The sequence below is a fragment of the Psammomys obesus genome, unplaced genomic scaffold, assembly GCF_907164565.1.
Source record: "Psammomys obesus unplaced genomic scaffold, mPsaObe1.curated_primary_1811, whole genome shotgun sequence".
NCBI lineage: Eukaryota > Metazoa > Chordata > Mammalia > Rodentia > Muridae > Psammomys > Psammomys obesus.
In genome coordinates, this window is record NW_026596176.1 from 326,730 (window position 1) to 390,130 (window position 63,401).

Genomic DNA, 63,401 nt, shown 5'->3' on the forward strand with positions numbered 1-63,401 from the left:
GTAGCCACCTTTTGCCCTGCCCAGAGATCTGGGTCTGGAGCCCATTTTCTCCCAATGTACAGCTTTCCTCTACCTCCCCTCCTTTTCAGATCTACAATCCTTCCTGCCATTGTCACTTAACTACTTCCTGTCTGTTTCCAAACCTTTTAAAGACCAGACTGGCTTCATACCCTCCACCCTTTTTCCATAGAAGCCTGAGTGCTCAGATTACAGCTGTGCTATCACCCTGGGCCTCACTCCAGGCCAACTTTGCCCTGTTTGAGCTATGTGATAAGCCAGGACACACCTTGCTTCTAGCCTGTGGACCATCCCATCACAAACTCTCAACAGCTCAGTAGGCTCCACCTACATCCATTAGGGTAAATTTCCCAGGATCCCAGGGCCACACCCTGTCTCTCAGCAGCCTCCCCTGTTCACAGGATGCAAGTCCAATCACTCTATTTTCCTCTAGCTATGTAGTTCTTTCCTCAGAAATCCATTTCTTCCTAGGAATACTCTAGGTTCATGTGCTTCCTGAGGTAAGAATGTCAAAATGGCTCTGCTGCTCTTCATAATTTGTTCTATGGATCAAGGCCCTACTTCACTTCCATTCACTGGCTCTTCCCACAGGGCCCCATGCTCCTGGAGTCATTAGATCAACCTCTAAGGTTCTCCAAGAGGAAAAACAGGGTTGGGACAGCCCCACAGAAGCAGCACCAGTTTCCATGCTTTATTTCTTGTTCCTTTTCTGGTATGGACAGTTAAATTCAGGGCTTGGTACATACAAAATAAGCCCTCTAATACTGAGATATACCCTCCAGTTTATTTCACCCCTAAAATACAATAGGAAGTTTGAAGCTAACTGGGCTACATGAGACTTCCTCTAACCCTCATCAGAGCTAGGTTTCAGGGCTCCATCTATGTCTCCTCCCCAGAACCTGTTCCTGTACAAGCCCCCCACCCCCACCCCCATGCACAGATCGATTTATTTATTTAGGTCAGTTTCATTATGTAGCCTTGGCTGGAACTCCCTGTGTAGACCAGGCTAGCCCCAAATTCACAGAGACCTGTCTGCCTCTGCCTCTTGAGTGCTGGGATTAAAGGGGTGCCACCACACCAGGCCCTGCTCTAGATGTCTGGGTACCTGGTTGAAAAGTGAAAGGAGCAAGTCACTCTGCTTCCTTGCAGTCAGTTATTGGTTATCTCCTCACTTTCCCCTAGAGAATGCATTTGGCCATCTCCTATAAGCAGTATACAGCAGCTCCCAGAACCCATTGCTCTCTCCTTTTTTAAGGCTTATTAGGGTAGCTGCCAGTCTCCAAGGCAGACAGCTCATCTTCCCAGCAAGGCTGAGCTCTCACCCTCCAACTTGACATCCCCTACAAACATAAAAAGTGCTAAGGGCTTATAAGACTTTAATAAAAAGTTCAAGTTCTTCCAATCCTCCATCATACCCCATTCTGGTGTGGGGAGGAGAGGGAGCCTCCCCTTCACCCCACTAGCACCAGGGATAGCACCGTGAGAAAGATGAGGTCACACCTGGCCTCCCTGAGACCCACGGGGCAGGGACAAGGATGTGCCCCGGGTATCACCCACCCCATCTGACTGCCCCTACCTCTAACAACTGCAGAGCTGAGAGCCAACCCACTCCCCATTGTGGGAGCAGCTCTGGGAAGGCAATCCCCGCAAGTCAATTCCACCTTCTGAGGCCTGAGCTTCTAGAGAGTTGCCATGGAGTGGCCCCTACCCCCTTATGGCTTTGCTCCCTGGGGAGGAAGAGGCTGAGGGGAAGGGGATGGCTCCTACAGTCCTGAGGTGGAGGCAGGGATGGGGAGGGGGACATCAAATGGCCAGGGCTCCCTGCTGGAGTGGGGTTGGCTCAGGGGTCAGCGCTCATAAAACAAGGATCAACTCTCTAGGGATGTCCTAAGCAACACTCCCAGGATCAGACCTGGGTCAAGGGTCAAATCCCTCTTTCCTGTCTGGAGGGGTCCAGGCAGAGACTCTGCAGTCCAATGTGGGCTCCCTGCAAGCAGCCCATCATGGCTCACCACTATTGATGTCCAGATCAATGGAACCATGACTGACCACTAGCCGGAGGCGCTTAGGTGGGCAGAAGGGAGCGAAGGCAAGGGCCTGCTTAGGGATAAGGTCGGGGGTGGGGACAGGGCTTGGGCTCCCAGCAGGGGCAGGAGCAGCTGGTAGGGCAGGGGCTAGGCGGGTAAGTTTCACACGCACCACAGAAGGTAGCCCATAGCGCCGGGCCCAGTACCAGTCCTGTTGTGGGGTCCAGCGGGTCTGGGGGAGCTGGTGTAGGGTCACCACGGCCTCTGCCTGTAGTTGGCAGTGGGGACCACAGCCTCCCCATCGGTGTAGGGAGACACTGGCAGTGTGGAAGACAGGGGTCAATGAAGCCTGACGGATCCTAGGGCGGCGGCGCTTCCGGGGACGTACTCTGGGCTGGGGCGGGGACATCCACTGGAGCCAGAGGGGCAAGTAGTCCAAGTGGGGGCTGGCAGGCAGCAGGCATGGGGGCTGGCAGGCAGCTGTGAAGGTCAGGGAAGAGAGAGAGAGAGAGAGAGAGAGAGAGAGAGAGAGAGAGAGAAAGGGGAGCTGGTCAACAGGACCTGTGCAGTTCCTCCTGCGGACAGTTCAGAAGAGAAGTGACAAAGGCCAGAGAACAGGGTGCTCACCACAGAATGGGTCACGGCGCAGTGGGGACTGGTGGGAGCAGGCCCACAGGCTCATCAAGCTCTGCTGGCTGCTGTCCTGGCCCTGCTGCAGACGCCGCTTTGTCTCTCGGAGATCATACTTGTCCAGGGCCTGTGGCTGCAGCTTGTCTGGCTCGTCTGGCTCCCTGGGCTGCAGTCTGAAAGCCCCCTCACCATTCCTGCAGGAACAGAAAAGGGCAAAGGAAGATGCTGGGCTGGACATGTTTTAGAGTGAATCCCGAGGGTGCATCCCAAGCCAGGGAGCTCCCAAGGCAGGCTGGCACGCTCCACCCACCCTCAGCCATGCCTACCTCTCGCAGGTGTGGCATTCACAGTGTTCATTCTTCTCACCAAAGAAGCCCTCGCCATAAAAGCATGTGACTTCGTCCCCTGGCTCAATATCTCGTAGCACCTTCACACAGGCAGTATTCCCATCTGAGGGCACAAACTGAGGCGATGGCCACTCAGCACTCTAGCCTGGAGCTGTCCAGCTCCTCAACCTGGCCAGGCACCCTGGTCCAAGGGTTCCATAATGGGTTGGGCCACAACTAAGGAACCTCACCCTGACCCCACCATTTATTAGTAGCTATCTTGATGGGAGCCTGTCCCCCACACAGCTCCTTAAAAGCCCATCTTCTGTGTTTATCCCTCCCTGCAAGCCAGTGAGCTAACCTGACCTCCCAGCAACTTGTACTCCTCCTCTGACTTGTGGACAAGTGTCAAGCTCCACCCCTGAGACCTACCCACTCTCACATAGTCCCTCAAGAGCCACTCACTCCTCCCTACTCTGCTTCTCTGGCTAGGTCCCATCCTCCCAGGGCTTGTGTCCACTCAGCAGCCCAATTCCCATGTCCTCCAGCCCTACCTTTGAGATCACTCACTTCAAGGCTACCCTACAGACTCCTCATTCTAATCTCCCTCCCACATCTGTGTCTGCCTCTGTACTCCCTATCTGGAAGGGAACATGGTCACCATCTAGCTATCTAGCCAGCCAGCTAGCCACTCAAACTTGACACCCAAAAGTGGCCACCTATATTCTTGCCTTCCCCTTGTCCCTCTACCTCGACTTGTTCCTTCATCACCTCATGGTCCATCACCTGTTAATCTCCTTGAGGACACCCATACTCTATATACTTCTTCCCTTCCTACTAAGCCTCCTGTACACCACTGCCTTAGCCACCTAGAAACCAAACCTCCATTTATGCAGCTAGAAAGAGAGTCACCTAAGCTTACTAGTCTGGTTGCCACCATCTTTGGGCAGGAGATGCCTCTTTACAGTCCCAGACTTATGACGTGAAATTTCTTGCTCTCTTGTGCCCCTGACTTCCTTCAACACTCAGGAGCTCTGGTCTTCCAGAGCCTACTGATTCCAGATCACTATATTCACTTAGTGAGCAGGTAACCGCATGTTTGCCCTTTGCTTTCTGTCTCATCCAGTATCTTCGTGCAGAGCAGGAGTCCTAGTGGGGGCTGCGTGTCACTCATCCTGAGAGCCTCTGACACAGGAAACAAATCTGTGTAGTCCCAGATGTTCACTACCCAACTCCAACAACAGTCTTAGGGGCACTGACAGGAAAAACCTAAGGCCAGGCAATACAGCTAACTTTCTAGTTCTGAGTCAGGAAGCTGAGCTTTGGCCTTCACTCATGCCTTGGGGGCTCCCGCAGGGGGTTAGAGATCTGTGTCCTGACAGGGCATAAATGGGGGGCTTCCCAGGGACTCCCCTTACCTTCTATTATTATTATTATTATTATTATTAGTATTATTATTATTATTTTTACTTGGTTTCTTTTATTTTATGGTCATAGGTGTTTTGTCTGTGTGAGGGTGTCAGAAGCCCTGGAACTAGAGCTACAGACAAGTGTGACGGGCCATCTGGGTGCTGGGAATTGAACCCAGGTCCTCTTAAGCACTAAGGCATCTCTTGATCCCTTCTTTTTTAGTTTTTTTGGAGACAGGATCTTGTTACTATATAGTCCTGGGTGACCTGGAGTTCACTATGTAGACCAAACTGGCCTCTCTAACTTGCAGCAATCCTCCTGCCTCTGTCTCCAAAATACTGATTTCACACGTACAAGCAGTGCTTAACTAAAACTATTTCTGCTCCTGTTGGTCCTATGGATTGATCTCAGACCTCTCCTGTGTTAGGCAAGAGCTCTACCACTGAGCTACATCCCCATCTTTGTCTGTTCTGGTCTGTGGTAGATAGAGTATGGGTCTTGCACACACTAAACAAGCTATATCCCTAGCCCTTTTGAAATAGTTTCACTCAAGTTCCCCAGATTAGCCTAGACCTTTGAACATTTCCACCTCAGTCTCCCAAGATGCTCAGATGACAGGACAATATCAACACACCCCACTAGACCTCCCAAACCCTTTGCAATATGTTCAGGCCAGTTACCTCCTCACTCTTTTACTCTGCCCTTCTACCCAGTTTTTGGGTTTTTTTTTTAGCAGAGGTCTTTGCCCTCCTGGATTTTCTTGGCTTCTCCCCTGCTCCTGCCATCAAAGCTGTCTAGGTGAGCTCAGCCATTTGCTAATCTGTCTCCCCATCACACCTTAGGTTCCATTTTAGTCAGGCTCTGGCACAAGTGTGCAAACACACTGATGCCCCTCTTCCAGCTCTGACATCCTTGAGGACACATGCCTTCTTTTCTATGCTGCCAACTCTAGGTGCTGCTACCAACTACAAGGGACTGTCAAGGATAGAAAACCACTTTCTCAGGTGGAATAGTTCAAAACCATCCCTCGCTGCACTTCATCTCCCACATGCCCCACCCCTTTCACACACTGCAGATCTTACCTTGCAGTTGGGTTTGCAGTCTGCCACCATTGGGTGAGCAAGAGAGAAAAGGGAGAAGAGTGAGCAAGTGAAGGCAACCCTTTCCCCTCATCTCATGCATCGTCCCCCAGCATCCTCTCCCTAGCCTTGCCCTCACCATGGTTGATGAAAGCAGCCGGACCAAGCCACAACTGGGCACTCCTTTTGCGTGTGGAATACATGATGCTGAAGTCATTCTCCCCAGCCCTAAGCAGATACTCGTCTTCTTCACGCAGGTCTGCAATGCAGCCCACCAGCATCTCCAGTTTCTCATTCTTCTTCCTGCCAAGAGGCTAGGCTATAGGGCTGTGAGCAATACCTACCAATCCTTGCTGGGGATTAGGGCCTCTTGTGCAGAAATACCCAGGGAGCAGGAGCTCCAAGGGACAGGGCCAACAATTTCATCCTCCATTCTCTCACATTCACCAGGTCCTCCTGTCTTTGCTAGCCCCACGTCTGCTGGATCCTACCTCATCCACAGGGATTTGGATCTCTGCTCCTAGCCACCTCCTTACCAAGCACGTGTAGACACAATCTTGGCCCCATTGGTCTCCATGGAGTAGCGTGTACAGGGTAGAATGGTGAAGCCACTCTCAGGCAGGAAGGCGCGGAGGTAGCAAAAAATCTGAGAGAAGAGTAGGGGAGGGCAGGAAGGTGAGCAGGGCTAAGCATGGGGTCTCTTTCTTTTGGACCAGGTCTACTTGACTGTGTGGCCTGGGTCCTTTCTGGGTCTAGGCATCCTCATCTGTCAAAGGAAGAGGAAGCTACACTCATCTCAGAGCTCACCCACCCCCAATTCTGAGGAAGCTGAGCCTTGCAGAGGAAAAGCAGTCTTGGACCTGAGGGCTGTTCTCCTGAGAGTGCTAGAATCTTCCAGCTAAATGGAGAGAGTACGGTGCAGGGCAGGGCAGGGCAGGGCATAGGCTCCCTCACATGGGTCTTGAGGGCAGCTTCCTGCCGAGGGGCCCGGGTCTGGAAGTAGTGGGCCATCCAGCCTCCCAGTGTCAGGGCCCGGTATGCAGCCTCCAGGTCCCGTTGCCTTAGGAAAGCTTCCAGTGCTGAGCGAAGGTAGTGTTGTCGTCGAAGGGTGGGCACAGGGCTAGGAAAAAGGGCATGCCTGGGTTCCAGAGACTTCCAGGACCCCGACCCTCACCCGAAGCTTCAGGGAGGCCAAGCTGAGAGTTGTAAAAATATAAAAGAAAGGGTACAGGACCCATTCCTGCTATTACCCTCAGGATCCCCCTCACCTGACATTCATCTTATGGGTTCGGAAGCCGAGGTAGGGGTCAAGAACAAGGCTGGTAGCCAGGTCATCATTCTCGCACAGTTCTCGGGCTGTCACTCTGTCAGGGCCCATGCTGCTCTGAAGACCATGCTGCTTCTGGCACAGAACAGGGCATAGGGATGTGCCACTCAGAAGCCGAGCAGGATGTCTGTAGGAGAGCATGGAAGAAAAGCAATACTAACTTCACAGGGCTGTATGGAAGAATGACACCCAACAGGTACTTTCAATAGTGACGAAACCCTATGAGAAACCAGTCTCTGGTGCATTAAGCACAGCCCCCCCCCCCCAGTCACATACACAACCTCCATATACATTTTCATGGATGTTGACACACATCCATCACCTTGCCAAGTGCACGTTTAGGAGACAAGTCCCTGTGCACCCATTGGAAAGGCAGAATAATTGGCAATCTGTGAGAATTCCAGAGGCTTAGCATTGCAGGGGAGAGCTAGGACAGCTGAGCATCATCAAGGGGCAGGAGGGGAATGAATTCAATGTTTCTGAGCTTCTAGCCTGCCTCTGCTAACCCTTGCTAAGCTGGGTCTGTCTTCACCACCTCCATCCAAGGTCACTTTCCTGAGAAGTGGTCAAAAGGTTGTGGGTGGAATCCAGGCAGCCATGAGGTAAAGCAGGATCCATGACCTATTCCCCCACCAGAGGATTCCAGCAAAGGGGAGGCCCTCAAGAGAACAAAAATCAGGGACAGAATGAAAAAAAAAAAAAAAGAACAAATCAAAACAAAAGGGAAGGAGGTGAAGTGGGGGGGGCAGATCAAATAAAATGGAGGCACAGGTTACCTTGTACCCTCACCATGGGGTGTCTGGCAGATCTAGGTTTGGGAGAGAGCTATAGTGGAACAAGGAAGGAGGGAGGGTGGCCAGACACGTGAGGAGAAGCTACAAGAACTGGGAGAAAGAGCTGAAAAACGAAACAAAACAATAAAAGTCTGCCTTAAATGAAGAGGGTGCTAAGAAAAAGCCTGGAAGATGAGGAGGAGCCTATGGGAAAAGACAAATAAAGCCAGGTACTAAGAGTATGGCTTGAAGGGACAGAAAGGCTACAAACATGGAGGGAAGTCAGGAAGGACTTAGTAGGGAGTTGGGGGACGAGGGGAAGGAGGCAAAGGGTGGATAGGTGGATAGGCCTGGGGTCCAAGGAAGGGCCTAGCGGTCCTAAGTAGGGTTTGGGGGAAGTCCTGGGGGATTTGAAGTGATGAGAACCTCAAAGACCCTAGGGGTTCCAGAAGAGAACTGAGGAAGGTAAGCAAGTAAGAAAAGCCTGGGATGGTTGCAGAAGGGGGCTGGGGAAGCAGTGAGAGTCAGAGGAAGGGACTCTCGGAGGCCAGGACAGTGAGACAGGATCAGGAAGTGCCCTGAGCATGACTGGGGAGGTTACGGTGCGGAAGAGGTGTGGGGACATGCCCTGGCGGGGCAGGGAGCGGGCCCTAAGGTGCAAGCAAAGACCTGAGAGTAAGAGAAGTCTGCTTGGGCTCCGAGGGTGTGGGCAGGCTAAGAGTGCGGAGCGCGAGACCCGCGGGGCTGGTGACTTGGGCGGCAAGGCTCGAGGAAGGGCCCGGGGACAGCCCGGTCAGGGGGTGACTGGGAGGCCGGGCGGCACGGGGCGGGGGCCAAGAGGGGGCTCAGAGGTCGGGCCCCGCGCCGCCCCTCACCCGCTTCTCCGCCTCCTCCTCCTTCTCCTCAGGCGCCCGCGTTGCAGCCGCCACCTCCTCCCACCGCCTCCTCCGGCTCCCGTCAGACTCGGCCGCCGCGCCTCCCCTCAGCCGGCTTGACGGACGACTCAACCTCCTATTGGCCCAGCTCGCCGTCACTCCTCTGTTGCTATGAAACCCGTGCTGCTCTTATTGGCTGACTATCATTACTCTCTTTTTTCCGTTTCTCGTGGCCTCATCTGTGCCCTGACAAAACCCCGCCACGCCCACGCTGTCAATAAATCTAACAAACTACAGCTAATGGCTCACGTAGCTGTCATTCAGCTGTTGCCATCACGATGTGTCCCGCCCCTCCCCCTGCCCTGCCCCAAATCAATGCTTTCATTGGCTCAAAGCGCCGTCGCTCAGAGCGAAACTCTGTCTGGGTCAGGTTATTCAGGTCCAAATGAAAAGGGGGCGGGCTTTGCCAGATCCAAACTTTGTATATTATTGGTTGAGTTTGTGCAAGCCCAGCTTCCATTGGCTAAGGCCTCCGCCCATCACCCTAGAGTCCGAAGTCCTATTCTCTTTCTTTCAGCATCCGGAGGGCAAAATCAGAGCGAACCAGGAAGGAAAGAGGTGAATCCTTGCTCGTTCCTGCTGCCCATGGCCCTAGGAGACCATTAGTTGCCATGGCAACAAAACTTCGTTGCCAGCCCTGCTTGGCAAGAAGACTTCCTTTTCTCTCTCCCAATATTCTTTATCGTTTGGAAATTGTACCTGCAAGAACCCTGTGAAGTTCTCTTGCCCTGCCTATGAACAGGTCGGAAAAGAGGCTAACTGAGAAGTTGGGACTTTGGAGACAAGCTCTGACTCATAGGGCACTCCCATGGAGGAAACCCCTGTAATTAGGATCACCCCCTCTTCAATCCTGCAAATATAATTAGCAGTGTATCATAATTACGTCCAAACAAATAAGCTCCATGCTTGGAGCAAACAGTCTTTGTTTTTTTGTTCTTCATGAGTTATCTATTTGGTGGGTTAGAACAATGCCTACCACACCAGAATATTTTGTTAATTCAATACAACGGATTGAATTGAGCATGGCCCAAAGGGTAAAGACGTCTGCCCCCAAGCCTAACCGGATCCGCACGATGGAAAGAAAGCACAGACTCCTGCAGGTTGTACTCTGTCGTCCACATGCATTCGAAGGCCAGGGCATCCCCACACATGCACATACACACAAAATCAATTAATTAAAATAGAATAGCTTCTTTTTTGAGGGAGTATGCTGCTCTGACTGTCCTGGAACTCACTATGTAAACCAGGCTGGCCTTGAACTTAACAGAGATCCTCCTGCCCCTGCTTCCAGAGTTCTGAAATTAAAAATGTACGCCACTATGCCTGGCATTTTGTAGTTTTGTTGTTGCTTTGGGTTTTGTTTTGGTTTCCCTTTTTCTTTTCTTTCTTTTGTTTTGTTTCGTTTTTCAGTACAGGGTTTCTCTGTGTAGCCTTGGCTGTCCTGGACTTGTTTTTGTAGACCAGGCTGGCCTGGAACGCACAGAGATCCACTTGCCTCTGCCTCCATGAGTGCAGGCACACCACCACGCCTGGCTGGTTTTTGGTTTTTCAAGGGTCTCTCTGTGTAGCTCTGCTGTCCGGGAACTCACTCTGTAGACCAGGCTGGCCTCAGACTCTCCTGTCTTTGCCTCCTGAGTGCTAAGGCATGTGCCACCACCAAACAGCCTAACATTTTGTTTTTAATGACTATTATTTAACTTTTATTTTATATGCATTGGTGTGAGGTGTCAGATCCCTGGAACTGGAGTTACAAACAGTTGTGAGCTGCCATGTGGGTACTGGGAATTGAAATCAGGACCTCTGGAAGAGTAGCCAGTGCTCTTAATCACTAAGCCATCTCTCCAGCCCCAACATTCTGTTTTTAATGAGGCTGAAGTTTTGCACTGTTCTGTGACCTTGGGGAAGTGTTTTGCCACCTCTCAGCTTCATGGTTCTATCTATAAAGCAAACATCACACATACTGGTACACTTTTAAGCTTCTGAGGTCCAAGCTTCACCACTGTTATCCCTCCTGAGTTCTAAGACACCTTGTAGGTGTTGTTTTTAAACTCTACTTTATTTGGGATTCCTAAAACCTCTACTTTCTTTCCAATTTCGCAACTTGAGGTAGGAGAGAAAGAAGGTTAGAAGGGAAAGCAGGCATAGACCTCTTTGCTTCTTCTGGCTCGATCCATAGGGTCATCAGGTTCTTTTAGGGCCAATACCAATCTCAGTCGTCAGGATATCCTGCAGTCCAGGTAACCAGCAAATGCAGCAAGCAGTCACCTTCTTTCTTTGGAGCATTACACCAAATTGTTCTCTCTCCTCCAAGTCTGTCTCCTCTAAGCTGCCTGGCGTTCTCACTCTAGGCTCTCAGATTTATACCCCTTATAGTCCCCAGAATTTAACTAACTCCAGCTGGCAAAGACCATGCCTCTACAGGAGGCAATTATCAGCTGTGGACAAACTAAAGGACAAACTAAAATCCCACACTTGGGATTAAAGCAAAAAGATGTGTACATAACATAACTGAGTTTTTAAAGAAACCAAAACTTCCATTATACCTCCCTAACCTAAGCTTCACTCTGGATAAACGTTATGGGTTCAGAAATAGTTGAATACTGACCACTCAGACACTCAGACTGATGCAAGTTTATTAAATGCTGAACAAAAACTGACCTGTCAGGGCCATAATCTAGACTCAGGAGCCAGACAAACTATGACATTGGTCTGCTCCTAAGGCAGGTTTTTTATACAACAAACAAATAAACAAACAAAAATGTAACCAGGTGACAAAACTGTAAACAAGTGCAGGAAACAAACTGCAGCTAGGTAACAACCAGGTAATAAAATCGCAACCAAGTCTCCAGGTATAGAAAGCAACATTACATCATTTTGACTAGCTAGACAAGGAGTTTCTAACTGACCTTTAATTTAATTGGTTCTGCAGTTGGGGGACTTCATAGAGTGTCCAGGTAACAAACTGTACAAAACTTGAGAAGTGAAACCATAATAATTGGAAGGCAGAGCATAATAACTTGAATTTAATTCCACCTTATAATCAAAATGGAGAATTGGAGACAAAATGGCTTCTGATATGTTAAAGGCTACAGCAGGTATTAACAGAGGAGCCACAGTAACACTAAGAACTAAATTAGAACTCAGTGGAAGTGCTATAGAGTTTTAGCAGGTTACAATAACAAAGATGACTGCACCTTCCTTGGGACCCATCACATGAACACATCTAGAACCGACAGAGGGGAGTCAGGCCGAGGTATTGCACTATAGCAGCCCCTGAACAGGGTGAGCCCTGCTGTGACTTCTCTGGTTATCAGCCTAGGAGAGATTGACAGCAAGAGCCAGGTATGATGGTATATCCCACAATGGTAGCATTTGGGTGGACCAGGAGTTCAAAGTCACAGACTGGGCTACAAAAGACCCTGTCTCAAAAATTAATTAATAAAAAAAAATTTAAAACAAATGGCTAATAGTGGGGTGTTGTGGCACATGCCTTTAATTCTAGCACTCAGGAGTCAAAAACAAGCCTATTTCTGAGTTTGAGGCCAGCCTGGTCTACAGAGTAAGGAATTCCAGGACAGCCAGCGCTACACAGAAGGCCTGTAGCACAGCCTGTTGGGGGATGGTCTTGTGCACTGTGCACTCAGATGCTGATCTCTGTGCGCAGAGATCTGGCTCCAGCCAGAACACGGGCATTGTCATTTCTATGAAGAATCTTCTGTTTCAGTGTTGTGTAAAAATTGTTCTCCATTATCTCTGATTGGCTAATAAAGAGCTGATCAGCCCATAGATGGGCAGAGAGGACAGGAGGTTCGACTTCCGATCCCAGTCAGGATGTCTCAGGGAGGGACTACAGAGAGAACAGAGAGAGAGGAGGAGATCGTCATGAGAGCAAAGAGAAGGAGCAGAGTCAGCCAAGGGGAGACCAAGACGGTAGGCAGCATGGGGCACTGCCTCAGAAGTGGTCAGGCTAGTATAGACAGGTTAGCGTAGAGCTATGTCAGCCCAGCTATAGTGCTTTAAAGCTTATTAATAAATGTAATAGGTCTTTTTGGGCAAATCCCAGGGCTCAAGAAGTGGAGATAGGATTTCTGAGCAAGTTAGCTAGCTAAAGTCTCCAAATTTACAAGGTCCAGGCTCAAGTGGCAGGCCCTGTCCCAATAAGCAAGATGGAGAGATCTGGAAGCTTGGCATGGGTCATCAGATAAAGGCACCTACTGTGCCTGGCCATCTAATTTTTGACAAAGTTGTCACAAGCTTACATAGGAGAAAAGACAGTGTTGCCAATAAATTGTGTTAGGAAAATTTGATTTTCATACTTAAAAGAATGAAATTAGGGGCTGGAGAGATGGGTCAGAGATTAAATGTACTTCTTCTGGCTGTTCTTCCACAGGTCCTGATTTCAATTCCCAGCAACCACATGGTGGCTTATAACCATCTATAATAATACCCTCTTCTGGTGTGCAGCCATACACATAGGCAGAACATTTTATGTGAAATAAATAAATAAATCTTTTTTTTTTTTTTTTTTAAGTAGAAAAGTTTTTTTTGTTGTTGTTGTTTGTTTGGTTTGGTTTTGTTAATGAAATTAGATCCAGGGAGGGAGAAATGGTTCCATAGGTAAAGGTGCTTGCTTCTAAGCCTGATAACCTGAGCTGGATCCCGAGGAGTCACAGGTTGGAAAGAAGGCACTCGCTCCTGAAAATTGTCCTCTGACTTCCACACACATTCTGTTGGTGTGCAGGTGATTCAACTGGCCTACCCTCAGGGTCCTCACAAGGTTGTAGTCATTATCACTTGTGTCGGGCACAGAGGTTATAAGAGCCTTCCTGCCACCTCAGCACTCTCTCTGTCTCTGTGTCTCTCTTTCTCTCAGTCTCTCTAGGTCTCTCAGTCTTTTTCTCTGTCTCTCTCTGTGTCCTCATGGCTTACTCAGGCTCTAACTCCTCTCCTTTCTTTCTCCCCTAAATAAACCTCCTTTATACCAGGTATGCTACTTGGCATATCCTTTATTATAACACACTCACCTCCTCACCTGAATCAATAAATGTAATTAAAAAAAAAAAGAAAAAGAAAAATCAGATGTGGTGATTTAAATAATCCCAGAACATTTGATGTTAACATAGGAAATTGCCTTTAGTTCAAGGCCAGCCTGGGTTACAAAATGATTGAGGCCAGTCTCTGCTACATGTTTTTATGGTTGTTTTTGAGACAGGGTTCCTCTGTGTAGTCGTGGCTGTCCTGGAACTCACTCAGAAGACCAGGCTGGTCTCGAACTCATAAAGATCCTCTTGCCTCTCCCTCCAGAGTGCTGTGATTAAAGGCATGCACCACCACTGCCCAGCTTAAAAATCTTAAAAGTTACAATATGATGGCTCGGTTTGCAATCCAGATGACCTGAGGTGGATCCCCAGAATCCATGTAAAAGTAGAAGAAGGTCAGTTCTGCTGACCTTCATCACACATAACACAATAACAGTATTCAGTGCTTAAACCAACAAAATAAAAACGTGCCCATACACATATGAAATGCCTACACAATAATAACAATTTAAGCCAATAACCAATACATGATGATGGCAAATAACCAATGAATAAATGAATGAACAAATAAATAAATAAATAAGTCAGGAGAGAAGGCTCAGAGGTTAAGAGCACTGGCTGCTTTTCCAGAGGTCCTGAGTTGGATTCCCAGCAACAACATGGTGGCTCCCAACCACCTATAATGAAATCTGGTGCCCTCTTGTGGTGCACAAGTACACATGCAGGCAGAACATTGCATACAGAATAAATAAATCTTAAAAAAAAAAAAATCACTCAAAAAGTTAAAAACAAAACAAAGCTGCACAGAGAAACCTTGTCTCTAAATAAATACACACCAAAAAGGGTTTTGTTTTTGTTTCTGTTTTTGTTTGTTTGGTTGGTTGGTTTGGTTTTTTTTAGAGTCTTGGCTGTAGCCTTGGCTGTTCTGGATTCGTTTTGTAGACCAGGATGGTCTTGAATTCACAGAGATCCAACTGCCTCTGCCTCCCAGAATGCTGGGATTACAGGCATGTGCCAGCTTGCCTGGCTCCAAAAAGTTTTAAAAAGAAAAAATCCAGGGCTAAACAAAGAAACCCTCTCTCAACATAAATAAATAAAAATGTCCAAATAGTTTAAAAAAAAACACACATGTAATCCCAGCACTTTACAAGTAGAAGCAGGAGCATCAGGAGTGCAAGATTATCCTCAGCTGCATTTGGAGGTAGCAAGTTAGAGTCTAGCCTGGGCTATAAAAAGATACCTCAGTAACAACAGGGCTAGTAAGATGTCTCAGTGGGTAAAAATGCTTGCTTAGAAAACCTTATAATTTGAGGACCCAGGTTCGAGTTTCAGAACCCACATGGCAACTCACAATGGTCTGTAACTATAGCTCCAGGGGATCCAATACTACCTTCTGGTCTCCACAGGCACCAGACATACATATGTACCAGACAGGCATATGGTGCACAATACAAACAGGGGGAAACCACATTTAAATTAAAAATAATTTAAAGAATACACTGTATGAGATTTTCAAACAACTAATAAAATATATTTAAGAGCAAAGAAAAAAAAGAAAAAAACTAAATCACAAAGTCACTTCCAAACTGTTGAAGTAGATTACAGGATGAGAGTGTAGCCTGTGGTTACAGGACACCATGGGTGAGGCTTGTGGTTTGACCTTTATATTAGAAGAAAAAGAGGTTTGCATGGCAAACAACTGAGACCTTGTGCCATCAGCCAGGGTAAATACCCAGGTGTGCTCATTTGAGAAGGAGCGGGGACAGAATCTCATTATGCAAGACCAATCTCTATGACCTTGAATTCCTGGTCTTTCAGCTCCATCTTCAAAGACCACACCTACTCGGTGCTGTGTGTTACTTCCAGGGCTTCATACATGCCAGGAAGAACTCCACCGACTGAATACATCCCTGGAGCTTTTTGTTTTGTTTTGTTGTTTGTTTCCAGACAGGGTTTGTCTGGGTAGCCCTGGCTGTCCTGGAACTCACTCTGTAGACCAGGCTAGCCTCAAACAATCTGCCTGCCTCTACCTTTTAAGTGTTGGGATTAAAGGCATGTGCCACCACCAGCCAGTTGCTTTTTGTCTGAGAGGGGGTTTCTTATAGGAGGAGCTTGCCTGGAAGTCATTATGGAGCTCAGGCTGTCCTTACACTCAAAAGATTCTCCTGCTTCAGACTCCGGCGTTCTGGGATCACAGGCTTGCGCCCCTGCACCTGCCTTTAATGTACATGTTGACTATAACCTCACAAAGCAGAGGCAAGATGTACCAGGCCCCCAGATCTTAGCACAACTGACATTATGATGGAAGTACCATTCAGGCCTTGGAACCCAGCACGTAGACAGCACCTCCCTGCCAAAACAAGAGCAAAGATCTAAAATTCATCAAAGTTCATAGTTCTGGAAAAGTCTCTACATGTACTGGTCTTGCTTTTTAGTTTTTGTAATTCTGCTTCTGGCCAACTGTTCTTGTTAACTGAAGCATGTCAACCCAGAGCATGGTTGGAGCTACACTGGGGTTCAGAATATAGTATAGTTGCTAGCCAGCTAATAAAGACTTTCCAGGGCCTGTAGAGATGGCTCCATCGTTAACAGCACTGGCCGCTCTTCCAGAGGACCCAGATTCAAGTCCCAAAAATCCACATAGCAGCTCACAATTTCTGTAACTCCAGTTCCAGGGGATCTGACACCCTCACACAGACATACATGCCCATAAAATAAAATATAAAAATAAGTACATAAACAAAAGACTTTCTATTGGCCTGAACTTGTGGCCAACTAGTTTTCTCTGGGGAACACCTCACAGCGAAGCCAGGACCACATAGCAAATTCCTTCTTCTTCTTCTTCTTCTTTTTTTTTTTTTTTTGGTTGTCCTGGAAGCAAATTCCCTCTTAAGGCAGAGATTTGGGAGGTGCTGAGCATTTCTTAGGCCTGATGCTGCTCTAGTTAATCAACACATTCCTAGATTAAAATCTGACTTTCTAACGAGGACATTTTTCTCTGTCCTCCCAGTCTCTCCAGCCTTAAGCTGTTTGTCTCTGTGACCTCGTCCGTATCTGCTCCCTCATCAGTTCAGTCTGTAACCATCTGGTCAGCCTCCCTGATAAATGCTGAATCCGGCTTGTTTTTTTTTTTTTTTTTTTTTTTTTGGTTTGTTTGTTTAAGATCATGTCTCCTGTCACCAGGGTTGTGCTCTAATTTGTGCACAAGCTGATTTTGAAGTGACCTCTCCAGTGCTGGGATCACATGTATCCATCATTTCATTTGATAAAGATTTGCTGGGGCTGGTGGGATGACTCCCTTGGTAGAGGCACTTGCAACCAAGCAACACACAAACAAAATAATATTTTGTTTTTCTTTTAACAGTTTCCTGAAGGATGAAATAATATCAACCACGTAAGAAGTCAGGGAGAAAACACTAAATTGAATGAAAATTGTTATCCATAGGTAGGCAGCTGCTCTTCTGGACATCCATAAACACAGTGATCCCAGCATGTCCACACCACACACATGCACAAATAAAAGTATTCGTGCATGCACATACACACAAAGATGTAATAAGCACAAAATAAAACAAAAAACAAATTGGGGTAATTTTCTTCCTATTTTTTTCATTCCCTTGTGGAGAGGGGTTACATGAGAAACCAAACAATACATAATGTGCACAGTCCGGGGACAATACAGCCGCCACTTCTAACTAGTTCTAAAGCATTCTTATCACTCCCAATGGAAAGCTTGAACCCATTATGTAATTACTGTATTTCTCCCCTCCTCCCACCCCTTTCCCCTCTCACCTGCTTCCTAGCTCCATGCATTTGCCTATGGGTTCTCACATCACCCACGAGGGTATCACACTCTCTTAGATCTCAGGTTCTTCTCTCTGTCTTCCTCCTCTCCTTTCCCCAGGGTCAGGTCCACCTACACCATGTCTGCCATCTTTTCTGCACTTTTTCCCTTTTCTCTTTTCACCCATCATGCATTAATCTCTTGTATTGTCTGCAAGAACCATGTTACACAGTCATCTGCTTTTCCGGGCTACAGTTATCAACTCTGCAAAGACAGTGTTTTGGAAAAATATAAGAATGGGTCACCAGAAGGTGTTGACAATGCAAAATAGGTACAGAGGTATTCAGAATGGTGCGTGCAATTGATCAAGGACTTACAGACAGAAGTGTGTCTTGAGAGGCAACAATAAAGGCAGGAGCAGGGCTAGACAGAGGCCCACAGCAAAAGAGAGTATTTCTGGGCTTTCTCTAAAGCTATTAACCTGTCATAAGTTAATCAGTTAATCAACAGTTTGGAGGGGCTGGAGAGATGGCTCAGTGGTTAAGGGCACTGACTGCTCTTTCAGAGGACCCAGGTTCAATTCCCAGAACCCACATGGCAGCTCACAACTGTATCTCCAGTTTCAGGGGATCTAACACCCTCATACATACATACACACAGACAAACTACTAATGCACATAAAAAATAATGAATAAATTTTTATAAAAGGAAGAAAACTCTGTCTCAAAAAGGCAACAAATAATAATAATAATAATAAAAGAAAGAAAAAAATAAACAGTATAGAAGCTGGGTGTGGTAGCTAAGATCTGTAATTCCTGAATTTGGGATGCTGAGGCAGGAGGATCAAAAGTTCAAGAGCAGCTTGAGCTACATACAACTTTGTCTCAGAAAGACGGAGGAGGAGGAGTTGTGTGGAGATAAAAGAAGGAAAAACCAAAGGGAGGGAATGAAGACAGACAGACAGACACAGAGAGAGAGACTAGCATGAAAATGTTCAGCTTAAAAAAAGAAAATGTTCAGCTGACTTTTTGTTGTTTTGTTTTATCTTGCTTTTCAAGACAGGGTTTCTCTGTGTAGCCCTGGCTGTCGTAGAACTCAGTCTGTAGACCAGACTGACCTTGAACTCACAGAGATCTGCCTGCCTTTTCCATGGGCTAGGATTAAAGGAGTGCAACACCACACCCTGCCAAAAAAAGTTTTTTTTTTTTTTCAACTTTATGTTTGTTTTTTTTCCCTTGTTTTTATTTTATGTGTGTGGTGTGTTCCTTGCGTGTACATATGTGCACAATGTGTGTGCAGTGCATAAGAAGGCAAGAAGATGATGTCAGATCTCCCGGGGCTGGAATTACAGACAGCTGTGGAATTACACACACTGTGTGTGTGTGCATGGTTTCAGAGGAGGGTGTCAGCTGTTGTAGAGTGCTGGGAACACAGGTCCTCTTTAAGAATAGCAAGTACTCTTAACTCCTAGCCATCTCTCCAGCCCTATTTATTTTTTAACATGGGCACAGGAGATCAAACTCAGGCTCTCATGCTGGAGAAACAATTACTTTACCAACTGAGTTCAGCACCCCCAAGGGTCAGAAGCAGAAAGAGAGGGGAGAAGATGCACACCTGAGTCAGGAAATGGCTGAGAGGGAGGGAGAAGTCACAAACCTCACAGAGATAACAGGGCGATGAAGAAGAATGAAGGAGCATCTGTAACCTGAGCATTAGAGGAGAAGAAATTCATAGTCATCTGGGCAACAGGGAATTGAGTCTCACAGGGCTATGTGAGACTGTCTTAACATGGCTCAATGGCTAAAGATGCTTGCTCCTGAGCCTGACAATCTGTAGAACCCACATGGTAGAAGAAGACTGACTCCTGATCTTTTCAGGCACAATATGGCACCCACCTACACACACACACACACACACACACACACCAAAAAATAAAAATGTAACTTAAAATGTCATCAAGTCTGGAGCCTCAGGGATAGAACCAATCAAGCCAAAACTGCACTTCAGCCTAATGAGACTTTCCTGAGGCTGTAGATCTCTAGAACTCTCAGCCAGTTTGTGTTATCAGTGGTCTTTCCTGTGGCAACCACAGATAACCATTCCTACTACTTTTGTGTTAGGGGTGATATCTGAAGTCAAGCCTTTTTGAGCTGAGTGTTTTGGGTAATAGTCCTTTTCCCTTTCAGCGTCAGGACAGGACCAAAGCCCATGCCATGGAAGAACTCCACCAGAACAACCACTGCCTTCCACAATCTCCTGAATCTATGCAATTTGAGATAATTGCAGGTATTCTGTCCTCAGGGTTACTGGGCTGTGTGTATGTGTATGAGTCGTATAGAAATGAGTCATGAAATTAAGCATCCTCTGGGTGTGGTGCAAGCCTGTAATCCCAGCCATTGGGAGGATGAGGCAGGAGGATGGATTCAAGTGTGAGGCCAGCCTGGGATACATAGTAAAATCCTGAAGTGAGAGAGAGAGACAGAGACAGAAAGAGACAGAGACAGAGAGAGACAGAGATGGAGAGACAGAGAGAGACAGAGAAAAGGAGGACAGACCGGTTCAGAAACAGAGAAATGGAAAGAGATGCAGAGAATATTAATGTCAGACGTTATAGGCATAGTAATGGTTCTCTCTCTCCTTCTCCCCTTCTTCCATATCTTCGAGACAAGATCTCATGAATCTCCCTGTGTAGCTAAAGATGACCTTGAACTTCTGCTTCTCCTGCTTCCTCCTCCCCATGTGTGCACTCTCACATCGGTTGACAAGGTGCTGGGGATCGGAACCAGGGCTTCGTGCATGCTAGGCAAGCTACATAGTGGCAGAGCTACCTCCTTAGCCCTGTTTATTTGTGATCTTGTTTTTTGAAACAAGAGTCTCAGTATGTAGCTGTGACAGGCCTGGAACTTTCTGTATACACTAAGCTAGCTTTAAACCTACAGAAATCCTCATGCCTCTGCCTCCCCATTGCTGGGGCTGGGATGACAGGCATACACCAACATAGCCACCATCCATGGTGTGTGTGTCTGTCTGCCCGTCTGTCTTTGTCTGTCTGTCTATGTGTCTCTGTGTGTGTGTGTCTGTTTTTCTTTCTGTGTGTGTATGTGTGTCCGTCTCTGTATGTGTGTGTTTGTCTATTTCTCTGTGTGTATCTATCTCAGTGTGTGTGTGTATCTGTCTATCTGTTTCTGTGTGTGTAGGTCTGTCTGTTTCTTTGTGTGTCTTCTATCTATTTCTGTGTCTCTGTGTGTGTATATGTCTCTCTCTTTCTCTGTGTATGTATCTGTTTATCTCTGTGTATCTGTCTATCTGTTTCTGTGTGTGTAGGTCTGTCTGTTTTTCTGTGTGTGTGTATAAGTGTCTGTCTCTCTGTGTGTCTGTCCATTTCTGTGTGTGTCTGTGTGTCTGTTTCTCTCTCTGTGTGTATCTACCTCTCTTTCTCTCTGTGTGTCTGTCTGTTTCTCTGTGTACATGTGTCTATCTTTCTTTCTTGGGTCTCACTATGCAGCCTTGGCTGGTTTGGAACTCACTATCTAGACTAGGCTAGTCTCAAACAAAGATTCCACCTGTGTGTGCTTCCTGAGTGCTTAGATTAAAGGCATGTGTCACCATGCCTGGCACACCAGGCTTTATTGTCTGTTTCCTGTCTCACCACTTCAGTATCCTTTCCTCTTACTTTACCTGATTCCAAGACCTCACAAGATTTCCCAATAGCCATGGAACCAGTCCAAGCCTTTGTGACATCCAAGAACATTGGGTCTTACTCTGTTTCTTCTACTGGATGCTCCCCTTGGACCTGACAGAGGCATTGCATTTATGTCCGCGTGCCAAGTTTCAGAGTGGCCTCAACTCTGCAGAAGCCTTTGTGTACTCTGCAAATTCTCACATATCTCTTTCTAAATGTGCCTGATGAGGCCTCTCTGTGAGATTTTTCTCCCTTCTCCCCACCACCCATATATTCTGGCTACAGTTGCTAGTTGGCAATTTCCTCTTCTGGGGCCACTGTGCCCATTATTATATCTTATTTCTCTCCCCTCCTACATCTCTGTGTTTATGTGTTCTTGGTTAGGGAGAGGTAAACTTATGTGTGCCAGTGTATAGGCCTGTATATGTGCATGTATGTGGAAGCCGGAAGACAACTTCAGGTGTCCTTTTTCAGGTGCCATCCACCTTGGTTTTTTATTTTTTCTTATAATTTATTTATTTTTATTTTATGTGCATTGGTGTTTTGCCTGCATGTATGTCTGTGTGAAGGTGTTGAAAACCTTGGAACTGAAGTTATAGGCAGTTTTGAGCTGTATCTGCTGGGAAGTCAACCATGGTCCTCTGGAAAAGCAGACAGTACTTTTAACCACTGAGCCACCTCTCCAAACACCCCCTGCACACACACTCCTTGACTTTTAAACAGAACCTGTCACCAGCCTGGATCTCATAAAGTAGAATAGCCTGGCCAGGCAATGAGCCTTTAGAATCCACCTGTCTTTGATTCTCTGGCACCAGGATTACAAACAAGCTACAATGGTCAAGTTTTTAAAAGTTACATTTATGGGCTGGGTATGGTGGACACACTGTCACCCCTCTTTTTGTAGGAAGCCAGGATGCCACCTTGCCAGAAGTGCACACTTCTCCTGAGGGAAGGGCCAAGCGTTCTTGCCTTATAGGCAGAAAAGGGTGTAGTGTGGAGGGCAGGATCAAAGTGTCTGCCTCTCCCAGGAATACTGGTCCCTGGGTGAGAAGGGTAGAACGTGGAACTGAGATCCATACCAGGAGATTTCCAGGTCATCTAGAGGTACAGGAGAAAAGATTTTCTCTGCAAAAAGGTGTCACTGCTCCTTTAGCTGGGCTGCCAGCACCAGGCCAGGCGCCAGCAGGGAGCTCAGAGCTCCAAAACCCCAGCCAGGAAGCCAGGAGTCTGTGACTGCTTCCAGAACAGCTGGCAATAGAGGCTCAGCGCTCTGAAACCAAGAGGCAGTGGTGGAAGCCTGATTTGGTTAGGGAGGACAGAATAGCTGCTTTGAGAACAGCTGGCTGCTTGCCTTTGAAGATGGACACTGTGGTGGATGCAGTGGTAAGAGAAAGATGGCAACATTCATCCTCACTGACATGCCAGTGAATGTTGGAAGCACTGGCCAGCAGCAAGTGGCTGCTAGACTTGACACCAAGCACAGGGATTCAGCAGTGAATTATTTGGGGAGAGGGAGAGCCTTTCTTTCCCTAGAATAAATGATGAGTGTCAGGCAGTCATGGTGGAGGAATGGAGTGAGAGAAAGTATTTATTTTGTGAATCAGAGACATTATAAACCTTGGGCAGTGGGAGGGGTTTCAGGGGTGAATATGTTTGATGCAATGGGGCTAGGAGGGCCAGGGTGCATCATTTACATGCAGCAGCACAGTCCACCCATAAGAAGGGAATCACAGTACTTAATCATCCTATGGGAATGGGGGAGGTATGGAATAAGGTAAAAGCTGAGGCACTAGGAGATCTCATTAGCATGGGGAGGACATTTCCAGGAATTCCCAGGGACACAATGAACAGGTTTCTTAGCAGGGAAATGGTTGGGTCTATATCTCCCTATGTGACACTCCATAGATCAGGAAACCCCAGATCAGAGCAGACAGGAGGGAGCCCAGCTGAGGAAGAGAGTACTTCATTTAGCACAAAGCTCAGGGGCTATCTGATACTGCCAGACTTTGACCTTAACAGCAGGGTCCAATAACACACATTTAGTTCTAGCACTCAAGAGGCAGAGGCAGGTGCAGCTCAGTCAGGTTCGGTGGCTGCCTCCTTACACACTGAGCAATCTCTTTAGCATCCCCTAGGTTATTTGTTTTGTTTTGCTTTGCCTTCAAGTTTACATGGCAAGAACTTTATCTATTAATCTGGGTCCCAGGGGTTAAACTCCGATTGCTTACTCATCAAATGCATTTACTCCCTGACCCATCTCATCAGCCCCTTAATGTTTTGACTGTGTGTGTATGTGTGTGTGTTTAAAAATATTCTTGAGGGGACAGGAGAGATGACTCAATGGTTAAGAGCACTGTCTGCTCTTACAAAGGACATGGGTTCAATTCCCAGCACCTATATGCCAGTCACAACTATCTGTAACTCCATTTCCAAAGGATCTGATATCTACAAACCAATTCACACAAAATATAACTAAATAAATATTTTTTAAAAGATAAAAAAGATTAAATAAATATTCTCAGGAAGGAAGGAAAGAAGGAAGGAAGGAAGGAAGGAAGGAAGGAAGGAAGGAAGGAAGGAAGAAAAGATATTCTCACATAGGTCAGGCTGGCTTTGAACTAATGAGGATGACCTCAAACTTCTAAAATGCCTGATCAGATCTCCACAGTGCTGAGATAATAGGTGTCTCTGGTCTCAGATACCTAGCTGAGTATCAGAGGCTAGCTGTCTCTGTTTAGCTCCCTTTTCCCCTGTCTCAAGGAAGGGAGCCTGCTGTATAATGGTTTCCTCCCAAATTAAACAGTTCTTCCAGGAGAGAGAGAGGTGATTCATGAGACTTGGTAGGTAAACACGTTTCACACATCTAGGAAACATGAAAGTCCAGTCTCCTTAGAAAAACTCTAACATAAGAAAACCTAGAGTGGTAAGTGTCAAAAAACTGGACATCTAGTAGAATTTAAGGTCTAGGCCCAAAGAGATGGGGTCAATGGAACATTACACAGCCATGAAAAGAATGTTACATGTCTCTTAGTCTGTGCTCTGCTCCTACAGACGAGACTGCAGATGGGGTAAGTTATAAAACAGAGCATCTGAGGAAAGGAGCTACATCTGGTGTTGGGCTTCTTGCTGACCAAGGCCACAAATAGTGCTGGCATCAGATGATAGGAGACAGAAGGCTCCAAGAGACTTCGTTAAGAGACCACACCACTAACCCAGTGAGTGATTAATCTTTTAAATGTTTTTTTATTTTTTTTAAATTTTCCTTTGAGACATTTAATTGAAAATTTTTATATAATATATTTATACTTTAAAAAAGAAAGAAAGGGGCTGGAGAGTCTGCTCTTCCAGAGGTCCTGAGCTCAATTTCTAGCAACCACAGCAGATGGCTCACAACCATCTATAATGAGATCTGGTGCCCTCCTCTGGTGTGCAGATGAACATGCAGGCAGAATACTGTACATATAATAAATAAATAAATAAATAAATAAATAAATAAATAAATAACATTTTTTTAAAGAAAGAAGACAAAACAAAAAAGAAAACAGAAACAACAACAACAAAAATAAAAACACACATAAAAAAAAAACATGGAGTTTATTGTGTTGGTCAATTACTCATAAGCATGGTGTCTGTCCTGGAGTATGGTTGATATCGCTATGACATTCCACTGGAAAAAAACTCATTTTGCCTTTCTTAGCAGTTATCAATTACAAATAGCTTCTTGGCTAGGCATAGGACTTTGTGTCCACTTCCTTTTTTCAGTGCTGAGATTTTGTGTGGTTAACTATTAAATTATTATTATTATTTTTAATTAGCTGGGCACAAGCCTTTAATCCCAGCAGTCAGGAGGCAGAGGCAGGTGGATCTCTGTGAGTTTCAGGCCAGGACAGCCAGAGCTACAGAAAGGCTTTGTATCTAAATAAATAAATGAAATTAATTGTTGTGTGTGTTCATGGAGGAATACATATGCCATGACGTATGTGTGTGTGTAGAGGAGGGAGTCAGAGAAAAACTGTGGTGTAAGTTCTTTCCTTCCACATTCACATAGGTTCTAGGACTTGAACTCAGGTTGGCAGGCTCAAATATCAGTGTTTTTACCCATTTAGCCATCTTATCAATACATATTAATCTACTTTTTGGGAGCACAGCTTTAACCCACTTTTACTACTACTGAGGATTGACTCAGGGTCTACCATTGAGCCACATCCTCAGCTCCCCCATAAGACTTTATAATGAGGGCACAAACCTCAAGAACATATAACAAATTGGGCATGAGGACACATACCATTACTCCCCGCACTCAGGAGGCAGAGACAGGTGGAGCTCTGTGAATCTGAGGCCAGCCTGGTCTCAGATAGTCAGGACAGCCAGGGCTATGTAGAGAAACCCTGTCTTAAAAAAAGAATGAAAGGAAAGAAGGAAGAAAGGAAGGAAGGAAGGAAGGAAGGGAAGAAAAGAAGGGCATGGTGGAGCTTGCCTTTAACCCCAGCACTCTGGAGGCAGATCTCTGAGTTTGAGGCCAGCCTAATGTACAAAATGATTCTAGTGAAAGCCAGGACTACAAAGAGAAACCTTGTATTGGAAAACAAAAAAAGCAAAAAAACAAAAAAAACAAAAAAACAAAACAAAAAAAAAAAAAAGGAAGGAAGGATATATAAAAAGCTAGACTTGTTGGGGCAGTCATTTCAGCCCTTGGAAATTTGGAGGCAGGAGTTCAAGGTCGGCCTCCATTATGCAACCAGTTCTAGGCCAGTTGGGAGTACATAAGATATACCTAAACAACACAAAGATACAAGAAAGGGGGTAGAAAGATGGCTCAGAAGTTAAGAATATTTCCTGTTCTTCCAGAAGATCTGAGTTTGGCTCTCAGCATCTGTGTTGGGTGGCTCACAAGCAACTGTAATTCCAGGTCCAGGGTGTCTGAAATCTTCTTCTGGCTCCCAAGGGCATCTGTACACACATGGTTTACACACACACACACACACACACACACACACACACACACACACACCTTTTTTTTTTTTTTCAATTCTTGTAAAGAAATAAAACAGGGCTGGAGAGATGGCTCAGTGGTTAAGAGCACTGTCTGCGCTTCCAGAGGTTCTGAGTTTAATGCCCAGCAACCACATGGTGGCTCACAGCCATCTATAGATCTGATGCCCTCTTCTGACATGCAAGTGACCTACAGATAGAGTATTCATACATGTAAAATAAATAAATAATTCTTTTAAAAAAAATAAAACAAAATCCACAACACATCATACAAACAAAAGAAGCCAGACACAAAAGGCTTTATAGGGTGGGCTTCACCTTCCATGAACAGTGCAGGGTAGCTAAATGCATACTGATGGAAACACAAGCAGGGAATTTCTATTAGGGGTAATGAAAAGTCATAGGCTAGGTAAGTGTGGCGATGGCACATGTCATGAATATACAAAATGCCACTGAATACCGAATGTTAAAGTGATTAAGTCTATGTTCGGTGACTTCTATCCGAATTAAAAAGAAAAGAAAGAGGGCCAGTGGGATGGCTCAGCAGAGAAAGGCACCTGACACCATGTGCCTTGATGATTTGAGTTCAATCCCTGGGATCCACAAGGGGGAGAGAACAAACTCCTATAAGATGTCCTTGATGTTTACACACGTGCCATTGCACCTCTGTGCTCCTCCCCACCAGTTAAGTAACTGCCTGTAGTGACACACACCTTTCACACCAGCGCTCAGGAGGCAGGGGCAGGTAGATCTCTGTGAATGTGGATCCAGCCAGGTATACATGGTAAGTTCCAGGCTATACAGAGCTACATGGTGAGACCCTCCCTCAAAAAAAAAAAAAAAAAAAAAAAGGTAATTTAAAAAATTTTAAAAGGAAGGCCAGACATGGCAGATCTTAGTGAGATTGAAGACAGCCTGGTTGACAAAGAAAGTCCAGGACAGCCAGGGCTATTCACAGAGAAATCCTATTTCATAAAACCAAAATAAAATAAAATAAAACAGAAACAGAATGCTGGAGCTGCATCTCGGTTGGTAAATTGCGGCCTAGCATGCATGGGGCCCTGGGTTCCATCCCAACCCTGAATGAATTAGGCATCCCTGGTATCCAAAAAAAAATCACAAGTTCATAGTCATCCTCAGCTACATGGTGAACTTGAGGCCAGCCTAGGCTACATGAGGGGAAACAAAAAGGAAAGAAAAGAAAAGAAAACTAGCCACAAAGTGGTGGTAACACCTTTAATCCCAGCATTCAAGAGACAGAGGCAGGCAGAGCTCTGAGTTTGAGGCCAGCATACAGAGAAACCCTGACTTGATAAACCAGTCAACTCACACACACCCCCACCAGCCAAAAAAAGAAAGAAAGAGAAAAGGGGGGAAATGCTGAAGAAGAAGGGAATAGGATTTAGAGTCCTGATTCCTTAGAGAAAGATGGAGAAATGAACCAAACATGAGGGTACTATGATTGAACAAAGTTCAAAAAGAAAATGGCAGCTGGCTTTTATTACTATTGTTTGTTGTTGTTTTGTTTTTTTTCGAGACAGGGTTTCTCTGTGTAGCCCTGGCTGTCCTGGACTCACTTTGTAGACCAGGCTGGCCTTGCACTCACAGAGATCCTCCTACCTCTGCCTCCAGAGTGCTGAGATTAAAGGCTTGTGCCACGACGATTGGCTTTATCATTATTGTTAGTTACTGCTTTTATTTATTTATTTTGCATGTGCCATGTGTGGGAGCCAGTTCTCTATATCATGTTTGTTGCAGAGACTTATATCATGTGTGAGATCCTCCATCAGGCTTAGCAGCAGGTGTCTTTTTTTTATCTTCTGTCGTCTGACTGGCAATTTATCATTATTATTATTACTGTTATTATTATCAGTTTTTTTGAGGGAGGTTTTCTATGTAGTTCTGGCTGTCTCGGAACTCACTTTGTAGACTAGGCTGGCATCAAGCTCAAAGATTTGGCTGCCTCTGCCTCCTGAGTTCTTGAATTAAAAGAGTACACCCCTACTGCTACACTTCCCATTTATTATTTTTATCATTAGCATTATTTCATTGGTGTGGGGGTGTGTGGCCATGTATCAACCATGTGAGTGCACACATGTAAGTTGAGGCTAGAGGAGATGTCAGGTGTTTCTTTTACCAGCTCTGTTTTTACCTTCTGGGTATCTTCATTGGGATGGAAGCTTGTTCTTCTTTAGGATAGGCATGCTTTTAGGTGCTCTGTCTCTGACTCTCAGTGCAGCAGTTGTGGGCACAAAAAGCCATGCCTGTGTGGTGTGCTGGGCATTCAAACCCAGATTCTCATGTTTACATAACAAGCCATCTCAATCCCAGCACTGGGAAAGCAGAGGCAGGAGAAGCTTGGATTTGAGGCCAGTGTAGGCTATGTAATAAGAGCCTGTCTCAGAAAAAAAAAAAAAAAAAAAAAAAAAAAAAAAGTAGCTGCTTATGGGAATAGGGATTTGAGATGGGAATCTCATCACCACTATCCTCTTTCCCACTCACACCCTGTCCATTTTGGGGAACTCTGTCAAAACAGAAAAAGAAAGGATAAAGGGAAGGACGTGGGGTGGGGTCATCAAGATCCCACATTAAGCAACCCAAACAAAGATTGAACCCAGAAAGCAGAAATTCAGAACTGACAACCAGCCTGGTGGTACAGGACTGTGATTCCAGCCACTTAGAAGACAGAAACAGGACAGGAAGATCACAAATTCAAGGTCAGCCTGGGCTATAGAAGAATCTAGAACTCAGAGACCTGAATTTGCAGGTAGGCAGTGTGGCTGGATTCCAGAAGTGACATGGAGGCATGCATTCCAGGAGGCTTTATTCAGTTTGTAGAGAGGTTAAAGTGCTGCGGAATTTGGCCATTGAACCTACAAGAGCTTTAGGAAGGAAGTTAGGGGCTCCCTGAAGCTAGGGTGCGGCTTTTACACATCTGAGACAGGAAGTGGTAGTTTGGGTGTCCTTCGGAAAGTGACTAATTAGACCTGAGGCCCAATCTCTCATATGCACTCAACCTGGACTTTGCCTCTGTGGGAATGTGGAGGCCTGCCTTCTCCTGCCACACCTGGAAAATGTATCAAGGAAGTTGAGGAAACTTGAAGGAGCTTGGAGAGGTGAGGGCCCTAAGGGGAACCCAGAGACTGGGAGGGGGAGGTGAAGAACGAAGAAAACAGACAAACATCAGTTTATTAGGGCTGAGAAAGATAGGGAAAAGTGCCCTGAGCAAGGGCTGGCCTCTATCGACCAGTCACAAAAGCAGGTGTCTTCAGCACCGTATACCTGAAGACTGCTTGCGGGCCTAGGAGACTGAGCTTCTCACTTCTACTGCAGAGCCCAGCAATGCCTGGTTACCTGTCCTTTCTGCCAGTCATCCTAGCTCTATGGGCTATGGCTGGCATCTGGATTGTGTAAGTAGCAGAGGCCCAAAGTATGCTTGGGTCTGAGAAAGGAGGGTTGGGGTCTAGACTATTGGGTGTGAAGAAGGGCTGGATTCCTGGGTCTGAGGGAGGAGGACTAGTGTCTGGACTCCTGGGTCTGAGGGAGGACAGCTGGGTTTTGGATGCCTGTTATGACAGTGGATGGGGGCCAGCAGTCCATTAATGCACTGAAGTGTTTCATTTGGTGAACAGAAAGGAAAGCTATCCTTTCTGTTACTGACTTCCTGTATCCCTCCCATCTCAGTTTCGCAATTGCTGTGGTTAACAAGAGTGTGGACCTTGAGAAAGGCTTCCCCTTTATCAGGTTGTTATGGCTGAGGGGGTGATGGGGAGGAAAACGGGGGTCCTGTCTCGAAGGAGCCAAAGGATGACCCTGTTATTCTTCTGCAGTTACTGTGGGTCTTACAGTCCCCAGAGCTGCATTTTCAGTCAAGTCCTCAATACAGGAGCTGCTTTAGGTAAGTATTTCCAGACCTTTCCTTTCAATGTCAGCCAAAAACGGCCTAAAGGGTCTTTAGCTCCCTCCTCCTTCTCCAAGTCAGAACAAATAGCTTCCCCACCCCCACCCCGCCAAAGCCAGAAACCTTCTTCCCTCAAACCACCAAGTTCAGGCCCCAGCCCTCCTCCCTCAGACTCAGGAGTCTAGAACCTTTAGCCCTTTTCTCTCAGACCCAGAGCCCATACCCCAGCCCTTCTACCCCAGACTCCAAAGTCCTGTACCTCCAAATCTCTCCTTCCCTTATCCTATCCCTCTCTCCGACACCAGCCTTTTTTGTTCTAAGTCCTCCCCTGCTTCTGGGAACCTTGTGGTGAATCTGAGTGTCGCTCATGTCCCTCTCTTAGCTGTTTGGATCTGCATTGTGCGTTATCACCAACTACGGGACTGGGGTGTCAAAAGGTGGCAAAACCAGCTGATTCTGTGGTCTGGGCTCTTCTGTGCCATGGGGACCTCCGTAGTAGGCAACTTCCAGGTGAGATGCGTAGGGAGCCAACTTGGGCTCAACCGCCGGAAACTGGACTACAATTTCCTATGTTTTTCTGCGGCTTCTTGTGGTCCTTTCTGTGGGCTCAGTTCGCAATGCTTTCTGGGATTTGTAGTTCTCTCTCTACCCTTGGACGGCAGAGGTCTTTGTGGACTGAAGCGTCTTGTACTCCCCTGTATCCTCAAAATCTTGTGGAACCCTTGGAGGTTGGGAGAATCTTATTGTAGCTACCATTCTCCATCTCATTTAATCATGAAATTAAATCATTGTGATCGGTACAATGGTTAAGTTTTCTTTCTATACAGAATGTCCACAGAACTGTGTAGTCTCCTTGGCTGTAGGTAGAGAGCAATCAGCTTGTCTGTGGGTGGTCAGAAATAACTGAGATTCATAGATTCTAGTCCTGGCACTCATGAAGCTCTGTAGATAATTTTAGAATGAATGAACTGACAAAGAATAAGAAAAATCTCACTGGTTTATTTTGTTACTGTAATTTTATGTTCTGTCTGATGTTTCAGCCTCTTGCTGAAAGATGGGGGGTTGGTGTGGTGCAGGGTGGAAAAGAGACCATAGGATGGTCAGACTGCCTCCACTGCCCACTGTTATTTTCTTAATTTATTTGCTTGCTCATTTATTCTTATGTACCTCAACCTATTGCTATATTGCTATTACATTCCTTTTTTTTTTTGCGATGGTCTCAAGTAGCCCAGGCTAATCTGGAACTCAGTATGTATTGGAGGATGGCTTAGAGCCTCCTGCCTCCACCTCCTGAGTTCTGGGATTACAGGCGAGCCCCACTCCTGCTTTTTTGTTGTTGTTTTGTTTTGTTTTATTACACTGGTGTTCTGCCTTCATGTGTGTCTGTGTGAGGGTGTCAGATCTCTTGCAACTGTAATTACAGACTGCCATGTGGTTGCTGGGAATTGAACTCAGGTCCTTTGGAAGAACAGCCAGTGCTCTTAACTACTGAGCCGTCTCTCCAGGCCCCCTACTCCTGTTTTATAGGAACCAAGCACTGTATGGACTGAGCTGTCTTCTCAGCCCCTATCATTAATTTGCTTTCTAAGGAACTTCCTTAGACCTTTCTCCAGTTTTCTTCTCCCTCCATGACTTTATTTGAGAAAATATGTTTATGTGTCTATGTTGACTTTGAATTTGCATTCCTCTTGTGTTGGTCTCCAGCACCCCTCAGTCTCTATCTGTTACAGGTATGGCTGGCATATCCAGCCCTCTACCCTGAACTCTCCAGCCCAGGGGAGGGGCCTCCTCTTCTCTAGAGACTCTTCTATATAATCCAGACATTTTGGCTCTCTCACTCTCTCTTTCTCTCTGCATGTCCTCTTTTCTCTCCTGTATGTGCCTCCTTCCCAGCTTTTCTGTCTCCCTCTGCATGGTGACTTTCCTGATCTGTGAGATCAGTGAATCTGCCTGATAGCTGGCCCACAATCAGCCTGCCTTTATATACTCTAATTTGGCTTGAATTGGCTTATTTTGTTGGTGGAGATAACCTCTCAGTATGAAAGTTGGTAATAGGGTGGCAGGTTATTTTTGTATGTGTGTGTGAGGGGGTAGGAGGGGGCAAGGAGGAAGTACATGCATGCTGAAGCATGTGGGTGGAGGACGTCTTTTAGGAGTTACAGCTCTTCTTCCTCTGTAGCCCCTGAAAGCATTTACCAGCTGAGTCATCCCACCAGCCCTGAATTTTGCATTTTCAATGACATCTGTTAGACTGGTTCAAAGTCTCTTCTTCCTATTGTTCTCTTCCCCCTGATGCAATTTTTTTTCTCTCAATTCTCCCTTTCCTCAGGAGAAGAATCAGAAGCCTGTACACCTGGCAGGGGCCTTTCTGGCTTTCGTCCTGGGCAACCTGTACTTCTGGTTGCAGGTCTTTCTGTCCTGGCAGATGAAGGGCCTGCCCCAACCTGGGCCCCGCTGGATTAAGCCTCTGCGAGCGAGCCTCTGCAGCTTGTCCACCATCCTCATCGTGGCCAGTATCCTTTCTGGGGTTGAGGACTGGTCAAAGGTGGCTTCTCTTTGGGCTTGTTCCCTTTGCTGTGAACCACAGTGGGTGTCCCTTCATGACTCTGGACCTGTGTCCATCCAGGATCACAGCTCCCTAGTGGAAAGTGGAAACCAGACATGGTGGCACATGTAATACTCATACTGGGGAGGGAGGATTATGAAGTCAAGGGCAGCCTGGGCTTTGTGGTAGGATTTTGTCTTAAAAACAAAACAATTGTAGCAGATAGCACTGACTTTGAGGCTAGTGTGGTTGCTCAGGAGCCTTGGTTTCTAAATATATTATGCAGGGGCACCTTCACTGGTTCCTTACATTCCTGAAGTACCCCAGTTTCCTCACTTATTAAATGCAAGTAGTTGAGGCTGGGGCAAAAGTATACCTATGAGCCTGGGCTGCACAGTGGGTTATGTCCTAAGAAAATGCAGATCGCTAACAAGCTGACCTCAGCGTTCTGACTTAAAAATAAGACTCTGACTGTGAGAATCTTAGACCTATGCCTGGCATGGAGCATGTGGCAAATAGGCATTAGAAGGTTCTGTTGATAATTGGTTGCTAGGGGAACCAGCCAGGCATGTCAAGCATCTTTCTGGGTGCTGAAAAGGTGCAGCAGGCTCAGACAAGGAAAGTCTCCTGGACAACGGCAAAGTCCTGGCTGGAAGTGGTATCAGGTTGCAGTGGGTTCTTTTTTTTTTCCTTTCTGTTTTTTTTTTTTTTTTTTTTTTTTTTTCAGTACATACATGCCTTTTTGTTTTGTTTTTCAAGACAGGGTTTTCCTGGAACTCGCTCTATAAACCATCTGATCTCGAATTCAGAGATCTAACTGCCTCTGCCTCTCTGAGTGCTGGGATTAAATGCCTGTGCCACTACTGCTCTGTGTAGCTCTGGATTTCCTGAAAACTCACTCTGAAGACCAGGCTGGTCTTGAACTTAGAGGTCTGCCTGTTTCTGCCACCCATGTGCTAGGATTAAAACATCCAGGGCTCTTAACCACTGAACCATCTCTGTAGGACTTGCCTGACACTTTTAAGCTTTGAAGCCCATGAATGGAGCCAGACTTGGTAAATGGTTGCAATGCTAGCACCAGGAATGCTGAGGCAGAGGGTCTTGAGTTCTGTGCCAGGGAGAACATCTGAAGAAGCTAAAAATATAACTCAATGGTAGAGAGCTTGCTTAGGAAAGGATCTGAGTTCAATATCTAGCTAGACCCCTCTCTATAGAACTGTATATTTTCCAAGTAACTTTAGGAAGATTCTTAGAGAAGAATAACTTATAGACGAATAAGAAAATTTACATCAAGCTGGGCATGGTGGTGCACAGCTTTAATCCCAGCACTCAGGCGGCAGAGACAGGGAATCTCTGTGAGTTTGAGGCCAGCCTGGTCTTCAGAGTGAGTCCAGTGTCTTGGGGAAAAAGTGAGTCCAGGACAGCCAAGGCTACACAAAGAAACCTTGTCTCAAAAAAGAGAGTCAAGAGAGAGAGAGAGAGAGAGAAGAAAAGGAAAGAAAGAAAGAAAGAAAGAAAGAAAGAAAGAAAGAAAGAAAGAAAGAAAGAAAAAGAAAAAGCATGCATAGAACGGTGGTGATGCATACCTTTAATCCCAGCACTTGGAGAGGCAGAGGCAGGTGGATATCTGAGCTGGAGACCAGCCTGGTCTACAGAGCAGTTCCAGAACAGCTAGGGATACCCAGGAAAATCCTGACTCAAACAAAACAAAAGAAAACAAAACAAAACAAAAAGGCATGCATTAGAAGGGCAAGAGAGCTAAGCAGGTAAATGTACCGAGGACCCTCATGGTGAAAGGATGAAATCTCTCCCCCAGGTTGGCCTCTGATCTCCACAGAGTACATGCATGAGGAAATTAATGAAAAGACATGTGAGCTGATAGACAATAACGAGAGAGGGAAACAAGGAAGAGGACACTGAGAGAGGTTTCAGCAAAAAGCATTGTCCCTTCTGGGTTGGATGCTGGAAGGTCAGAAAGCTGACAAGAAAAGTTTTTCTTTCTTTGCTCTTTTTTTTGGAGAAGATTGGGTCTCAATATGTAACCATGGCTGGTCTGGAACTCACTATTTAGGTCATGCTGGCCTCAGATTCACAGAGAACCCTTTGCTTCTGCATGAGGCACCATAACCAGCAAAAAAAAAAAAAAAAAAAAATGTTTTCAGGATTTGAATGAAGCCAGTTGAGTGAAGCAGTTGAGTGATGGGTAGAACAGACACCACAGAAGGTGACCCTCTAGGGACCGGGGAATTTCTAAGTATCAACTTGAATGGAGGGTAGGGTAGGCTCCCTTAGAAAGAAAAACAGACTTAGGGCAAGGAGGTCCAGTTCTGTTAATGAGTTAATATGGAGGTGGCTATGGGTCACAAAATAGGGGGAAACTTTAAATAGCCAGAGACTGGTGGGGACTGGGGATACATTTAAGAAGTTATGTCTCAGGGCTGGAGAGATGGCTCAGTAGTTAAGAGTACTCACTGGCTCCTCTTCCAGAGGAGCACCCACATGGCAGCTCACAGCAGTCTGTAACTCCAGGTCCGGGTGATCTGACACCCTCACGCAGACATACATGCAGGTAAAACACCAATGCACACAAAGATGATAAATTTTAAAAAGAAAGAAAAAGTATTTAAAAAAAAAAGTATGTCTCTGAGGCTGGGAATGTAGCTCAGTTGGTAGAATGCTTGCTTGCCTAGCACGCAGGAGGTTCATTCCCCAGTATTGAATAAATAGATTATGGTGGCACAGGCCTAGAACCCCAGCATTTGGGAAATGGATACAGGATTAGAATTTCAAGGTCATCTTTGGTTACATATCAATTTCAAGGCAACCAGGGCCTTTGTGACAGCCTGTCTCAAAATAAACCCAAACAAAGGGGGAGAAAAACCCAAGCAGCAACACATCTGGAGGTAGCAGGGATGGTATTTTTCTTGGACATGTTGGAGAGCAACAGGAGAGTCATTCTAGGATCAGGAAGGATCCACAGAAGACTCAGGAAAGTAGGTTTGGACATTGGTACTCCAGTGCTGATCAGTCACAGATGGAGAGAGGGCAAGGTTTGGAGGGCACTCACACTCAGGGTAACAGCTGGAATCCCTTTAAAGGGATGAGGATGAGGAGGGTGACTAGTCATGCCAGGACAGGGAGCACCTCATAGGACCAAAGACACATTTATTCCAGCCTGAAGCACCAGAACATGTAAGGTGGGCTGTCTGGGCTTCTGCACAAGCCGTGTGAGCCTTGACACTGGTGTGAAGTGATCATCCTGCACTCTCAGCGTTTGCGCTCTGCCTCAGCTGCCTGTGAATGGGCAGTGGCCATGCTGCTCTTTATACTATTTGGTCTCTTTGCCTCGGACTTCTCCAGCTTTCGAGGTTGCAGCCTGCACTTACAGCCTCGACTGGATTCCAGCTTCTCACAAGCTCCCTCCGAGTCTCCAAATATACAGATGGCATAGGTGCTCTGACTAGGCCCGGTAGAGGAAGAAAGATGGGACTAAGCCAGGCTCACTCAACAATGAACTGGAGTGGAGGCTGAGGTGGACAGCCTGACAGATAACACAGCAGAAAGGACTTGTGCTCGCCACTCAGAGAAGTGGGAACTTGGAACTACCTGTCCCTGTGCACAGAAACACCCTAGGAATTGAGAGGCCAAAGCCAGCCAGGTGTCCCTGATCAAGGCTATTTATTTTTTGTTGTTGTTGCCGCCGGCGGAATCAGACACAGACGCAGGCAGGATCACGCGAAACCAGAATTCCTTCCAGGAGAGCAAATCCGTACAGAAGGTCGCAGGGGAAGGGGAGAAGGACCTGGTGGGGAGGGAGCAGTGGCCCAGGGAGGGGAGTGGGCGTTGGGGATGACACAGAGACAGAGGGCCCTGTCCGGATCTGCTAAGCCACCCCCATCCCTCCCCCACCCCACCCACAGAGATCGATCAATAAATAAAATAATAAATTAATCAATAAATAAATAGAAACAGCTCCCGCCCCCTTTTTGCCCTAGAACCTCCCCCCATTGGGCAAGGCGCTTAGAGCCCTATCCCTGCAGGGCAAGGCCGAGTTTTGTGTCCCCCCTCTTTCCAACATACTTCTTGGGCCTTATATACAGATTCACAGTAGGGGGGGCAGGGAAGGGGGGTGGAGGGGGCTCCCCTCCTTCCCTGGCCCCCTGGGGTCAGGGTAGAGGAGTTCCATTGGTGGCCAGGAGCTTCTTGTCCTTAGGGGGTCCTCGGCGGGGAGAGCTGCTCAGATCAGGGTCAGGGCGGCCTGGTGGAGGCTGCAGACTTCGGGGTGGGGTGGCAGCAGGCCGCGTCTGGGCTCCGTTCTTCTCATCTGCAAAGGAGAAAGTAGTTTTGTATGGGCTGAGAGGCTGCTTACCATAGCCCCAAGCAGCCAAAATTGAGATGCTGAGCCCTTTTGCAGTGGCCCCACTTTCTGAAGTTGCTTTTGTGAGGCCTTTTGTTGCAGCAACCAGTACTCTAATCCTCCTGGGCACTGACACTTTGTTTTGAGAGGTGTTCTCTCAGTTAAAGAGTTTTTTCAGCATCCTTGGTTCCAACCCACATGTTGTCAATGACTTCCTGCCCTCCATGTGTGAGACAATCCAAGAGTCTCCACATACTGCCAAAGCCCCTCAGGGAGGCTGTAGTAGGTTGAATAACGGCATCCCCCATAGATGTTCACATCATGAAGTTGGGAACCTGTGAAAATGTCATGTGTTATGATTAAGGAAAATCCCTGTGGGTGGGGAGACTGCCTTGGATTATCTGGGTAGACCCAGTTTCATCACACAAGTTGTTAAATGAACCAGTAATGTCAGGGGCAGAACAGTGCTACTGGTTCTGGAGGATGCAGCCACAGGTGAAGGGAGGAGCTGCAAAGCAAGAGAGGACAGCTGTCAGGAAGACACCTTGACGTCAGCCTGAGCATCTCACCTCTAGGACAGGAGATGAAAACCTCCTGAGATGTGCAAAGTTGGTGGAGGGACCAACTTTGAGGTCATTTTCTAATGGCAGCCATAGGTAATGAACCCAAAGTCAAGAATAGCCCTGTCGCAAGTTAAATCACTAGTGTCCTCCAGTAGCTGCTATATTCATTGTTGGATTTTATTCACTTGGTCCCTTCTATAGGGAATGGAGTCAGAGGGATGCCAGGCTGATTTCACTAGGCTTCTTGTATACCTATCATGCTCCTTTCTTGCATCCTACAATAGAGCCCAGCCCATTTTTGTTTGTTCTGTTGGGTTTTTTCTTTTTGGTTTTGAGACAGGGTTTCTCTGTGTAGTCTTGACTGTCCTGGACTTCATTTGTAGACCAGGCTGGCCTTGAACTCACAGCAATCTGCCTCTGCCTACCTGAGTGCTGGGATTAAAGGTGTGCACCCCCATGACCTTGTAGAGCCCACTTTTTTAAGCAAACCCTTCATTCACTTAGAGCTCTCATCTTTTAGGTCTGGTTGCTGTGGCAAACACATCTTTACTACAGGCTAAATGTTGTGTCCCCTCTTCCTCCATAATTCATATGCTGAATCCATCATCCCTAAGTCAATGGGGCCTCTGGGAAATGGTTAGATCTTGAGGGTAGAGCCTCCATATATGGCATTAGCTACATCTGAGCTAATGCCCTGGTCAGTTTATGTTGTTCTCTTATGGAAATCTGAATGAACTACAACACCTCCCTGAAGCCTGGCCTCTCCTCTCGCCCCTGGATTCCAGATGAGAACTATGTCCTTCAAGGTCAATGGCTTTTGGGTCCTGCAAAGAGGGCCACCAGCCTATCCTATCTCCTGGTTTTAGCTTAAGCGTCATGCCCTGTCCCTCGTCCCAGGCACACCGGGATGACTGGTCACTCTCCCACAGGGCTCTGCAGCGCCATGTTCTATTGTTCACAACAGGGGCGCCCCTGTCCTCATAGGGCCTCTAGGTTGCTAAGGGATCCTTTTTGAGACCCCAGCCTCCCCAACAGTGCAGGTGAGGCCTCAGCAGGACAATGGCCAGAAAATCCAAGAAGTGGGCTAGCCTGCAAGTGGCAGAGAGACCGGAGCTTGCACCTGGTCACCCTTGAGGTATACCTACCACCAGCAGTTCCGTCACCCACCTGCCAAGGCCTGCACGGAAGGCTGGTCGTGCGTGCTCAGCAGCTGTGCCTGGATGGTCTCTACCACTCGCTTGAACCGACGGCTGGGACCTGGGGAAAGATGGGAGAACAGGAAACACAGGGACTCAGAATGAAAGCAGACAAGGTCACTACGTGAAGCAAGACTGTCCTCCTGGGCTGGAGAGATGGCTCAGAGATTAAGAGCACTGTCTGTGCTTCCAGATGTCATGAGTTCAATTCCAGGCAACCACATGATGGCTCACAACCATCTATACTGGGATCTAATGCCCTCTTCCAGCATGCAGGTGTACATGCAGATAGAACACTGAATACATAAAAAACAAAACCAAAAACCCGTCCTCCTTTAAGGGTTAATTTTCCTGACTCTGTTGGGCTCTGCATCGATAACTGATCCCCAAATGGATCTCCGTGTTGCACTTAGGAACACTATCACGCCTGGAGATCTTCATTTTAATATAACAGTAGCTGTTGGTTTCTATTTATATAGATATTGTTGCTCATTTAACTTTCCTTAAGGATGTGAAGGAAAAAAAATATAACAAAAATAAGTGAAGGGCTGGAGAGATGACCCAGTGGTTGAGATCACTGGCTGCTCTTCCAGAGGCCTTGAGTTTGATTTTCAGCACCACCATGATATCTTACAAATACCTGTTATTCTAGTCCCAAGGAACCTGATCCCTTCCTATGGCTTCATTGGGTACCAGGCACATGTGATGCAGATATACAGGAAGAAAAAAATACCTGCATACATAAGATAACTTTTTGTTATTTTGTCTTTTTTTTTTTTTTTCCAGAGCTGAGGACCGAACCCAGGGCCTTGCGCTTGCTAGGCAAGCGCTCTACCACTGAGCTAAATCCCCAACCCCAAGATAACTTTTTTAACATAGAAAAAAAAAGTGAAAGAAAAAAAAAACCCCACAGAAAACCTTGGACTGGCAAGATGGCTCAGTGGATAAATGCACTTGCTGCCAAGCCTGACAGTCTCTGGGATCTACAGGTTAAGAGAGAACTGATTCCCACAAATGTCCCTTTGACTGTCACATGACTGTTGTGTCACACATACGCACAGTGCAGCCTGATTTAGAAACTTGTAGAGCAAACTCATCTCCTGATCATAACATGTTAAAATTGATGACAAAGAAAGCACACACACACACAAACACACACACATATTTCCAATATTAAAACACAGGAGCTAATAATTAGAAGCAAGACATCCCTGTGTTTTTCCTCTTGATTGGTCATGGCTGCTTGGAGTTAAAATTTTGAGGCTGCAGCTAAGTTTAGGAAGAACTCCATGGAAAGACTGATGATGTCTGCTCTGGGTAGGGCACTGATACTTACACTTCTAAAAGAAGATGAAAAGGTGGCACAAAGTACTCTATAATTTTTTCCCTTTGTAGAAATGAGTGATTACTGATACCCACGAAGTAACTTTTCATTATACAGGCCCAGGGAAAGATAGAAAGGAAAGCACACAGGGGAAGGGGCGCACATTCTGTGCTCACTTCTTCTTCTTGCTGCCCTCCTGTGCTGGTATTCTAATTTAGAGATCTTGAATGCCCCGAGGCTGGTCAAGAGAGACTCACCAGAGATAAGGGTAAAGGTGACGGAGTAGATGCCACCTCCACTGCTGCCATCTCTCCGGGGCGAGGGCTCTGGACCCTCAGAGGAGCTGATGTCCACCTGGAAGCGGACAGGCTTCTGGAAGACGGAGGGGCCACCGCTGGCCTTGTACTCAGCCCTGAAGCTGGTCTGGGACAGCACGCTGTGACTCAGGCTGGGGATCTAGAGGGGAAGGGTATAAGGCACAGATTAACTATGCTACATCTGGCTCTGGACGAGGGACAAACCCGATCAGCCAGTGGGGTGAAAGAGTAACACCGGAGGCCTTGGGAGGACCCATTGCCCACTGGCACTTCCTCTGTGTCGTTCCTCTGCCCCACATTCAGAAGAATGAATCCTAAAAAATTCATGTTGTCTCTGATATCTATGGGATAGTCCCACGTTTCTGAACCATATGAAATACACTTTTCCCTTCCTTTACAAGTCACTTGTCTTAGCAACTGCAAATCTCATCAGCCCTACAACAATGGACTGTGGGACTGGTAATAAGCAGGAAGCGTTAAGAGCTACTGGGAAAGGTCTTTGCTTGTACCACCCTCAGATCTTGTGACAAGGCATGGCAGGCAACTCACTCATCTTCCACTGTTTCTCAGGAACTTGTTACTTTACCACTTCTAGGCTGTGGGCCCAATAGTATGTTCCTGCCTCCCTGTCCCAACTTTTGCTGGAAAACTACAAATGAGTCTCAGAAGGAAGTCAGGCCAGGGCGAGAGTGTTAGGGGGGTATAGCTTTGTAGTCCATAGGAATGCCAGGACTCTCACCGACAGAAAGGCATGGACAATGTCCGCTTTGATGCTGCTGAGAGGTTTGTCCTTTAGCACAAGGAATATTTGTTCTTCTTTGTCCAAGGAGATGAAGTTCCCAAACCAGGAGCGTTTTGCCAGCCTGAGTGGAAGGGGATAGAGGGAGGAGGGTCAGGAAGGCGCTAAGAGACGAGTCCTCTTGGTTCCCAATTAGTTCTTTCCCTTGTTGAACTCACTCGGGAGAGGATTCTGGTGTTAAACTGGACATCTCCTCAGCGGTGGGGACTGGTTAGGGATGGGAGAGAAAGTAGTCAACAATTATTTATTATTTATCATCTATGGCTTTCTCAGTTCAGTCATCTCCCAAATGGATAACCCTAACTCTAGTAGTCAGATCTGACCCTTTGGGATAGCCAGCATGGTTAGACCACAACCCTCAGGGTAGGGCGCAAGCCTGAATGAACCAATAAGTAGGCGATCCAGGACCTGTCCCCATCTCCTCTTTCCCGAAGGCTGCCTTGTTCCTCCAAACCTTATCATGTCTAGTTTCTATGGGACTTGGGAAGATGCCTCTTTTTTCTATCTGGAGACTCCAGTGGAGATTTCCAGGAGAACAAGACCACTAGCCCCGCTTCCCCATATTAGAATTCAGCAGTTGGCAACCCGAGCCCAGCACCTGCTGAGACCCCCTACCCTGCATCTTGCGCCGGTGGAAGCGAGGGGAACCCAGGAAGCTGTTGCGGATGGAATTGAGACGACTTCTCCAGGCGGCTCCCCCAACGCCACCGCCTGGGCTGGGAGGTGGCGTCGTTCCTGGGGTCCCAGTAGGGCTGGCTCGAGGCGTGTGCAGAGGTGAGTGCAAGGGGGTTCCGCCGGAGGAGCGTGGGGAGCCTGGTGGCCCAGGCAAGGGCGTGGAACGGGCACTGGGAGGAGGTGGCTGCTCCCCAGCGCCCCCGCCTCTTGGGCCCCGAGAAGGCAGAGTCTGTGTTTTGGAAGTTGGGGAGCTTCCGCCTCTAGCCTCATCTCCAGCCCCTGGCTCCGGTGAGAAGGAAAAGACCGGACTCTGTGGAGGAGCAGGATCCGGTGTGAGTTTGGACTACAATTCCCAGAGGTTTGGGGAGTACTACTTGCTTAGACTTGCTGGGGAGGGCTGCGAGAGATGCTGGGAATTATATTCCGATCAGCCTCACCCACCCGCAGGATTTGAAGCACAGGCATTGTCTTCAACCACCACACTAAGGCTGCAACGCGAGCCTAAGCAGAGACTGGCACACTGAAGGTGCTCAAAGATCTTCTGATAAATGATTAAAACTCCTTGGACATACTACAGACCCAATCGTGAGAAGACAAAAATGGGGTCTTTGATACTTCTGGGGCAAGAATGCCTCCTGGAATTGTATTTTCTGTTACTCATTTTTTGCTGAATTCTCTCAGACCTGTCTTAATTCTATGAGGGTCTAGCCTTACCCTTGGGCTGCTCAGAGGGCTGGAGGACAGACCAGTGGAAGCTCCACTGACGCTGCGGGATCTGTTTACAGGATTAAGAAATATATATCTGAGAGAGTTTCAAAAAGTTCAGATGTTTCTTCATTTCCATGTCCTCCCAGATGAGGGAAGAGGAAGGGGAGGTTGATCAGGGTCTAGAACCGCTCTGATCCCTTTTATAGTCCGGGACTGAAGATACTTTCAGAGGGGACAGCTTCTCACCTCTGACTGTGCTGGGCCATCTCCAGGGCCCGTCTGGTAGGCACTGGGGAGCCACCACTGCCAGCATCTGTGATGCTCAGGACTTCCATGGACTTCCTTTCTGGCCTCCTCTTCCCGTGTCTACTCAGCATGGGAGAATCCACACGCTTCCGAGGTGGGTCTGAAGGGAGAGAGTTATCAACCCACTCAGTTCGTAAGTTTGTCCAGCTATAGATGGCACATATACAACTGCCTTGTAAACAGGTGGGGAAAACCAAGGCCCAGAGCTGAGAGAGGTTCCTACAAATGTCTAGCTGTCTAAACATAGACTCCCTGAGCCACAACATCCTCCTCCCTCAGGAATCTGAACCGCCCAATCTGCCTTCTTACCAACGTCATTCCGAGGAGGCAGGTCCTGGTCTTCACAGCTGGGGTATCGCTCTTTCCGATCCAAAAGCAAATAATAGATCATCTTTTCTTGGTTTTCCCTGAGACATGGAAGAGGGACATGGTTAAAGGGGGGCTGAGGTCAGAAATTAGTGCCCAGGGCTAGAGAGATGGATAAAGGTGCTTGCCACTAACGTTTGATGGTGTGAGTTAGATCCCTGGGACCCACATGGTAGAAAGAGAGAACCAAACTCCTGCCAAGTTATCCTCTGTTTTTCACAAATGTGCCTTGGCAAACATACCCCCTCCTCCCATATGTAAATAATGAGAAAAATTTATGTAAAATAAGGAAGCTTGTTTCCTCTGAATGAGACCCCACTCCCTCCCATCTGCTGTGGTTGTTTGAATTCAGGCCACCTAGTAGATCTGCCCCTAGATCCATAAGTACAAGTCTCGACCCCAGCCCTCCTCCCTCAGACACAGGTGTTTAGGTTTTATTTCTCTTCTCGGACCCAGAATGCCTTTTTCCCATGTCTCAACATAGGTGACTTCTTATGGTCCAATACACAGCTTAAGCACTTAATATTTTCTCGGTGTGTTTACAGATTGAAATTGCTCCCGGGCACCAGCTCTAAGCCACGCCTCTATTTTTGTCGGTTCTCTAAGACTGGACACAGCACGCCTCCTTCAGGCTGTTTAAGGAACTGCCACACACCATTCACCCTGTGAAATTGAGGCGCCTGAAGGGATCTTGTTAGCTCTTACTCTTCACTTCGCAGTTCTCGATGCAGCCTTTCCCGGTCTCTGAAGCAGCCCAGAGACGCCATGCTCTCTAGAACATCAGGGTCCAGCTCTCCATTGGAAGGCAGGCTACGCATGGCTACCCTGCGGCCTGGGGCTGGCTCCAGGCAAGGGTCTGGCTCATGTTTCCCGCCCCTGGAAAGGCACAAAAACACTTTAGAGAAACCAGCAACCATAACAGAGCCTTCATCATCCTAGGCTTAGGCCTCATGCCCAGACTACTACTCCCAGCATCTGGAGAGTCTGGATCCCAGCTTTATTTCAGACCCAATGAGTCCTGATGCTAACTCTCCACTCTTTGACTCAGAATCCTGGGCTCCTTGTTCCCTCCTCTCTCTAGGCCCCAAGCCCTTTCTTCAGCTTTGTCCTCCTCTGCTAGGATTCAGAAGTATGAGATTGTAGTCCTCTCCATCCCACCCCACCCATCAGGAACATGGCAGCCCACCATCCACCTTTCTCTCTATTCTGGCCCTGATGTCCTACCTCCCTCAGGTGCCCAACTGTTCAATTCCCTCCTACTCACAGGTACCAAGGATGTTTCTGAATTTGCTCCAGCTGTGAAGGGGCGAGTGACAGAGAAACAGCAATTAGGTCATATACAAACAGCAGGTGAGCAATTAAGTAAAAATTAATTAAAGTTGACTCTGGGAGGCCCCTGAACCATCATTCTCCAACCAGAGGCCGGATGACATATTGTTCTGAGCACCTGCAGACTGACCATTCTTAGACCCTGGGAAATAGTTTTCTGCATGCACAGTGCCAGCACCTTCAACCCCTGCCAATGCCCAAATGTGCCATCCCCAAGGCTTGGGATTCCTTGGTCCAATCTTGGATTGACTACTTTCTAAGTTAAGTTTTAAGTTTTGCTGGATCTTGGACTTATAGCTCAACCAGCAAACTCATTCAATCCAAGAATTACAGGCAGACCCCACACACTTGTCCCATGACTCCCTTAGGAATCCTGTCATCGCCAGCACTGTTTATCTTCGCTAGTCACTTCCTCTTACGCTGAGCCTTTTCTCTGGCTCCACTTCTATCATCCCTCTCAGGAGGCTCTGGCAGTCTGGAGGAATGAAGTGTGGCATGTGGAAGACACCGCGTTTCACCTTCTCCAGCAGCTGGCGCAGATTGTCGTCATCAAAGGGCAGCGCCCCCTGTCAAGAAAGACATTGTGGAGAACTCAGCTCAGTGGTTCTCAACCTGTGGGTCGTGACCCCTTGGTGAGGTTACAGGTATTCATTAGCAGGCTCAGTTCATGTAGTTTGGGGGATGGAACCAGAGCAAGCAATCTACCAGGTAAATTACATCCTTAGCCTTGAGTCGGTCTTTAGGGCAGTGGTTTTCAACCTGTGTTTTGCAACCCCTTTGGGAGTCAAATGACCCTTTCACAGGGGTCACCTAGGACCATCAGAAAAACACAGATATTTACATTACGATTCATAACAGTAGTACAATTACAGTTATGAAGTAAGAATGAAAATAATTTCATGGCTGTGGGTCACCACAACGTGAGCAACTGTTTAAAGAGGTGCAGCATTAGGAAGGTTGAGAACCACTGCCTTAGTGGAGCTTAAAATTAGCCAGGTGACCACAGGAGACCAACAGAGCCAAAAAATCCGAGCCAGGGTAGCCTGCACAGACCAATGCTCCAAGCAAGGACTGTGTATGGAGTGGACCTAGAACCTGCACAGATGTAGCCCATGGCAGCTCAGTCTCCAAGTGGGGTCCCGGGTAAGGGGAGCAGGGGCTATCTCTGACATGAACTCAGTGGCTGGCTCTTTGATCACCTCCTCCTGAGTGGGGGGGGCAGTCCTAATAGGCCACAGAGGAAAATAATGCAGCCAGTCCTGATGAGAACTGATAGGCTAGGGTCAGATGGAAGGGGAGGAGGACCTCCTCTATCAGTGGACTTGGGGAGGGGCATGGGAGGAGATGAGAGAAGGAGGGTAGGGTTGGGAGGGGCCCAGGGAAGGGGCTACAGCTGGGACATAAAGTGAATAAACTGTAAATAATAATAATAATAATAATTTAAAAAGATTGTCCAGGTGCAGTTCCAAGTACTAATGATGCATTCACACATCTCACCCTCACTCTGAGCACAAGGGTTGAAGGTGACACTTAATATCCTCATCTACAGGGGTGCTTGCCAGGCATTCATGAATCCCTGGGTTCAGTCCCCAGCCAGTGCCTACAACCCCAGAACTTGGGAGATAGAGGCAGGAGGATCAGAAGTTCAAGGTCATTTTCAGTGATATAGTGAACCCAGAGCCAGCCTAGTTGACATAACCCACTGCCACAAACACAAACCACAATTAAAGCAAAACCAAACAGAAAAACAAAAAAAGCATCAAACCCAAAATAACCTTCACTTTTATGAGTATTTATTTTTTGAAAAATTTTAGTGATTTATTTTTATTTTATGTGCATTGGTGTTCTGCCTGCAAACATATCTGTGTGAGGGTGTCAGGTCCCCTGGAATTGGAGTTACAGGCAGTTGTGAGGCACCATGAAGGTGCTGGGTATTGAACCCAGATCTTTGGAAGAAAAGCCAGTGCTCTCAACTGTTGAGCCTCCTCTCCAGCCCCAATTTTATTTATTTTTATTTAGATTGTGTGTGTGTGTGTGTGTGTGTGCCATATGTATACAAGTGTTTTTGGAAGCCAAAAGAGGACATTGGATCCCTTAGAGCTGGAGTGAAAAGCATTTGTGAACTGCCTGGTAAGGGTGCTGGGAATTGAAATCAGGTCCTCTGGAAGAGCAGTAAATGCTCTTAGCCACTAAGCCATCTCTCCAGTCCACAATCTTCATTTTTGATGAGGAAATTAAGACAAAAGAAGCTCAGCAGTTTGCCAAGTTCAGTTAGTAAATATGTAAGTGACATAGTAGAGATTTGCAGGAGAGAAGTATGTCTCTAACATAATAACAAAACAAAACCCATCACTGCAAATTTAAGGCCAGCCTGGTATACAAAGTGAATTTGAGGCCAGCCAGGGCTACATAGTGAGACCTTGACTCAAATGAACAAACAAAATGATAAAAGAGAGGTGAATTCTATGTAGTTGCAGTTCAGTGGTCGAATGCCTGCCCAACATATACCATTTCCTAGGTTCAGTCCCCAGCGCTGTGGGAAATTCCACTGGAGGCTACATTCATCACATTGTAGTTGCCAGGTATGGTGATGCATGCTTGTAGTCCCAGCTCTCAGGAGGCTAAGGCAGGAGGATGGATGCACGTTTGAGGCCAGCCTGGGATACATAGTGAGTTCTCTTCCAATGTGGGTTACACAGCAAGACCTAGTCTGAAAGAGATAAGGAAGGGAGAGAGAGAGAGATCACTGGGTGGGGTGGCTCATGCCTTTAATCTTGGCATAGGTAAATAATAAATAGCCATACCATTAAAACAAGTGAAAGGGCTTGTGGTGTAATTCAAGCACCCAGGAGGCAGAGGCAGCTGGATCTCTATGGGTTCGAGGGCAGCCTCTACACAGTGAGTTCTGAGCTAGTCAGGGTTACCAGTGAGACCCCGTCTCAAACAAATTAACCAACCAACAAACAAATAAACAACAAAAAGAGCCTCGTGTGGTGGCACAATGCTTTAATCCCAGAACTTGGCAGTCAACAACCTCTGTTGGTTTGAGGCCAGCCTGGTCTACATAGAAAGATCTTGTCTGAAACAAACACCAAACAAACAAAGGAAGAAAGCAAACACTCAAACACACACACACACAAACACACACACACACACACACAGACACACACACATAAAACGGCTGGGGATGTGGCTCAGTTGTCTGTAGGGTGCTTGTATAGCATGCACACAGCTATGCATAGTTCCCACAGAATTGACTCCTGTAACCCTAGCACCGGGAGGACATGGAAGCAGGAAGATCAGATGCTCCAGGTCATCTCCAGTTACATAATGAGGTCAAGGCCAACCTGGGATATATGAGAACCTGTCTCAAATAAGGCTTGAAATGACTCACTAGGTAAAGGCATGTGCCACCAAGCCTCTGCACCAGAGTGTGATCCCTGGGATCCACATGGTGAAGGAAAGAATTGCTTCCTGAATGCCTTGAACACACACACCACATACTCTCAATGAATGAGTGAATAAATAAATGTTTAAAATGGCTAAAAAAAAAATAAGAGAATAAAAGGAGAAACAAATGCAGGTGGGAATGGGATGATGTGATGTTCAGGATTGGGACAGAGCAAGAATGGGGTCTGGTCTGACATACACAGTCAGAGGAGGGCTCGTGGGAGAGATAAGTTTGAGGACTTCCCCAGTGTTTTAAATGGTTGACCCTGGTATCCAAGAGGCACGGATAGAATGCAGGGTGAAGGAAGATGGGGAGAGGGCGCCTTATTACTGATCTCGGGCTCTGGTGTCTGATGCATTGGCAGTGAGCCTCAGCTTCTTGCTGGAAGGGATACAAGGATTCTATTGGGAAAGGCTGTGGGACAGATTTAAAAAAAATACCAGCCACAGCACAGCTGGTCCTCATTACTCTCGGAAGTCCAATTTTCTGTAATCACTGTGAACAGTGAGTTAGTGATACTGGAATAGTGAATTATTGCTTTGCTCAAAACCAGCTAGCATCCTTCTACCGTCTGCCCACAGCCTTTTTCCATCAAGGTCAACCAATCGTCACTCTAAGTTGTTTTTAATGTGCTTTTCGTTGCTGGTCTGTTTGCAGTACTGGGAGTGGAATGTGGGATCTCCCATTTAATTTAAAGCTTCACAGTTCTTGGTATTATAATTATAAAAAGGTGAGAGTTGGGTCTGGAGATCTAGCCCAGTGGGTAGAGAGCTTGCCTAACATACCGAAGCCCTGGGTTCAACTTCCAGCATCGTTATCTACCTGGCATGGATGGTGGGGAGAAGGAACAGGAGTTCAAGGGCAGCTACATTTTCAGTTTGAGGACAGCCTAGGTTACAAGAAACTGTTATTTCAAAAACACCTAAAAATTGGATCTGAATCCAGGCAGTGGTGGTATATGCCTTTAATCCCAGCACTCAGGAGGCAGAAGCAGAAGCAGGGGAAATTTCTGAGTTCAAGGCCAGCCTGGTCTACAAAGTGAATTCCAGAAGAGCCAGAGCTACACAGAGAAACCCTCAAACAACAACAACAAAAACCAACCAACCAAACAAACAAAAAACAAAACAAAACACTACCAACAACCCCCCACCCCCAAACCAAATTGCGTCTGGAGAGATAGCTCAGCAGTTAAGAGTACTTACTGCCCTTGCAGGCGACCTGGGTTTGGTTCTTAGCACCCACACGGTGCCTCATAACTGTCCATAATTCTAGTTTCAGAGGATTCAGCCACCCTTTCTGGAATGTTTAGGCACCAGGCAAGCACACAGTTCACAGATATACATGCAGGCAAAATACCCATACACAGAAAATAAAACAAACAAACATGCTCAGGGGAACGGAGAGATGGCTGAGTTGCTAAGAACACATCCTGCAGCCTGGCGTGGTGGTGCACGCCTGTAATCCCAGCACTCGGGGAGGCAGAGGCAAGTGAGGCACTGCGAGTTTGAGGCCAGCCTGGCCCACAAAGGAAATCCAGGACAGCCAAGGATATGCAGATAAACCCTGTCTCGAAAAACCAAAACAAACAAAAATGAACACATACTCTTTTCCAGGAGGCCCAAGTTCTGTTCCCAGCATCCACACTATGAGGCTTATAACCCCTTGTAACTCCAACTCCAGAGGACCTGACATCCTCTTTTAGTTCCCACAGACACCCATGTACTCATGTATACACACAGGCACACATAAATAAAAAATAAACCTTAAAAAACATGCTCAGAAGAAAGCTTGCTTTGAGTGAGTTATTAATTTATGCTGCATCAGGGGGTTCATTGGCAATACAACTCTGGGTCTTCAAAAATGAGTCAACTAAGCGAATGTACTGAGATGAAAGCCACTAATAAGAGCTCCAACCTGGAGGGGCTTATGATAGACAAGGAAGGGAGATAAGGCTTGAAGAATTATGCAACAACATGCACACTGACAACCCAGACCATGGCCAGGAAGAAGAGCACTTACCATAAGATCTGACCTGAGGAATGGGGTTGAAGGAGGGCAGAGGGAGGCTCTGGAGGCTTTTGGGAGAAATAGCCATAGAGCCAAGGATTTAGAGAGGTCTTGATATTCACCAGGTAAACCACAGAACTAACAGGGATAGAGGAATGTTCTAGGCCTAGCAGGCCAAGCCTTGGGTGCAATCCTTAACACTGCACAAACCAACTGTGGTGGTACAGAGCTGTCATCTAAGCATTTGGGAGGTGTAAGCAGGAAGATCAGGAGTTCTAAGACTTCTTTGCCTATACATGAGTTTAAGGCTAGCCTGGGAGACAGGATATACTGCTTGTTCCTCTCTCTATTAGTGGTTCTCAACCTGTGGGTCCTGATCCCCTTGAGGGTTTGAACAACCTTTTCACAAGGCTTGCCTAAGACAATGGGAAAACACAGATATTTACATTATAATTCATAACAGTAGTAGATTACAGTTAGGAAGTAGCAATGAAAATAATTTTATGGTTGGGGGTCATAACAATATGAGAAACCGTATTAAAGGGTCGAAGCATGAGGAAGATTGAGAACGACTGCTCTGTATAAAAATCTACACATATGTGGCAGATTTCACAGACACACACATACATGCATACCTATACACATGCCTACATTCATGGGATCACACACATATAGCACACACACATTTTTAATCATACATACACATATTCAAGATCCCTCTCTCACAAACACCTACATATATTCAAGAAATCACATACACTCATATATATATAATGCAGTCACACCGCATACAAATATTCAAGAGATCTCACCCCCAACACACATAAATATATATGCACGCCATGCACACAAACACTTTCTCTTTAGGAGGTTACCCTGGAGGTGAGGATGCATGGAAGCTTCTATGCTCCCCTCGGTGGCACCTACCACAAGCAGGGCAAACAGGATGACTCCACAGCTCCACATGTCTGCCCGGCGGCCATCATACTTTTCCCCCTGAAAGGTAAGGGTGTCATTTCAGCTGCATCTCTGTCCCCACTCTGTCCAGTCCCCTTACCTTCCCGGTGCCCCTTGCTCACCTTGATCACTTCTGGACATGCGTAATGTGGGGACCTGGAGAAGGAGAAGGATAAAGAGACAGTGGTATGAGGGTATGAGCCCTGGCCAGCTTCTTCCCTTCCCCAGGAACTGGGGATGGGGTAGGGGGCTCCCACTCACCCACAGCTGGTCTCCAGGAGGCTGTCCCCCACCTGCAGGGATGCCATACCAAAGTCTGCGATGCGGATGTTGTTTTTCTCATCCAGCAGCAGGTTCTCTGGCTTCAGGTCTCTGTGACTAAGACAAACAGGCAGAGTTCAGCTTTGGATGCTCCCAGGGAAGCTCATCTTCACTCATTCACTCTCTCTTAAAGTGAGATACTTCTAGCAATTTTTAAGGACAAGGCATCATGTAGCTCAGGCTAGGCTCACATTGCTTATTTGGTCAAGGATAGCCTTGAAATCCTGCTCTTCCTGCCTCTCTCTCTCTCTCATGTTCTGGGATCTGATTTTCTTGTGTGTGTGTGTGTGTGTGTGTGTGTGTGTGAGAGAGAGAGAGAGATGCTACAATGTCCTGGCCCAACTTGATCTCAAATTTGAATTAATCCATTTGCTTTACCCTCTCAAGTATAGAGATTATAGGCATATACTACTGTGCCTGGTCCTTCATACTTTTTTTTTTGTATGTGTGTGTACATATGTTTATGCATGCCTATGGAGGCAAGAAATTGACATCTAGTGTCTTCCTCAACTTCTTTTCTTCTTCTTTTTCTTTTTCTTTTTTCTTTTTCTTTTTTCTTTTTTTTTTTTTTTTTTGTTGTTGTTGTTGTTGTTTCGTTTTTTGAGACAGGGTTTCTCTGTGTAACAGCCCTGGCTGTCATGGACTTGCTTTGTAGACCAGGCTGACCTCAAACTCACAGAGATCCATCTGCCTCTGCCTCCTGAGTACGGATTAAAGGCACGTGCCATCAAGCCTTTGATGTGCTTTTTGAGGCAGGGTCTCTCACTTCATTTGGAGCTTATCAGTATGGGTAGATTGGCTGCCCAGCAAACGCCAGGGAGATTTCTGCTTCTGCCTCTCAAGCACTGAGTTTGCACTGCTGTGTCTGTGGTATTTTTACATTTTACAGTACAGGGGTTTTTTGTTTCGTTTTACTGGAGATCTGAACTCAGGTCTTCACTGTTTTGTGGCAATCACTTTACCAACTGCTCCTCTTTATGCCTTTTAAAAAAATCTTCCTTTGGCTGGGCATGGTGGCACATGCCTTTAAGCCCAGCACTCCGAGGCAGAGGCAGGTGCTCTCTGACTTTGAGGCCACTCTGGTCTACAGTGGAAGTTACAGGATAGTCAGGAGTACAAAGAGAAACCCTGTCTTGAAAAAAAAAATCATCTTTATCTTTTAAAAACACCTAATGTTTAAAAATTACATGTATGTATGTATGTATGTATGTGTGGGCATGTATGTATGTGTGTGCGTGTGTGTCTATATGCATGCCACAGTGTGCATATGGAGGACAGAGGACAACTGTGTGTTCAGTTCTCTCCTTTCTCCATGTGGGTACCCAGAACTGAAATCTTGTCAGGCAAGCATTTGTACCCATTGAGACATCTTGACAGCCCCTACATGTCTATTCATGCTAATTACAAACATACCCCAAGGTGCAGGAGAAAAGAGTATAAAATACCCCTGTGAATTTACTCCAGCTTCCCTTGTCATCAACTTGGCATGTCTTAGCTCATCTGTGTTCCCTACATATTGACCCCTTGCTGGGGGGCGGGGGTTAATTTTTAAAAAGTCCAATGTATTTATTTAATCTAGCTATCTATTTTGGATTTACGATTTCATGTAACTCAGTCTGGCCTCAAACTTGTTATGTAGTTGAGGGTGACCTTGAACTTCTGATCCTATTGCTTCCAGGTGCTCCAATTATGGGTTTACCATGCTGTGCTCAGCTTGAGCCTAGACAGCACAGCATTTTATCCCCTCAAACTTGGATAGATTCAAAGTAAGCCATTTAGAAGTATGTATGGCAAATGTGGAACAGGTTATTTAAATTAATTAGTTACTTAATTATTTAATTAATTATTGTTTGTTCTTTGTGTAGCCCTGGTTGTCCTAGAGCTCTGTAGACCAGGCTGACCTTAAACTCACAGATCTACGTGCCTCTGCCTCCCAAGGGCTGGGATTAAAGGCATGTGCCACCAATACCTGGCTTTTGTTTTGGGAAGGGGGGTTGTTTGAGACAGGGTTTTATTTTGTATCCCTGATCCCTGGCTGTCCTGGAACTCACTCTGTAGATCACAGTGGCCTTGAACTCAGAGATATGCCTGCCTCTGCCTACCAACTGCTGTGACTAAAGGCATGTACCATCATGCCCAGCTATTTTTTTTAATGTATTTATTATTTATACAACAATCTGCCTGCACACCAGATCTTACTATAGATGGTTATGAGCTACCATGTGGTTGCTGGGAATTGAACTCAGGACCTTTGGAAGAACAGCGAGTGTTCTTAACCTCTGAGCCATCTCTCCAGTCCAGTGCCCAGCTATTATTATTGTTGTTATTGTTATTATTTGGGGGGCATATCAAATAATTTTTTTAACTTTTTTTTTTTTCCGAGACAGGATTTCTCTGTGTAGCCCTGACTGTCCTAGACTCACTTTATAGACCAAGCTGTCCTTGAACTCACGGCAATTAGCCTGCCTTTCCCTCCTGAGTACTGGGATTAAAGGTGTGTGCCACCGCAGCAGACCTTTTTTAGGCAGGCTTTCTCTATGTAATACTAGCTGTCCTGAAATCAATAGAGATCCACCTGCCTCTCCCTCCTGAGTCCTGAGATTAAAGGCATGTGTCATTACAGGCTTCAGGTAATTAAAAAAAAAAAAAAAAAAGAAAACAAACAAACAAACAAAACAAAAACCCTGCTACTCAAAGCAAGCAACTTGTTCCTTCCTCAGAACCTTTCTATTCCTGGACCAAACTCCTCAAGATTTAAGGGTCAAATGTGGAGGGAAATGGGGCTGTAGAATTCTGTAGTTTCTATTTGGAGTGGTCAGTAAGTGGGTCATATGCACTGTGTGGAATCTTGCCCCCTAAAGGCTGTAGTGTTGGTTGTCACGGCTTGATACCTTGGCTCCTCAAAAAGGTGTTAAACTTAATTTAAATAATATGAGTTTAGTTGCCTTTTTAAAAGATTTATTTTAGTGGGAGTGGGGGTGATGGAGCATGACTTAATCCCAGCACTCAGGAGATAGAGGCAGGAAGCTGTCTGTGAGTTTGAGGCCAGTCTGGTATACAGAGCTACTTCCAGGAAAGCCAGGGGTACATAGAGAAACCTTGCCTAGAAAAACCAACCAAACAACCAAACAAACAAGCAAACCAGAACAAAAAAGGAAAGATTTACTTTTTTCGTGTATGTGTATGTGTGAGTGTTTGTGTGTGCGCACATGATTGCAGGTGTCTGGTGAAGCCAGAAGTATCTCATCTTCCTGAAGCAGGAGTTACACCAGTTGTGAGGCTTCAGATATGGGTAGTGGGACTTGAACTTGGACCCTAAAGGCATTACATGTTCTAACCAAAGAGAAATCTCTTTAGCTATGGCTGCTTTTGTTTCTAAAGACGAGGTTTTGGGGGGTGTTTGGTTTTTTGAGACAGGGTTTCTCTCTGTAGCCTTGGCTGTCCTAGATTTGTAGATCAGACTGGCCTTAAACTCGGAAAGATCTGCCTTCCTCTGCCTCCCTGAGTGCTGATATTACAGGCGTGTACCACCACACCTGGCTTGGCTTAAGACAGCGTCTTCCTATGTAGCCCTGGCTGGCCTAGAACTCTTTAAGTAGACCAAGCTGGTATTAAACTCCCAATGAGGCTCCCACTTGTCTCCTGAGTGTTAGGATTACAGGTATGTATCCTCACCCTAAATGCTGCGTGAATCATAACTTGTCTGGGCTAAAGGCAAGTTACTGGGGAAAATATCTCTCTGTAGGGATGTCCATGTCAAAATCATGAACGTGATTCTTACCTCATATCAAATACAATTATGAATTTGAAAGGGACCCTAGGTTTAAATGCAAGAGATAAAACTGTGTAACTTCTAGAAGAAGCCATTGGATAGAAATGTTGTGACCTTGAGTTTGTTTAGGCAGGAAGAAGTGCTGGCAAGATGGCTCAGGGGGTAAGGGACTTGCCTCCAAGCCTGATGACCTTGGTTTGATCCCTAGGACCCACAAAGAGAACAGGATCTGAGAAGCTCCTCTGACCTCCACATGCTCATCACTGAACACATGTATGCACCCTCTCTCACTCAGCAATAAATAAAATATAAAAACACCAATGCAGAGCCGCATATGGTGGTGCACACCTATATTCTTGCTGAGACAGGAGGATTGCAATGAGTTTGAGGGCAGGCTAGTCTACACAGAGAGGAGCTTTATAAAACCTGTTTTCTCTCTCACATACACAAAGGAAAAAAAAGAAAGAAAAAAGCTGGGGATGTATTGCAAATGGTAGTGCTCGCCTAACACTCGTCAAAGCCCAAAACTGTGCACACACACACACAAACACACACTTAAAAAAAAGTCCTAAAATTACATAGCAACCATGCACAAAACTGAAAATGTATTTAAAACCACCAAATTGTACACTTTTTCAAGAGGGTAAATGGTATGGTCTGAGTTACAATACCAGGAATTTTTAAAAGGTTAGGGGTGAGGGCTAACCACATGACATGGGTTTCTGCTCAGCCCTTCATGTGGCTGTGGGGACCAGCCTCATGTGCCACCCTCAGCCATCTCTCCCCTGCAGCTGTCTGCTCACCAGATGGAGTAGCTGTGGCAGAAATCCAGCGCTGACACGATCTGACGGAAGAACTTCCGGGCCTCCTTGGGTGTGAGTCTCCCTTTTTTTACCAGGTAGTCGAATAGTTCACCGCCAGAAACGTGCTCTAGAACAAGGTATCTGAAAGACACAGACGGGACCGAGGGCTGCAAGGGGCATGTTGAAGGGCCAAAGCCTGTTTTCCCTTTACTGAAGACAGTGAAGCCCCAATTCCCACCATCCTCTGCAAGGAACAAAGTTCAACTGGGAAAGAGACTCCAATTGCCACACGCCTCCAGGAGGTGATTCTAATTTCCACAATCTCTAGGAAACCAAAACTCAATTCCTACTAGTCCTGGGTAGCTTATATTTCCAAGGAAACTCTTGGTTGTTTTTTGGAGATAAAGTAGTTCCTTTGGCACCTGAGGTCAGAAACCACAATTCCCACAAACTCTAAGAAATAAAGACCCTGCTTCCATGAACACATTCCCCCACCCCTCAGGCCAAGCCTTTAATTCTCATAAGCCTGTGAACAAATCCAAGTTCTCATTCACTTTTGGTCAGTAACAATTATAGTGTACATTAAAGAGAAACTACAACTCCCAACAATTCAAAGTCAAAACAAAACAAAACAAAAACACTCCCAACTCCCATAAGCCTCTGGGACATAGAGAGTCCCAATTCCCATCAGCCACCTGGATTCTAGAGACTCTAAATCGCATCAGGCTCTGAAAAATTAAACCTCCAGTTCCTATCAGCTCCCAGGAAACAAAAAACGCAATTTCAGAGCTGTTGGCTGGCTAGGTTCCCATGTGAAGCACTAACTCTCATGAGCCCTCTCTCAGCCCTGATGGAGGAGTGGGAGTGGTAACTATTAATTGGTGGAGACAATGGCTTCTCCTAGTCTCCACACCTGGGGAGCCTAAGGACTACCACTCCCATGAGGAACTGGGGCTGGGCCCTCCTTCCAGCCCAGGGAAACCTGTCCTACCAATCTGACGGATGTAGGAATAGTGGCTTTACCCTACACACTGGGGAGGTTAGGGTATATCTGTGAGAAGTCCTGTCCCCTCTCCTGCTGTCCAGTCCAGCTGTTCTTTGGGCCACCAGAGTCTGGACAAAGAGTCATTCTCTGAAGCCCAGACGACTTACCCCACCCCCCTCCTTAACCTGGTGGTAATGGACTTTGTGATATTGACTCAGGACTCCAGAGGAGGCCATTGTTGGGGTGGCCAGTCCTGGCATCGGAAGTGATGTTGGAATAGGAGAGACCTCAGGTGTCCCAAGAGTGGGAAATCAGAAGGACTCTTCAGGCTTTACAAGGCTAATGCTAACTCTAACTTCCTTAGGAAGAAAGAAGCAGTTACTGGGCTTGGTGGTACAGGCTGGTAACCCCCACCAGTTACGCATAAAGATAACAAGAAGCTCAGCTCTGTCCTCCAGTTGGGACCACTCTGCTATACTGTTAATACTATCAGGACCTAGTGTGGATTGCAGGGTGTTCCTATACCCAAGAGAAGGACGAGGCATTCCGTGACCCAGCCTAGCAGTTTGAATTTTCTTTACTTTGTCCCAGTCACAAGTAGCTCATTCTGGCTACACAGCTATGTAGCTGAGGATGACCTTGAACTTTTGATGGCTCTGCCTCACCTCTCTAGGACTGAGATTACACATCCAGTTTATGCAGTGCTGGGGGCTGAACTCAGGACGTCCTGCATTCTAACACGAACACTCTGCCCTACTTGCCCTACACTCTGTTTCTACTTGAACTGCATCCCTTTTCTGGACCGGTCTCTATGACATGGAGAGGGGGCAGAGAGGGGCTGGGCGTCTATAAATACCTACAAATATTTCTTGTTCTCATAGACATCATGGAGCTTGAGCACATGTGGGTGTTCAATGAGCTTCAGGATGGCGATCTCCCGCTCCACCTGAGGGGCCAGGACACAAGAGAGGGGTCAACATGACCTCCCTACTTTTCCCTCTGCACCAAAAGACACTCCTGCTACAAACACACACACACACACACACACACACACACACACACACACGTACACACACCTTCATCAGCACCGACTCCGACAACTTCTCCCTGTTCACGATCTTGACAGCGACCTTCTGGCCTGTGATGCAGTGGACTCCAAGTTTAACCAGCCCTGGAGATTGGATTTAAAATATGGGGTGTTTTCCTGGATCTTTTCCCAGCTCTTAAGTTGTCAAAGCTCCCCAACCCCCAAAACCGCCGGCTTGACTATCCTTTTCTTCTTTCCTGAATCTCCTGCATTTGAACTGATAGCTGAGAGCACCATTCCTACAAAACACAACTCTCTGCCCATCCATGTTGTCCACTTCTGTTCCTTCTGCCTATTCCCTTCACCAGCCTCCCTTGGCCTTTCACTTTGACCCTCTGGCCTTCTGCTGTGTCTGTCCAACTTCCTTTTTCCAAATTTTCTTTCTCTCAATCTGTCTCCCTGCCCTCTCAACCAGCACATTAATCCCTTGGATTCTCTGCCTTTCCAATTTCAGAAGCCCCATAGTCTCACAAAGAATACACTCTCAAACTTGCTTCTTTCACAAGCCTTCCCGTCCTCAATTCCTTTCAAACCTTAACCCTTCTATTATCTTGAAAGAAAAGAAAACAAAAAGCAAAAAGCACTCTTAAAAAAATAGCTGCCATGGACAAAGGCATGCAGATTCCAAAGGTTTCTTTCCAACAGCAGAGATCCCTGACTAGTCCTCAGAGTCCGAAAAGATAGTTAAACACCCAGAGCTCAGATATCTGCCATACCTTCTTTTCTCTGTCCCAGGAATCCAGATTTCAGCCCTCTTTCCTCAGACCCAAAAGTCTTGGCCCCAGCCTTTCTCCCTCAGATCCAGGGGTCCAGGTTCCTGACCTCCCCACCGCCCTTCCAGAGTTCGTGAATTAGGGTCAACAACGCTTCACACTCTTAGTACCAGGATGTAAAGGTCTGGCCTCCCTTTCCTCTCTTAGGCTGGTAGCTCAGCTTCATAGGGACCCAGGACTCCCAGCCTGGAACACTGGAGGTCGGCTCCCAGTTCATCTAGACCCACTGCCCGGAAGGAGGTGGTTGTGGCCACAGTCAGCAGTTAGCATCAACCAAAGATAACCCTGCTTTCCAGGGCCACTCCTGGGAGCTGAGCTTCCTACGGTCCACTTCTCCATCCTGTTTCCACACTGCAGAATGGGGAGAATGCGGTCGACCTCACACCCTAGGGCTCCAGCATGCTGCCCAGAGCGCAAGTGGCTCCTTTTAAGCCTGAGAAGAGGGACATGAAAGCAGCCTCTCCCAGGATGCACGCACCTCCACCCTGCCTGCGGCTGTACTGCAGCAGCAGCCTGCCTCAGCTTGCAGAATCAGCCGGGAGGCCCCACACCCGCAACGGGCCTACTTGCCCAGTGCTTCTAGGAGCCCCTCCAACATCTGCCCCGATAGGGTTATTTGAATCACAGGAGTCCAGACCCCTACTTCTCCCTCGGACCCAGAAGTCCCAGACCCCTGCCCTCTCGAGGCCCCAGAATCAGACTCCCTACATCCGTACACGTTGGGCCTTGTAACTCAGGACCCAAGCCCCTTTTCTATGAGGGACCCAGAAGTCTGCCCTTTAAATACCCATGGTCCCGCCCTCTGCCCGCTCCTGTACCCCGCCCCCGCCCCAGGTGTCTGCTTAGGTTCTAGGCTCACCTGTCTGTCCTTTGCCCAGCGTCTTCTCCAGCCGATAGGGGCCCACATATTGGGCGTGCTGGGGTGGGTGTGGGTGTGGGAGGTGGTAGGCGGGGGAGCCCCCGCCACCCTCCTTGGACCCGGACGACATGGTGCCCTTGGTCCCGGCCCGACCGGTTCCCCGGCAGCCCCCCCTGCGGCCCGTCGCCCCGTTCCTCCGGTGGGGGCCGGCGACACCTCCGTCCCGGCCCCCCCGGTTGCTCCCCACTTCTCCGGGGGTCCCCAGGGGGCTGGGCTGGGCCCCCCAGTCGGTGGGCCGCAAAGCCGGGGGAGGGGGGGCTGCCGGGGGGGTCAGGCCCCTGGAGTCAGCATGGCCGGGGGGGCTGCTTAGGCCCCCCCTCCCCAGCCCGTCCCTGACCAGCCCCTCCCTTTCTGTGCCTCCCCCAGCAGGGGGGGTCTGAAGTGCGGGGCCGGCGGATGCTGCAGGCCGAGATCCCCCCGCCCCCCCACGCGCCCTCTCTCCTCCGCCTCCTCCTCCTCTCCTCCTCCCCCCCCCACCACCTCGTTCTTTCTCTCCCGCACGCTGACATCACCATCCGGGGACTCCCGGCCCTTCCCCACGGTTAACCCTTTCGGAGAGAGGAGGGGGAGTGGCAGGGGGCGGGCCTGGAAGCTGGACGGATGGAAAGGAGGTGGGAAGGTGCAGGGTGGGTGGACAGATGTTCGGATGGTTGAAGGGATGCTAGAGGAGAGGGATGCCTGAAAGGATGGAGGGAAGGATGGAGAGAGATACAGGACCAGTAGACAGGCAGTAATGAAGGTACAAAGAGAAGTCTGACTGACATAGACGGGAAGATGCAGAGTGGCAGAGACAGGTCCGGGGAGGGACAGAAGAGCCGGAGGGAGGAAGGGAAGAAAGGAGGGAGGATTAGGAGTTCAAGGCCATCCCAGCTATATAGTGAGTTTAAGGGTAGCCTGGACTATGTAAGAACGCCCCCTGACCTTCCTACCGCAAAACAAACAAACAAACAAACAAACAAAAAAAAAAAAACTAAAAGGGGCAGATAGGAATAGGAGACAAACAACCAGATGGGATAAGGAGACAGAACCGCAAAGGAAGACGTAGAGAGAGGGGGACAATGGGAAACAAGAACTGTCAGGGGTCCAGGTATTCACAGGAGGAAGGAAAGACGCTATGGCTTAGATGGGAATAAACTGCAGGGTGCAGTATCTGGGGTGAGAGGGTGGACAGAGGATAAAGGAGACAGAAATGGAAAAGGGAAGACTTTGGGGAGTTACAGACCCAAGTGTGATCTATTTCTCTATGTCTTCTCAGATCAACACTCTGTACTCCTTGGGCAAAAGTTCCCATTATTATCAGGCCTACACGACCTGCTATTGTTTTTAAGACAGCGTCCAGCCCAGGCTGACCTCAAACTATGTGGTTGAAGATGACCTTGAACTCCTGATCCTCCTGCCTCTGCCTCTGCCTCTGCCTCTCAAGTGTGGGATTATAGTCCCGGAGAGATGATTCAGCAGTTAAAAGCACCAGGGTACTTCCTGAGGACCCAGGTTTGATCCATCCACATGGCAATTCCTGGTCATATGTAACTCCAGTTTCAGGGGACTCTGGCTCCAGGGCAACCAAGTACACATGTGCTACACAGATATATATGCACAGCCAAACCACCCATACACATAAAATAACTTTTAATTCATTTTAAATTGTCTTAAAACAGTCCTGTGCTACCATGCTTTAATGTCTCATATACCGAGACAGGTAAAACAGATAGCTCGGATGTGGTTTGTGTTTGTAGTCTTTGCTTGTAAGTCCTGTAAACCTCATGTAGGCCTCAGTATAATTCATACGTCCCTATGGGAGCACCATAGATCTGCATTCAGCCATGTGGACTTCTGCATATGCCAGAGCCTGTTTTATGTCAGGCATCCAACGTTGTTAGACAGCCATTAAATCGCTAAGTTTCTCGTGGGGTGTAAGCAGGACACTTGGCGCTCCTTTGAAGAGGTTAGCCTATTTCAAGCTTTAGTCGAGCGCTCTCAGTAGCAAGTCCCAGCCATAGACTGCCCTGAACTATAGGGGTATGGCAGGGTGTTAATCAACAGAATTCCTTCCCTGTACAGTTTCCATGACAGTGGAGAAGGCAGCTGATTGAATACGGCAGCTGTTGTTAGCTAATTTAGACACTCATGGTTTGTGCTGAAGAGAAGGCCAAGGGTAAGAATATGTTGGTTGTTTTTTTTTTTTTTTTTCTTTTTCCTTAAGATTTTATTTGTGTGTGTTTATGAGCATTTTGGTGCTGTTGGAAGTCAGGGGAGGATGTTGGATCCCCTGGAGCTGTAGTTACAGGCAGTTGTGAGCTGCCCAGAGTGGGCGCTGGGAACTGAACTCAGGTCTTTGAAGAGCAAAGCTGAGCCATTTCTCCTGGAAAGTGTTTGTAGAAATAGAAATGAATTAGGTAAGATGGCTAGGGAGTAAAATGAATTATGCAGACAAAAGGCAAGGAGTAATCTAGGTAGAGAAAGAGCAAGTGTAGAGGCTCTGAGGCAGGAGTATGCTGGGTCATATCTTAGGAACACTGAAGAGGCCAGAGTGTCCAAAATGAGCAAAGGCCAAGAGGAAGGCAAGAAAACAGCTGTAGAGGGCCATAGAAACGCTCATCGTGTCTTTGTATTATGTCTGGTATTCTGTAATTCTTATACGTTTTCATCTGTTTTAAACATATATATTGTTGCCAGGCAGTGGTGGTACATGCCTTTAAACCAGCACTTGGGAGGCAGAGGTGGGTTCTTATGAGTTCAAGGCCAGCCTGGCATACAGAGCTAGTTCCAGGACAGTCATGGCTACACAATAAACCATTTCTCAAAACAACAACAAAACAAAACAAAACAAACAAATAAACAAGGGCTGGAGAGATGGTGCAGAGGTTAAGAGCACTGGTCCTGAGTTCAATTTCCAGCAACCACATGGTGGTTCATAACCATCTGTAATGAGATCTAGTGCCCTCTTTTGACCTGCTGGCTCACATGCAGGCAAAAAACTGTATAAATAATAAATAAGTCTTAAAAAAAAAACAACCAAAACTACCCTCTCCTTTAAAAATAAACAAAATAGTTTTTTGAAAACTTTATACATGTATTTAATGTATTCTGGTTACTCTACCCACATTTGTAATTTATTATTTGTATGTGTGTGTACACAGGTGTGCATAATGCTTGTAGAGGCCAAAGGTCAACCTTTAGTGTCATTCCTTAGGAATTGTCCAGCTTGGGTTTTTTTTTTTATTATTTTAAATATTTGGTTTGTTTGTTTTTTTGAGAAAGGGTTTCTCAGTGTAGCCCTGGTTGTCTTGGAACTCACTATGTAGAACAGGCTGGAATCAAACTCAGAGATCTGCCTGTCTCTGCCTCCCGAGTGCTAGGACTAAAGGCCTGTGCCACCACCACATGGTTTGATTTTTTTTAAAAAAGACTTATTTATTATTTATACAACATTCTGCCTACACATCAGATCTTACTACAGATGGTTCTGAGCCACTATGTGGTTGCTGGGAATTGAACTCAGGACCTTTGGAAGAACTGCAAGTGTTCTTAACCTCTGAGCCATCTCTCCAGCCCCACATAGTTTAATTTTTAATTAAAAAACATTTATGCACTTTTTATGTGAGTGCTCTATGTGCATGTACACTTGCACACCAGAAGAGGCATCAAATCCTATTATAGATGGTTGTAAGCCTCATGTGGTTGCTGGGAATTGAACGCAGGACCTCTAGAAGAGCAGCCAGTACTCTTAACCATTAAGCCATCTCACTTGCTCCCTGACTTTATATATATATGTCTGTCTGTCTATGTATGGGTATATGCACATGAATACAGGTGTTCAAGGACACCAGAAGAGGGTGTGGGGTCCCCTGGAGCTGGTATTACAGGTGGTTGTAAGCTTCCTGACATGGGTTCTGGGAACTGAACTTGGGTTTTCTG

At 46.8% G+C, this 63,401-nt stretch overlaps 3 protein-coding genes across 8 annotated transcripts; 1 reads left to right on the forward strand and 2 right to left on the reverse strand.

The window, feature by feature from the left end:
- Window positions 1-1,377: 1,377 nt before the first annotated feature.
- On the reverse strand, window positions 1,378-8,598 carry Kmt5c (lysine methyltransferase 5C). Of its 3 annotated transcripts, none has more exons than XM_055595667.1 (9): window positions 8,466-8,598; window positions 6,759-6,944; window positions 6,445-6,610; window positions 6,027-6,136; window positions 5,630-5,793; window positions 5,494-5,513; window positions 3,002-3,102; window positions 2,673-2,869; window positions 1,378-2,525 (listed from the first exon to the last, which is right to left on the reverse strand). In XM_055595667.1, the coding sequence occupies exons 2-9, from the start codon at window positions 6,866-6,868 to the stop codon at window positions 2,020-2,022; spliced, it is 1,374 nt and encodes a 457-aa protein (XP_055451642.1). In that variant the 5' UTR covers window positions 6,869-6,944; window positions 8,466-8,598; the 3' UTR covers window positions 1,378-2,019. The 3 variants fall into 3 exon arrangements, with proteins under 3 accessions (XP_055451642.1, XP_055451639.1, XP_055451641.1); XM_055595664.1 differs by having other exon boundaries at window positions 3,002-3,138; XM_055595666.1 differs by lacking the exon at window positions 8,466-8,598 and adding an exon at window positions 7,324-7,503 and having other exon boundaries at window positions 3,002-3,138.
- A 20,427-nt stretch (window positions 8,599-29,025) lies between these two features.
- On the forward strand, window positions 29,026-36,437 carry Tmem150b (transmembrane protein 150B). Of its 3 annotated transcripts, XM_055595588.1 has the most exons (7): window positions 29,026-29,138; window positions 29,356-29,432; window positions 29,707-29,766; window positions 29,853-29,920; window positions 30,306-30,433; window positions 32,253-32,436; window positions 35,720-36,437. In XM_055595588.1, exons 2-7 carry the CDS (start codon window positions 29,365-29,367, stop codon window positions 35,917-35,919), a joined length of 708 nt encoding a protein of 235 aa, XP_055451563.1. In that variant the 5' UTR covers window positions 29,026-29,138; window positions 29,356-29,364; the 3' UTR covers window positions 35,920-36,437. The 3 variants fall into 3 exon arrangements, with proteins under 3 accessions (XP_055451563.1, XP_055451562.1, XP_055451564.1); XM_055595587.1 differs by having other exon boundaries at window positions 29,026-29,432; XM_055595589.1 differs by lacking the exon at window positions 29,707-29,766 and having other exon boundaries at window positions 29,028-29,432.
- Window positions 36,438-36,445: 8 nt separating this feature from the next.
- Brsk1 (BR serine/threonine kinase 1) lies at window positions 36,446-59,790 on the reverse strand. Of its 2 annotated transcripts, XM_055595585.1 has the most exons (19): window positions 59,424-59,790; window positions 57,781-57,875; window positions 57,565-57,650; window positions 55,720-55,860; window positions 51,085-51,201; window positions 50,946-50,979; window positions 50,794-50,862; window positions 44,828-44,974; window positions 44,344-44,375; window positions 43,785-43,955; window positions 43,023-43,120; window positions 42,654-42,813; window positions 42,414-42,474; window positions 41,640-42,009; window positions 41,183-41,231; window positions 40,965-41,088; window positions 40,166-40,364; window positions 38,556-38,645; window positions 36,446-36,792 (listed from the first exon to the last, which is right to left on the reverse strand). In XM_055595585.1, exons 1-19 carry the CDS (start codon window positions 59,551-59,553, stop codon window positions 36,635-36,637), a joined length of 2,331 nt encoding a protein of 776 aa, XP_055451560.1. In that variant the 5' UTR covers window positions 59,554-59,790; the 3' UTR covers window positions 36,446-36,634. The 2 variants fall into 2 exon arrangements, with proteins under 2 accessions (XP_055451560.1, XP_055451561.1); XM_055595586.1 differs by lacking the exons at window positions 57,781-57,875; window positions 59,424-59,790 and having other exon boundaries at window positions 57,561-57,624.
- Between the last annotated feature and the right edge of the window lie 3,611 nt (window positions 59,791-63,401).

Bases quoted from the DNA above. Each gene is read 5' to 3' on its own strand.
- Tmem150b (XM_055595587.1), top strand. From the start codon at position 29,365: ATGCCTGGTTACCTGTCCTTTCTGCCAGTCATCCTAGCTCTATGGGCT. The intron at 29,767-29,852 runs GTTGTTATGGCT...ATTCTTCTGCAG, and splicing joins AAAGGCTTCCCCTTTATCAG to TTACTGTGGGTCTTACAGTC. The intron at 32,437-35,719 runs GTATCCTTTCTG...ACTGGTGTGAAG, and splicing joins CACCATCCTCATCGTGGCCA to TGATCATCCTGCACTCTCAG.
- Brsk1 (XM_055595585.1), bottom strand. From the start codon at position 59,553: ATGTCGTCCGGGTCCAAGGAGGGTGGCGGGGGCTCCCCCGCCTACCAC. The intron at 44,975-50,793 runs GTAGGTGCCACC...CTTTCTTGACAG, and splicing joins TCCTGTTTGCCCTGCTTGTG to GGGGCGCTGCCCTTTGATGA. The intron at 43,121-43,784 runs GTAAGAGCTAAC...TCCATGTCTCAG, and splicing joins CGAGAACTGCGAAGTGAAGA to GGAAAACCAAGAAAAGATGA.
- Kmt5c (XM_055595664.1), bottom strand. From the start codon at position 6,868: ATGGGCCCTGACAGAGTGACAGCCCGAGAACTGTGCGAGAATGATGAC. The intron at 6,611-6,758 runs GTGAGGGGGATC...CCTTTTTCCTAG, and splicing joins ACCCATAAGATGAATGTCAG to CCCTGTGCCCACCCTTCGAC. The intron at 6,137-6,444 runs GTGAGGGAGCCT...CTCTTCTCTCAG, and splicing joins AAGCTGCCCTCAAGACCCAT to ATTTTTTGCTACCTCCGCGC.